The 72,089-nt window shown below is 35.5% G+C and overlaps 1 protein-coding gene across 1 annotated transcript; it reads right to left on the bottom strand.

Annotated features, from left to right (window-relative positions):
* Positions 1 to 36,621: 36,621 nt before the first annotated feature.
* Positions 36,622 to 37,895, bottom strand: LOC124885796. Its single transcript, XM_047394042.1, has 4 exons — positions 37,387 to 37,895; positions 37,075 to 37,294; positions 36,889 to 36,969; positions 36,622 to 36,738 (listed from the first exon to the last, which is right to left on the bottom strand). Exons 1-4 carry the CDS (start codon positions 37,893 to 37,895, stop codon positions 36,622 to 36,624), a joined length of 927 nt encoding a protein of 308 aa, XP_047249998.1.
* Between the last annotated feature and the right edge of the window lie 34,194 nt (positions 37,896 to 72,089).

Consider the following 72,089-nt stretch of genomic DNA (forward strand, 5'->3'; position numbering starts at 1 on the left):
CAACTTCTTTAATTTCTCACGTGATCAGTAGCTTGAGTATATTAGAATTAGGCTTGCTCATTCGTTCCTGACTTTCAACAATCTTTGTTTGCATCTATCAGTAAAACCTGAAACCTGCCTTCCTATGCTTGGAACAGGTCAAGTAACATATTTCATTCATGTGTCAATCATCAAAAACTTCATTGATCTAAAAAAGAGTCCTTTAATTTATATGTTTCCTATCTTGCATTGACATCTTCAATCTACAGAATCTTTATCCTTCTACACATAGGACTCTTTCGGATATGCTCAAAAGTGAAATTCCTTCTTTACGTAGGACTCCTTTTTCAAATCAACTTGTTTTCCCTTATCATCAAGTGTTTGAATCAAATTCAAATTGTTCTATTCCCCATGTAATCAGTAAGTTGAAGTTTCCAGTTGTACTGAATTAACTCATATCAACTTGTTTCATTCATATTGTCATTCATCAAAACTTCAAGGTTCCAACAAGAATCCAACGAGTTAATAACTTAAATGGTCACTCTACTTATAATTTTTCTCTCAGAAAGTCACTCAACTTTATTTTTTACTTCAAAAGTCACCCAACTTAGGGTTCTTCTCTTAGAAAGTCATCCAACTTTGATTTTTACTTCAAAAGTCACTTAACTATTAGTAGTTTACTTACAAAGTCACTCAACCTATTTTATTAATTTTTTAAAATTAAAATTTGCTAACACGTAATTTTATTAAAAACCAAAATTCTAAAAGAAATAAAAAAAATCATTTGAATCATATTATTACATATTTTCATGTTTATTTTATATTTAACCCTATGAAATTAAAAAATATCCTTAAAAGTTTATATCAATTCACTTATAATATTAATATTAATTTTTAAGTTTATCAGAATCATATTCATTTAGATAATTGAATTTAATTAACTTTTAACGTGATACTTATTTACAGAATTAATTTTTCGATCATAATGCAACTTTTTGTATTACCACTTGTATAATATACATATGTATCAAATAAATACAGTGAATTCTATTCCTAATGAGTTGATAAAAAGGAACGGTATAAATATTAAACTGAAATAATATGATATAAAACATTAGCAAATGTTATTAAAAATTAGTAACATTATAACATATACACTGCAACGAGGTAAAATTAGCAGCAAAAATTGTACAATCAAATGATTGTAATTTTAGAATATCAATTGATGATCCGTATAGAGTAATCATTGGACAAGAAAATTGCGAAAAATAGTCGTAAAACTAAAATTCTAAGAAATCAAAAAGATATACATTTAGATCATTTAAATGAATTTTGGATATAAGCGGGTCATTAAATTGATTGTTTAAATGAAAATCATTTTTATTTCTTGAAAATATTATTTTACATATAAATTACACGTTTGCAAATTTTAATGAAAAAAAATCAATTAATAGGAGTGATTTTGTAAGTTAGACACTCATAGTTAAATGACTTTTGAAGTAAAAACTAAAGTTGAGTGACTTTATGAGGAAAAAACTCATAGTTGAGTGGCTTTTGGAGTAAAAATCAAAGTTGAGTGACTTTCTGTCTCTGAGAGAAAAATCATAAGTTGAGTGACCATTTGATTATTAACTTGAATCCAAGTCGGGATCCGCCTTGGTGATCGAGATGTAATATAGCTTTAGATAACATGCACGTTCATTGTCAATCCTCATAAAACCTTTCATTCCTTTAATCTTTCGTATGAAATTGACCTTTACAAGAAGATTTACTATCCTAACTTATCTCGTCTTGGAGTGAGCCCCATATTTTCCTTCTGTCTTATTGCCTTCAGAGCCTCTCCTATTGTTGCCCTTGGCTCCTCGCTCAGAAACTCCTTAGGAGTCGTTTGGTAATTATGGGATAAGACCAAAGCTAATACATGAATAACTTTGCTATTCATGTATTAATTGTATACGATGTTTGGTAAGGATGAAGGTTAAAAGTTATTCATATATTAATTTTATATACAATGTTTGGTTGGTAGATTCCAAATGTTGTATAAAAGTTATTCATGTATTTTAATCGTGTACGGTGTTTGGTTGTATTTTTGTAATCAATTACTACTTACATAACTTATGAGAGAATCTATTATAATTTTATGAGGGATAGAAGATGGTATAAGTTATGTGGGTATTAGTTGTACATATATTAAATTATAAAAATTATATATTTATCCCTATCAATTTACTTTTAAAATTTGTTTTAATTCTGTATGTTTGTTCAAAATCAATGGCTGTAGTTAATTTTTTTTTATTTTTTAATGTGGTAGTTGTTACTTGTTATTTCTCCAATGTGCAAACCAGTTTGCAATTTTATAATGTCTCGTTCTACTATTTTATTAGAGCATTTTAGTTGAATTAGCTAAAATGGTAAATCATCTTTTTCGCTATAGGACCCACTTTTATAATCTTTTTAAATTTAAATGGAAACAAACAGTACCCAATGCGAAAAAAAAAATTAAAATCTTTTTCGTCTTTTTTCCTGGTTATGGCCTCCTCATCGTCCTCGAGACTAATGGGTCCTTTTTGCCCTCTCAGCATGTTTACATTTGTTGTGATCATGACGTAGGCGAGTCTATGTCTTTGAGAGCCGTCCACCAAACTGAGCTCGTGGGATTCGTCAGTTGAGTCGTTGGCATCTCCTGTCTTAGCCTCTTAATATTACGTTTTATGTTTTAATAATAACAAACTAATGATTAAAAATTTGCTTGATATTCAAGGATCTCCATTGATAGACACAAGACAAGGAGATATGCTGAAAATTGAAAAGATCTTTGAGGAATCAATCAGAAGATCCGAAAAAGGAAGCAAGAAAAGAGAATCAATCAAACCACCAACTTTCCAAACTTATGGCACACAAATCAAAGGCAGAAAGAAAGAAAATCACACCAAGATGAAGTAGAATTCATCATGGACGATCGACTTCCCAGATTTATGGCAAATAAATCAATCAAGATTATTACAAAGGAAAGAATATCACACCCTCTACATGGACATATCTGATATGGAGATGTACTTTGAATGATGCACCATGTATGGACATACTCTATGGTGCAATCTCAAATCCTTGATTGAGAAGACATCTTTTGGGTTTCCTTATGAAGAGTACCAGCTGAAGCCTATAAAAGAAGAAGACTAAAGATAGACAAAGGTTATGCAACTTCAAGGAGAAACCTCAAAGTGTCTCACTCTTAGTGTCACAAAGCTTTGTAATCTGTAGCTTACAATTGCTATATAAAGAATAGGATCAAGTCAGCTTTGTAATACAAAATGAAGTTGTGTCACAAGATCTGAAGAACAAAATAAGGCTTTGAAACTTGTTTCTCATCATTGTACTCGAGCCATCAGTGAAAGATCTATGGAAATGTTGAAACCCAAGGGACTGCAAGTAGGCACCACATTGTTGTTTCGAACTAGGATAAATCTTCATGTTCTTTAATTTAAATTTAGTTATTTATTTACGTGTTTGTTTTAAGTCTAATCTATTTTGTGAAGTATACTGATCTGCAGGCAAGTCGACTGTGAAAAGTCAATAGTCGACTCATAAAGAATTTCAATTGGTATCAGAGAAGGTTTCACCAACAGTGTTGCTTAACTGCACGTGAGCAAAGATCAAATGGCAAACTATCAAATTCTCGGTGCTCTTCTTCAAGATGATCACTCTTCCATAAGACCACCATACTTTAATGAGCATCACTACTCTTACTGGAAGAACAGATTCAAAATCTTTATCCAATCAAATGACTTTCAAGCTTGGGTTGTTATTAAGAAGGGACCAAATCAGATCCCAGGACTCAAAGACAAGCAAAAGGACAAAGACAAAGAATCAAGCAGTACTGATGTAGAAGACCTTGAAATCTTTGAGGTCACCAAAGAACAAAAAGAGATAATTCAAACTAATGCACGAGCTATAAGTTTACTTCTTTGTGCAGTTAGTGGAGAAGAATACGACAAGATATCAGCCTGTGAAACTGCAAAAGAGATGTGGGACAAATTAGAGGTGACATATGAAGGAATCACAAAGGTTAAAATATCAAAGAATACTGCCCTGATCAATAAATACGAGTTGTTAAAAATGGAAGAGAATGAGAACATTGAAACAATATTTACCAGATTCAGCAAGATCGTATGTGAACTGAAATCACTGGAGATGATCTATCCACACAACCTGCAAGTCCAAAAGTTGGTCCGAAGTCGCCCAAAATTTGGGAAACCAAGGCTGGCATTCCAGAAGACATAGATCTTCACAACATGACATATGGCAAACTACGAGGTAACCTCATTGCATATGAATGAAATTATATCAACAAGTATCACAAAGAGGAAAAAAAAAGAAATCAGTAGTCTTCAATGCCACACCAACTGAAGAATAGGACATTATAGAAGATGTCAATAGCATGGAGTAAGGCAGATCATGAAACTAAGACAACAAAGATCCCAAGGAGTCAAGAATAATGACTCCACTAGAAATGATGATCGTTGTTATCATTGTGAAAGGGCTGGCCACTTCAAACAAAACTGTCCAGAATTAAGAAGAAGATAGTCTAGAAAAAATAAAAATTCTGGAGCCTGGAGTAATGAAGATGAAACTGAAGAAGAAATAGAAAAAAACCAATGCGTGCTTCATGACAACAGGTGAATCTAGTGAGGTAAGACAATACGATTGTCATAATTATAATATTCTTGAATCTAATTAGATATGATAACTGATGAGCTTCAAAAAATTATAGATAAATATAACAAACTTGACTAAGAGAAGGAAAGTTGCGAAGATCGATTTAAACAAAACTCAAAGAGGAATAAAGAAACTATCAAATAGAAATCGAAGCGTGTCAAATTGAAATTGACTTACGTAATGAAGAGCTTGATGATGTAAAAAAATAATTAAATAGCATTAAGAAATCACCAAGCTACAATTTCGTGAGATCGAACTATATTAAAAACAATTCAAGTTCCTTGTCATATTCATTTAAATCAGCCAAAACCTATTTCTCCTCTCGAGGACCAGGACCTGTCTATTTTATCTGTGGACAGAGAGGGCACAAATTCTACAGCTGCAGGCATAAGCCTAAAAGTGTGTGGGTTTGGAAGTCCAAAGGAAGCACATCTAACCCGTAAGGACCAAAGACCACTTGGGTACCTAAACAAAATTAATTTTCTTGTTTTGCAGGGACATGTACGCAAAAGCAATAAGAAGGGAATGTGGGTCATTATAGCAGATGTTTCAGACACATAACTGAAAAGAAAGGAAATTTTTCTTCTTTAAAGAATATGGATGGGGGATCAATCAGATTCGGTGACAATACTAGAGGCAACATCATCGGAGTCGGCTCATTAAAGCTTAGCTCCTTATGTGCATTTATTGAAGTGTATTTGGTAGACGGCCTCAAGCATAACTTGCTCAGCATCAGTCAGTTGTGTTACGTTGGATTTGGAGTCTCTTTTAAAACTGAAAGTTGCTCCATCAAACATAAGAAAAGAGACATCTCTCTCATCGGTGAACGTGTTGATAATATTTATGTCTTAAATAGTCCTGACTTTACTATCTTAACCTGCCTCATTGTGCAATCCAATGATATCTGGTTGTGGCACAGAAAATTTGGGTGTGCTAGTATGCATATCGTTGAGAAGTTGTCCAGACTGGAATTGGTGAAAGGTCTGCCAAAACTCAAATTTGAAAAGGATCACATCTCTGATGCTTGCCAATTGGGTAAATAAACCCAGACATCATTCAAAGTCAAGGACATTGTCTCTACTACCAAACCTTTTAAAATAATCCACATGGATCTGTTTGGCCCTACCAAGACCGCAAGTATTAGTGGAAAGAGATATGTTTTTGCTATAGTTGATGAATACTTACGATTTACTTGGGTAATTTTTCTTGCTCATAAATATGAGGCTTTCACAAACTTTGAGATATTTTGTAAAAGGTACAAAGAGAAGCTGGACACCTTATCACTTATGTTTACAACAATCACGGAGGAGAATCTGAAAATAAGACATTTGAAGAGTACTGTACTCAGAATAGGTACTCTCAAAATTTCTCATCACCTCAGTCTTCTAAGCAAAATGGTGTAGTGGAGCAAAAGAATCGGTCTCTTGAGGAAACTGCCTGGACCATATTGATAGAATATAATCTTCCAGATCACTTTTGGGCGAAAGCAGTAAGCATAACATGTCATGTCATCAATAGATGCCTGATCAGACCTATTCTAAAAAAGACATCATATAAACTCTGGAGAGGAAATAACACGACCCAAACAAGGGCCTTGTCGTAATGGGCATCCCAAGTCCAACTAGAACAGGAGACCACCCTGTTAGCCAACCCAACCAACCCGCATACCCTAAGTTGGATGAATTTCGAACATATAACAAGATAGCTTTAATGCATAATCCAAGACTCTGGGATAGGTCTATATTTGTGACTACCCAAACGAGTCCAACCGTTCGATACCTAACCGATAACTAATACCAACCAAATCATAATCCAAACCATAACCATATGAGTTTCATAATAATTATATAATCCCAAAATAAAAGAGGATGGAATATTGAGAAATTTAGTCCTATGGTAATAGCCCCAATATTGCCAATACCAAGGCTGTCACCAATACCGATTCCACCCATACCAACCCATAGTAGTTCCACAAAAGCCTCTAACCAAAAGTATACCAAAATTCGATTTGGACATGCCCCCAACCATAGACAAAACCAATATCCATAAATAAACCAAAGTATGAAATAACATCTATGAAATGGAGCTTTCCAAAAAGATAGAGGCTCACCACTTCAATCCAATAGTTGATCCGAAAGTATGATCGCTAATCAACAGAAATAGAACAAATGGTTCCTACATCATATGGGGATACAACCGCTCGAAGATGGGTTAACTGATGAACGTAAGCATGAACATAGGATAAGGATAAAATAATGCCATTTAACTAAACTAAGTAAAGAATCTATATGTATGTAAACCATACATATATATATATAATTGTGCCAAAAAAGGAAATCGGGTTTAGCATGCATTTAAAATCATTAACCTGGGTATGTATAGCTTAACGTCCTTAACAACCCACAGGCTATATAGGTCCAGTGTAACCCCCTGAACGGACCCCAATACATGTAGCCGCATGAACCAGAGATACCATAAGAGTAAGGGATTCTCAAGTACGCTTCACCCTCCATGATACATATATACAATGTACTTAGAGGATTCTCGTATACCTCGTAGTATTATATAAGGTCATCATGACCAACCCCTCATGTTGGCAAACATGAGTTTCCAGTGTTAACCCCTTGGACTCCTACCTTTATGGTTAGCTATCACACCCCGCCTTTATTTCCCAATTAAAACTATTTCCAACCAATCAAACCATTGTTATTAACCGAGGCTATACATAGTGATATCGTCATACCGACTATAACTTGCAAGTATTGTCCCTAGCCAAACCTTTTTGAGATCAAGGGATTCCTATGTAACCATTTAATTAACTTGGGGGAGTCCTATGTACCCCATAAGTGTTCCATTAGTATGATTACTTAGGGGATTCCATTGTACCCCATAAGAATGATTGTTAAACCCAAAACTATATTGACCATTCCAAACCATTTAGCCACTTAGGGTTCTATTACCAAGTTTAAACCATGTATAAGTTACATTAAAAATCCAACAATGTAGTGAAAATATTCTCATAGGCATTTTATCAAACACATTGGGGACATAGTATTTCCAAAACCAAAGCCAATTACCAAATACCCATTTCCATGCAACCAATTATCCAAAACCACCATTAAAGCATATAAAAGCATAATTAAAACATAGAAAAACCATAACCAAGCATTTATAACCAAAACCCCCAAATTACTTTTGAAAACCCAAAACCATACAATAATCAAACCATGAAAATATTGTATAAAACCATGCCTTTAGTCGGAACTAACAATGAGGGAAGAGAACATGCCTTAAACCAAGAAGATAATGAGAGAAATCACCAACACAAGCCCCAAATTAATCCTTAAGATGAAACCCTCGCTTCATTTGCCCAAGAAAATTAGAGATGATTAGAGAGTGTTTTTCTAAGTGTTAAATAATATAATAATAGGGCAAGTAACCTCCCAAGTGAGTTAAAAGTCGTGGGGTATTATTAGGTTACGTGGGGAAATATCCAGATTGCCCTCACTTAAACTGCACCAAAATCCTGTTAGAGGGATACGACTATCCATACCAGTCGTAACCTCCAATGTGAGTTGTACCCACCCCTTGTACCTAAGGCCATCTCCCTTGGACCCAACACTGTCCAAGGTAAGACTCACCCTAAACCATGTCGTATCTATGCATACGACTGGTACCCATGATCCGTACGCCTAGAAGAATAGAATCTAAAGAGGATTGAACACTGCCCACGATACGAGTCCATGGTACGACTCATACCCTGGCTTACGGCTCATGGTGAGCCACTCGTACTTAGATCCAACTTAGCCTACCAAGTCTAAGATTAAGTGAAGTAAAGACCCAAACCAAATGACCCGTGCCCACCAATACCACTCGTACCACCCAAGTTATATCTATTCCAGAAACAAAATCCAACCCACCAACTAACACTGGTCAGCATACGACTTACCCCTACAACTCGTATCCCAGTGTACGAGTTATTTCCCTAGTCGTATATTGTCTAGAGACCAGAAATCCAGGAAGTCTCCTCCACTAGGAACATTCATCCCTAAATGACGGATAAGGTAGGGTAACTACAAACACAGCTCATTTGCATTATCAAATATCAATCCAACCTTTAATCGAGTTAGAAAAAACAAATGCAAAGATATTAATCTTTCCTTTAACAAAGTTTGAAACCAAAAGTATGCTGAAGAACGCATACCTTCTGCACGAATCCCAAGAGCAAAAAATAGATGCGTATACTTGAACTTTATGTCCTCCTCTGCTTCCCATGTAGCCTCTTCCACCTTGTGGTTCCACCCTAAAACCTTAACCAAGGCTATATCCTTGGTCCGTAATCAACGAACATGCCGATCCAAGATCTTGACCAGGACCTCTTCATAAGATAGAGAATCCGAGATACCCAATCCCTCAAAAGTAATAACAAACGAAGAATCACCTAGGATCTTTCTCAACATAGATACATGAAATACAGGATGAATGAAGCTAAAACCAAAAGACATCTCCAATTTATAAGCCACATTACCAACCCTTCGCAAAACCACATAAGGACTAATAAACTCGAGAGTGAGCTTCTTTTTTTTACCAAACTACATTACCCCCTTCATAGGAGATACCTTTAGGAACACCTTATCCCCAACCTCAAAATCCAAGTCTTTATGTCTTACATCCTCATAGAACTTTTGGCAATTTTGGGCATCCTTAAGCCTATCTCGAATCACCTTCACTTTTCCATAGCCTGACAAATCAAATTTAGACCGAACATATCCACCTTACCAATCTTGAACTAACCAATAGGAGATCTACACCTCTTACCATACAATGCCTCAAAACAGGCCATCCCAATACTAGAATGATAGCTATTATTTTACGCAATCTCTATAAAAGGTAGATGCTCAACCCAACTGCCACCATAGTTAATCACACATACCCAAAGCATTTCCTCCAATATCTGAATAATTCTTTCTACTTGCCTATCCATCTGAGGATGAAAAGCAATACTCAGACTCACCTTAGTACCCAATCCCTTCAGAAAAGAATGCCAGAAATGATATGAAAATTACATACCACCATCATAGATCATCAAAAAAGGTACCCCATGCAGCTTTACTATCTCATGAAGATACAACTTTGCATAGTCCTCTACCGAAAAGATAGTCCTCAATGGCAAGAAGTGAGTAGACTTTCTCAACCTATCTATGATAACCTAAATCGAATCAAATTAGTTTCGAGATTGAGAAAGACTGGTGACAAAATCCATATTGATCACCTTTCATTTTTATTCGGGAAAATAAATTTCTTGATACAACCCACCAAGCCTCATGTCCTCAACTTTGAATTGTAAGCACAACCTGTACTTGGCTACAAAATCAGCCACATCCTTCTTCATACCATTCCAATAATATATCTCCTTGAAACCATGATATATTTTTGTTGAATCGGGATGAACAACGTAGCGCGATTGATGCGTCTCAGCCAAAACCCTTTGTCGCAAACCGTCGACATGGGTAACACACAACCTCCTTTGGTACCATAAAGTACCATTGTCACTGATATCAAAGACCATAACCTTTTGCCCACCAACATCACTCTTGATTTTTATCAAGATAGGATCTAGCACTTGCTTCTCCTTGATCTTTACACCAAGAGACTATCTAACTATTTCCTGAACCATTACCCCACCATCATTGGAGTCCAAGAGATGAACTCCAAGATTGGCCAAGCAATGAATATCCTTCAATAATTCTCATTTTCCTTTCACCATATGATACAAACTTCCTATGGAAAACGTGCTAAGAGCATTAATTACCATATTAGCTTTACTTGGATGGTAGTAAAGACTCATATCATAGTCTTTGAGAAGCTCCAACCATTTCCTTTGCCTGAGATTTAGCTCCTTCTAAGTGAATACATATTGTAAACTCTTATGATCAGAAAAGATGTCTACGTGCACTCCATAAAAATAATGTCACCAGATTTTTAAAGAAAAAGCCACAGCCAACAGTTCCAAATCATGAGTAGGATAATTCCTCTCATACACCTTTAACTGCCTAGAGACATAGGCAATCACCTTCTCATGCTGCATCAAAACACAGCCAAGTCCCACCCGGGATGCATCACAATCAACCACAAACCCCTTCATACCTTCTGCAAGGTCAAAATAAGAGCCGAAGTCAACTTATCCTTAAGCTTCTCAAAAATCCCTTCACCCACTTCTAAATGAGAAAACTTTACCTTGTTCTGAGTTAAACTTAGTCAAAGAAACAACTGTCGTTGAAAAGCTTTCCACAAACCGCCTATAATACCCGGCCAAACCCAAGAGGCTCTGAATATCGATTGAAGTCGTGGTTCAAGGCCACTTTTTAACCAAAACCACCTTTTACTGATCCCCCATAATCCCCACACTAGAAATAATATGACCAAGAAAAGTTAAAACGTTCAAACCAAAGCTTACACTTGGAGAATTTTCAATACAACTGCTACTCTTCAAGGTCTGTAATACCATACGGAGGTGATTGGCATGATTCACATCACTTTTAGTATACACCATGATGTCATCAATAAACACAATGACAAAAAGATCCAAGAACTGCCTAAATACTCTATTAATCAAATTCATAAATGTCACTGGGGCATTAGTTAAACCAAATGACATCACCAAGAACTCAAAGTTCCTATACCGAGTATGAAAAACCATCTTAGGGATATCCTCCCCCCTAATCTTAGGCTCATGATACCCAGGCCAAAGATTTATCTTAGAAAAGAACTTGGACCCTTACAACTGATCAAATAAGTCATCTATTCTTGAAAGAGGATACTTTTTCTTAACCATTACCTTATTCAACTGCCGATAGTTAATGTGTATATGAAGGGAACCATACTTCTTGCTCACGAACAACACTGGTTCACCCTATGGGGATACACTAGGATGAATAAACCTCTTATCCAAAAGGTCCTTAAGTTGCTCCTTAAGTTTTGTCAACTCAACTAGAGCCATTCTATAAGGAGGAATAGATATTGGACGAGTGTCCGGAACCAAATCAATACCAAACTCAATCTCCCTATCCAGAGAAACACTAGGAAGATCATCTAAAAAGACCTCAGGAAACTCACTTACCACCAAAACCAAGTAAAAAGAAAGACCCTCCGAGTTAGAATCTTTAACTCGGAACTAAGTGATAAAGACACTTTTTACCGAGCTCTAAGATAAGGAAAAAATCTTCCCATACGAACTAGGGAACCACCCTCCCACTCTATAACCGGTTCACCATGGAACCTAAAGCTAACCTTACGAGTCCAACAATCTAAGGATGTGTAACAATAATGTAACCAATCCATCCCCAGAATAACATTAAAATCCACCATATCCATCTCAACAGATCTACCAAGGTCTATTTGCTACCAACAAATACCCCACAGACCCTATAGACTATATTAGAAATAATTGAGTCACCTACCGGGGTAGAAATCAAAAATAGATACGAACGAACCTCAGGATCAAAACCAAAATATACAACCATATATGGGGTCACATAGGAAAGAATGAACCCCGGATCAAGAAGACAATACACGTCACGAGAAAATATTTGTAACGTAACAGTAACGACATTCGGCGATGCCTCAGATTCCTGTCGAGATGAAAGAGCATACAACCTATTTTGGCCAGTGTTGGTACCAGAAGCAGGGGCAGATATCGAAGTAGCACCACTAGGTGCAGAAGTAGAAAATGAAGCAACTGAAGCTTTGACTGCTTCTGAAACACCCTTACCAACTGGAGAGTTTCTAGGAATATTGTTTGGCTGACCACACTTAAAATACCTATCCCTTTCTTTATCATAAGAGCCTCGATTAAGACAACCATAAAATTGCCAAGGAGGTCATGAAGAAGACGACTGATCCCTAATCACCTGAGATTAGACATCCTATGCCTAAAAATTATAACCACTTTGCATACACCTGTCACTCGACTATATCAGGAAGGAGCGCTAGCAGTACAGAAGGAACTAGAACTTCCTCACTTCTTCTTCGGCCATTTGCCACCATCCCAACCACCCTGCTCAGAGAACCTACTCTTCTTACCCTGTCTTTTCCCAAACTCTGCATGTTTTCTCTTTTCATTCTCCACCTACTGTATGTTGAAAACCAATCTCAAAATATCTATATCCTTAATCAGCAAAGCAGTCTTTCTTTCAAGGATCAAATACTGAGATGGCCTAGAAGTGAAATTTATCTTCCTCGCTCTCATATCAGACACTAAGTCTGAAGCATACCTTGACAACTGAGGAAACTTTAAGGTTGATTCCTTGACAGACATTCTTCCCTTCTTAAGATTCACAATTCCTCCATCTTCGCTTACCTCATCTTCTGAGGAAAGATGCAATCCAAAAAAGTATTAGAAAAGGCCTACCATAAGGACAACTCCTCAACATCACCTTTATCTCTATCCCATTCCTCATACCATTGGTACACAACAACCTTAAGCTAATAAGCTATGAAGTTTATTCCTTCACATTTATGGTTGGTATCACCCTGAGGATTTTCTCCATTTCATCCAAAAAAGCCTGAGGATCCTCCTCCACCTTTACTCCTATAAAAGTAGAAGGATTTATCTTCATAAACTGGCTAACCCTTGTGGCCTCAGCAAATAAAATAGTAGATGCATCCCGCTCATCCTGCGCAATAACTAACTTAGCAATAATATGAATTGATTGGCGAAATTCTGCATTAGTCACCTCACCTTGAGGAGGACTAGAAGCAACCAGGGGAATTCTAGAAAAATTAGGGATATGACCCTTAGATTGAGTGCGAACTCTAGGTGTAGGGCGTACCCCATCAACATCGTCCATAGATGGGACAAAAAAATTTCCTTGCATTCAAGATAGCCAAGGCATGATCTGAAAAATGAACAAATAAGGATTAGAGGAAATTCCAGGAATCAGACTTCAAGCGTGAAAATAAAATACCAAAAAAGTAAAACATTTCAAAATATCATGTAGCCTCTCTCTTATGAGTGTGGCGAGCTACACACCCCTAAACGAGACTCTACTAGACACGACTTTGTGGACTCTCAATTGACTATGAACCTAAATCTCTAATACCAACTTGACATGACTCGAACCATGGACTTGTCATAATGGGCATCCTAAGTCCAACAGGGACTGGAGACCACCACCGTTACCCAACCTAACCGACCTACGTATACCCTAAGTTGGATGAATTCTGAACATATAACAAGATAGTGTTATTGCATAATCCAAGACTCTGGGATAGGTCTATATCTATGACTACCCAAATGAGTCCAACCGTCTGATACCTAACCTATAACCAATACCAACCAACCATGATCCAAACCATAATCATATAAGTTCCATAATAATTATATAATCCTAAAATGAAAGAGGATATAACAGTGAGAAATTTGGTCCTACAGTATCAATCCCAATACCGATGCCAATACCAAGGCTGACACCAACACCGATCCCGCCTATACCAACCTATAGTAATTCTAAAAAAGCCTTTAACTAAAAAAATACCAAAATTCGGTTGGGACATTCCCTCAACCATAGCTAAAACCAATATCCATAAATAAATCAAAGTATGAAATAACATCCATTAAATGGAGCCTTTTAGAAAGATGGAAGCTCACCATTTTAATCCAATAGTTGATCCCAAAGTATGATCGCTAAGTAGGAGAAGTAGAACAGCCGATTCTTGCATCGCGTGGGGATACAGCCACCTGAAGATGGGTTAGTGAGTGAACACTACCATGAACTTAGGATAAGGATAAAATAATGTCATTTAACAAAACCAAGTAAACCATCCATATGCATACAAACCATACATATGTATATATAATCGTGCCAGAAAAAGAAATCGGGTTTAGCATGTATTTAAAACCATTAACCTGGGTATGTGTAGCTTAACCGTCCTTAACCACCCACGAGCTATATGGGTCCAGTGACCCCCTAAACGGGCCCTGATACGTGTAGCTACACGAACTAAAGATACCATAAGAGTAAAGAATTCTTAACTACCCTTCACCCACTATGATACATATGTACAGTGTACTTAGAGGATTTCCATGTACCTCATAGTATAATATAAGGTCACTATGACCTACCCCTTATGTCACAAACATGAGTTTCAAGTGTTCATCCGTCGGACTTCCACCTTCACGATTAGCTATCATACCCCACCTTTATTGCCCAATTAAAACCATTTCCAACCAACCAAACTATTGTTATTAACCAAGGATTATACATAGTGGTATCGTTATACCGACTATAACTTGCAAGTATTGTCCCTAGCCAAATCATTTTGAGATCAAGGGATTCCCATGTACTATAGATCACATTATCCAATTAACTTGGGAGAGTCCCATGTACCCCACTAGTGTTCAATTATTATGATTACTTAGGGGATTCCATTGTACCCCACAAGAATGATTTTTAAACCCAAAACCATTCCATTTTGACCATTCCACTCTATTTAGCCATTTAGGGTTCATTACCAAGTTAAAAATATGCATAAGTTCTATTAAAAATCCAACAATATAGTGAAAACATTCTCATATGCATTTTATCAACCATATTGAGGGCATAGTATTTCCAAAACCAAGTCAATTACCAAATACCCATTCCCATACAACCAATTATCCAAAAACACCATTAAAGCATATAAAAGCATAATTAAAATACGGAAAAACCATAACCAAGCATTTATAACCAAAACTCCTCAAATTATATTTGAAAACCCAAAACCATACAATAATCAAATAATGAAAATATTGTATAAAACCATTCCTTTAGTCAAAACTAACAATGAGAGAAGAGAACATGCCTTAAACCAAGAAGATATTAGAGAGAAATCACCAACATAAGCCCCAAATTAATCCTTAAGATGAAACCCTAGCTTTCTTTGCCCAAGAACTTTAGAGAGGATTAGAGAGTGTTTTTCTAAGTGTTAAAGAATGGAATAATAGGACAAATAACCTTCCAAATAAGTTAAAAGTCGTGGGGCTTTATTAGGTTAAGTGAGAAAATATCTAGATTGCCCTCACTTAAATTGCACCAAAATCCTGTTTGAGGGATATGACTATCCACACCAATTGTACCCTCCAATATGTATGGCACCCACCACTCATACCCAACGCTATATCCCTTAGACCCAATACTGTCCAAGGTAAGACTCACACTAAACCATGTTGTATCTATGCATACGACTGGTACCCATGATCCGTACCCCTAGCAAAATAGAATCTAAAGAGGATTGAACACTTCCCACTATACGAGTCTATGGTACGACTCTTACCTTAGCTTACGGCTTATGGTGAGCCACTCATACTTAGATCCAACTTAGTCTACCAAGTCTAAGAATAAGTGAAGGAAATACCCAAACCAAATGACCCATGTCCACTGATACGACTCATACCACCCAAGTTATTTCCATTCTAAAAACCAAATCCAACCCACCAACCAACACTGGTTAGCATGCGACTAACTCATACCACTCATATCCCAGTGTATGAGTCATTTCCCCTAGTCGTATCCTATTTAGAGACCAGAAATCTAGTAAGTTTTTCTAAGGGCCAGAAACCCAAGGTGTTTTAGGAAAGAAGCCAAACATTAACTACTCCTATCCTTTTGGATGCAAATGCTTTATCCTCAATAATGGTAAGAATAACTTAGGAAAATTCAATCCATGATATGATGAAGGTATTTTTCTTGGGTATTACCTACTAGTCGTTCTTACAAAACTTATAATAAATAAACTTTATGTGTTGAAAAATCTATGCATATTGCATTTGATTAATGTACTCACCCCCTATGAGTTTATGTAATGATGAAGAATAGGTGACTAATCTACAATCCAAAAAAAATACTAGCACAACTTCTGAGCCACCATAAGATAAGTCGACTATACCCCCTTCGAAGTCGACTTCCATAGTAGAAATAGTGAAACTGAGTATTTTAAGAGAATGGAAATATGATGCTAGCTATCCAAATGAATTCATCATCAGAAATCCAGATGATAGGGTGCAAACAAAAGCATCATTGAGAAAATAAGTGTTTATTGTCCTTGTATCTCAAATTGAACCAAAGAAGACTGATGAGGCCCTCAAACATGAATCATGGGTCAAAGCTATGCAGGAAGAATTGGATGAATTTGAAAGAAACCAAGTTTGGACTTTGGTTGAAAGACACAAGAACTGCTCAGTAATTGAAACTAGATGGGTCTACAAAACCAAATTCAATGAAGAAGGTAAGGTTATCAGAAATAAAGCCAAACTTGTAGCTTAAGTCTATTCCCAACAAAAAGGTATTGATTATAATAAAACCTTTGCTCCCGTCGCAAGACTATAATTAATTCAAATTTTATTAGCATTTGCTTCTTTCATATATTTTAATCTATATCAAATGGACATCAAAAGTGCCTTCTTAAATGGTTTTATTTATGAGGAAGTTTTTGTAAAACAACCCCCAGGGTTTGAAAATTCGTCGAATCCAAACCATGTTTTCAAATTGTCAAAAGCACTCTACTATCTCAAACAAGATCCAAAGGCTTGGTATGAGAGATTGAGCACTTTATTATAATACTTTCTTACTAAATAAAAATTTTCAAAGAGGTAAAATTGATACAACTATATTCATACGGAAGCTTGATTCAAATCTTCTTATTATGTAAATTTATGTTGATGATATTATTTTTGGTAGTTCTAACATCTCTCCATGTTAGAATTTTTCTAATTTGATGAAAGGAGAATTGAAATGAGTCTTATGGGTGAGCTCACATTCTTTTTGGGATTATAAATTAAGCAAACTCCTAAAAGTACTTTCATCAGTCAGGCTAAGTACATGAAGGAACTTATCAAAAATTCGATATGGAAAAATAAAAGGCCTATGGAACTTCATTGAGTCCATTCACAAGCCTTGATTTGGACTCATCTGGAAAGAATATTGATAAGAAAATGTGCATGCGAATGATAGGATCATTACTCTATTTGATCACCAGTCGACCAGACATCATGTTCAACATATGTAAGTGTGTAAGGTTCCATTCAACTCCCAAAGAGTCTCATCTGACTGTTGTCAAAAGGATCTTCGATACCTCATAGAAACTCAAGATATTGGACTATGGTACCCCTGTTCTTCCCATTTTGATTTGATTAGATATTCCTACACTGACTTTACAAGTGATAAAAATGATAGAAAAAGCACTAGTGAAACATGTCAAAATCTTAGTGATGCCCTAATTTCATGGCACAACAAGAAGCAAACCTTAGTTTCCCTATAAAAAACTAAAGCTGAATACATAGCCGTTGGAAGTTGCGGTACTCAAATCTTATGGATTATGCATCAACTACTTGATTTAAATTTGTTTTTTAAATCTATTCCCATAATGTGTGATAACACCAACGCTATTAGTTTATATAAATATACGGTGCATCATTCTAGGGCCAAATATATTGATATTAAGCATTATTTTATTCGGGATCATGTAGAAAATGGCAATTTTTCATTAACCTTTGTTGACTCCGAAAATCAACTAGCAGATATTTTTACAAAATCCTTATTGGAAGATAGATTTTGTTACATTAGAAAGAGACTTGGTATTCTCAGTATTAATGAATTATGAGTTTTATTTTTTGACAAAATATTTCTTTTATTTGTTCAAAATTTTCTCATCAGATTTTTTACCAAGAAAATGGTTTTCCAAAGGAAGTCATCATTACTCTTGCCGATTTTCATGCCATCTCTGCATTCTCTTGGCTTCCTAACACCCCCCTATGCCACCCTTTCATTTTCATCAGTCACCTTTTTCCCTTACGTCTCTTCATCTTCCCCTCTTTTATTTTTTCAAATAGTCGCCTTCATTTCCTTTTTTCTCCTCAATCCTATTCACCATTCTTTCCTCTCCATCTCTACCCCTTTAAAATTCATCCTCTATCTCCTTCCATGACTAAAACTCATTCAATGACAAATATGTCCAAATCTCTTCCCAAAGACCTCTTCGATAGTCCTGTTCTATTCTCTGAGTCCTCCGATGAGTCCTCGATGGACTCTCAATCAAATCTTATCAAAATACATCGTCCTACCTTCAGCCCATCCTCCTCTGCTAAGAAACCTCTTTCTAACTCTCTCCCTCCCGATGACATGCATAAATTTTGGACATATTCTCACAAAGACAAATTCTCTACCTTTAAAAGTCGCTCTATTGTACCAAGATGTATTATTAATCTCCGATAGTTGAAAGTTTTCTTCTATAATGTCAGTCATTTTTTTAAGTTTTAATATTTATCCCCAGTTTTTCATCTCTATGGACTTCTGGATTACGAGGATCTTGTCTACATATTTTATGCAAATCTCTGACTCTGCCTGATAGTGGTGAACTCGAGACTCTTGTTATTGGTATAAGAACCGTTTTGAATGATTTTTGTTCAAAAATGTCTTTGATACAAAGTTCTCTGGTAAAGTTGGCTTTATGAATAGTAATTAGCCCCGATGGTTTTAAGGTGGCTTTGAAGAAGCCAAAAGAATCTTGTCTGACCCTGACTCTATTTAGACCAATTTTGGTCCCCTTTCCTATGAGTCAGGTTTCGCATCATGGCTCACATAATTGCTACTATATTGATCCCCCAGAAAGGATCCCTCAATAATATTACTAGTCATGATGTTTTTGTGTTGTATTGTCTGGTTAAGAAGATCAAAATCAATTGGGAAACCTAGATCTGTGAGTACATACTCGAGAGTACGGCGAACGTTCATACCTCAGACGGTTTGTCGTATGGTCTGCTTATTACTTGGATCCTTCTATACTACTCAATTGATCTCCCTGCTTACTCTCTAGTGGAAGTTGTTGCTATATATGATACAAAACCTTTGCAAGTATGGGTTATGTATTGGTTAAAGATGAATGGTGCAAGAAGGAGTCTACTCGGGCAAAGTCCGAACTCCCCAAGGTAAGCAAAATTATTTCTAACCCCATGACTACTATCTTGAAGGACTAGAGAAAATTAAGGATCACTTCAAAGTTATCGAGGAGAATGGTATGCTATTGCAGGAGTAAACTTCCAAACTTCTAGACTTGGGAAAAAGCATAACACAAACATAGAATGGTCTGGTTGGCTCTGGACGGGTTCAAAAAGGAGGGTATCAAGTTGTTTACTCGAGTATTCACCCATATAGATTCCCTCAAGACCCAATTCCACTTCTCCAATGATGATCTAGCCATTTTAGTTCAGAATTCCAACTACTCCTTAAAAAATGTTGAAAAATCGTACGACACTTTCTGCCATAATATGCACAACACTCTGACCTACTTCCTAAAGAAGCAGTGAATGATGATTTTTTCAATTCAAAATGGGGCCCTGTCCCTTGTATTGTTGGGTTGTATGATGATATTTTTTTCACTATCTATTACATTTCTTGTTTTTGCATAGAACTTGTTAGTTAATAGTTCCTCTCTGCTATTTGTCTACTGTCTTTCTTTTGTTGCACTGTATTTTATTTTACTATGCCAAAAGTGGGAGAAAGACAGAAACATCAGATATGCCTACAAGTCGGGCGAGCAAGTCGATCATCAATAAGAATGATTCGACTGATGCTCACAAAGTTTGAAATAGCAGAAATATTTACAAGTCAAGGAAAGCACGCCGACTATTGCGATAGGAAAGTCAACTGATGTTTATACGTATTTGTCATTATCAAAAAGGGAGAGATTCTTAGCCTCCTAATATTATGTTTTATGTTTTAATAATGACAAACTAATGATTGGAAATCTGCAAGCTATTCAAGGATCTCTACTGATGGACACAAGGCAAGGAGATATGTGAAGATTGAAAAGATCTTTGAGGAATCAATCAGAAGGTTAAAAAAAGGAAGCAAGGAAATAGAATCAATCAAATCACCAACTTTCCAAACTTATGGCAAACAGATCAAAGGAAGAAGGAAAGAACATCATACCAAGATTGAAGTAGAATTCATCACAGACCATCGACTTCCCAGATTTATGGTAAATAAATCAATTAAGATTATTACAAAGGAAGAAGATCACACCCTCTACATGGACATATCTGATATGGACATGAATGACTTTGAAGGATGCACTGGACATGTCTGTATAAACATACTCTACGGTGCAATCCTTTAATCAAGGAATCATCCCCAAATCCTTGATTGAGAAGAAATCTTTTGGGTTTCCTTATAAAGAGTAGTAGCTAAAGCCTATAAAAGAAGAAGACTAAAGATAGACAAAGATTACACAACTTCAAGGAGAAACGTCAAAGTGTCTCAATCTTAGTCTCATAAAGCTTTATAATCTGTAGCTTACAATTGTTATATAATAAATAGGATCGAGTCAACTTTGTAATACAAACTAAATCTATGTCACAAGATCTGAAGAGAAAAATAAGTCTCCAAAACTTGTTTCTCATCATTGTACTCAAGCCATCACTGAAAGATCTAAGAAAATGTTAAAACCTAAGGGGAATGGAAGTAGGCACCACATTGGTGTTTCGAACCAGGATAAATCTTCATGTTCTTTACTTTAAATTTAGTTATTTATTTATGTGTTTGTTTTAAGTCTAATTTGTTTTGTGAAGTATATTGATTTGCAGGCAAGTCGACTGTGAGGAGTCAATAATCGGCTCATTGAAATTTTTAATTCACCCTCATCCTTGAATTTCATCCTGAAGTATGGGATCCTCTACATGGTCACCATCGTTAGTTATGACATGTTATTCTCCAAAGAAAAAACTCAAAAAATCATTAGAAAAAAAAAACTAAACGCATATAGTTACTCTGGTCCTACGGTGGCACCAAATAGTTTATCATTGATTTGGGACATATAAATTCATAGGTGGGTCAAGAGCATTCGTTATGGCTTAGCTTCGAGTAAGTAAGGAATGTTTGCAAAATAATAAGTAGAGATTGAAAATAACATAAATAGTGAATGAGCTAAAGTTAGAGAGCAAATCTGAGTCATAATGCATATTGTACAATTTAGATTAGTTAATTACGAACCATCCTCGACTGGTTGATGAATATAAAGTTAAGCTAAATAAAAAAGCTAAAACATAGAAAACTTAGAGATAAAGCTAAAGGATTTTATTACTTAGAAGTAAAGAGATGAAATCATAAATCTTTACAATAAAGGGGGAGCACCTATTTATAGGGCACAAGCAGGGATGGAGCCAGATTTCCATGAATGGGGTTAAAAATTTGAAGAAAAAGTATATATATAATTTCAGTAATGTATAAATAGTATAGTTTTCTGTCGAAGGGGGCTTCGTCCTTGGGGACAAGGTTGGTGTAAGGTCAGTAAGAGAGTGACATATTAACCTCATAATACTGTGACTAATTACCGAGCACCATCTGTTGATCAGGACGTCAGCCTACTGTTCTATACCCAATTCAGGTTTGTTGTCAAATGTCCGCATACCTGAACATCCTGACACATTGGGTCCCTCTTATCCTTTAGCGTAGAGTGGTTAAGGTTGGTGGCTTCTTCGAGCTCTCGGCAGGTGCCATAATGATGGAAAGTTCCTCCTGCCAAATTCTTGAAGGGTGACACAGTGATGTTACCCTTCTCTATTAGGTTTTTCTCTATACAGAGATAGTGTGACAATTATGTTTTTCATAAATCCTTTTGGATAACTAATTTTTTTTCAAATCAAAAGTCATTCAAACATCTTAGAAAATAAATACAATAAAGGAAACCAAATCTTGATTTTCTCTTAAGTTTCCAAACATAATCCATATATCTATCCATCATATATCTAAGTACATTTTAAACCACGAGGATCCTTGATGAAATATTTCTCCTTTTTTATCCATTTAAAGTAAATTTTACACTGGATAAAATTATTTATAATTATTTTCCTAATTTTTAAAATTTTGAAATCAACAAAAATTGATTGCTAAATTTTCCTTATTTAAACTGCATAAAACTAATTAAGAATATTATTTATCGCTTCTATTCAGATTAGATTTTACTATTTAAAATAATGCATATGTCCTAATAAAATTTGAAATAAAAACCAAGACACGACAAGTTGAAAAGTTATTATATTGGTACATTTTTCTATTCTTTCTTAGGTCTCTCTCAATTTATTTCCACAACCAGGGTGTACCATTAGTAGGGGGTGCGCGAATTTAATGGGTTAAATAGATTTAATAGGTTTCTAGTGAATCTATTTTTATTTGTGCGTGGGTATTTTGTTTCAATATCTTTTAATAATTTACTTTCTTCGTAAGATATATTCATTAATTATTTTATCCTGTTGTAATTGCAGAGTTACAAATTCTTGTATAATAATTTATCCTATCTGTGCTATAATGTATATCTAATTCTAGATTTTCAATGTTATTTATTATCTTGTGTTGTTCTTCTCGTAGTGAGTTTTTTAAATTATATAAACTATCACATGTACTTTTATCTAAATTTTCTAAGGTTTTTTCTATCCATATTAATTTTTCTTTTAGGTCTTCCATTATTTTCTTAATTCGATTTCTATAATTAATTTCATTATTTAGATTTTCTTGATTTTCTCTAGTTTGTCTAATATATTCTAACATTTTTTAATCTGAATAATATCCTTCTGGGTAAATTTCTTCGTATAACTGTTCTAGACAATTTATAGTTTCAATTTCATAGTTTATTACTTCTTCTAATATTATTTTCTTAATATCTATAATTTCTATGTTTTTAAGTATATATAATATTAAAACTTTAAGATAATCTAAATGATCTATTTTTTAAAATTGGTTTTATTATAATATTCTGTAGTTGTTTGTTTTAGCCTTAGTAGTTTTTGCATATTTTTATTAAGAAATCTTTTGTCTTTATTTTTCATGTATTTATCTATATTTATTTTTATCTGTTTTTCTAGTAACTGCATATTTTTTATATCTTTTTCTAAAAATTTTATGTAACTTGTCATCGTAAATATTTGTAAGAGTAGTTAGGTAGATATGGTATCATTTTTTTAAGCACCAAATTAAGTCATTTGTGTAAGATTTTTAAAATTTATATACTAGACTTTTATCCTGAGGTATTTATTTTTTTTGAGTTTTTTCGGTTTTTTTCGGGTAAAGTCATCGTATAAACATATAATTAACTTGTATTTTAATTTTTTTTATTCCTAACACAATATATGAAATGAGTGATGACAGTAAAATATTCGACAAAATATATAAATAATGAAATTGCACAAAGTATATATAGCATATTAATAAGTCATAGTAAAAAATAATCACAATTTAAAAGTATTAAGTCATGCTAAAATAAGTCTAATATATTGATTACATGCTAAATATTAAACAAAAAACAAAATTAGGTTATATATTTATGCAAAACTAAAGAATAGATATTCAACATTATTGTCATTTCAAGTGTCGAATTAAATATTTTTTGTTAGGATTTATACTAATTTGGGCTTTATTTGAGCTACTAACTGCTAATATTTATGGCTATAAAATTTATTAAACAATTCAACATTTACAAAGTATTTATAATGTAACACCCCACATTTTACATGTACTAGTAATGTTCACATAAAATGACATACGACTTGATTTAATTACTACCAAAATTTTTCAAGTGTTCAAGTGTTAGATTGGGGCACTATATGGAAGTCTATTTAGAGACTGTGGCCTTAAACGGAGAAAATCATTGACATGCTTATGGAACTTAGGAAGCTAGCAGGTGAGTCACCTGTGTGCTTAGCTTAAAAATTATATATACATGAGGGAGAAGAATTCATTCATAAGTGAACTCACTTGAAGTCTAGACGTTAGTAAAAAGAAAGGGGAACGAAGACAAGGCTTAACGCCGAAACTTTCCAAGTCTTGTGACAAACGAAGCCCAAGTTAGGGAGGCTATTAAAGACAATGGTTTAACATTATATTGGGCCAAGATGTTCAGCCCAAGATTTTTATATAATAGGCCCAACTACATTCATTCACTACTAACAAAATTGAGCCCAAACAAAGTGCAAGAAAGAGTAAGGAAATGGGCCACTAAAGCCCATTGATTTAGAGATCCAAAAGGCCCAAGTGAAAGGGGAAAATTAGTCATTGACCAACTTGAGTTAATCAGCTACAAATATTAGGAGAAAGTCGGTCTAAAGTCTCCTTAAAAAGGGACCAAAACCGAGCTCTAGGTTAACCAAAGAAAAGACCAAAAAATTTCAGAATTTCTCTCTAAGTTTCTCTTGGTATTTCTTCATCTTGGAAGGCAACCAAAGGCTACTTTTTGAGTTCTTGAATTAGACCTACACCTTGGGAGTTAAGGTATGTAAAAATAACCATATACTTGATATGAATTTTCCATGGAAAACAAGATAAGTTGGCTGGTTCACTGTGCAGGAATTTCTGGACAGCTTGTGTCCTGAAAGTTGTTGTTTGGTTTTCTTGGCTTTGGAACGATTCTTACCCTGATTTTTGACTTTAATATGATATAAAGTTGAGGTTATTAACATGTTATAGTGTGTATATGGTTGCCAAGGTTGCTGGACTGTTTTGCTAGTTCTTTGGAAACAAGTATCCTTATATGATCTTATATGCTTCCAAAATGGTATTGGACTGTTTTGTTGAGGGGGCTGTTGTTTCACGTTTCCCCTACGTTTTGAGCTATTTTGTGACTATGTTAAGGTTTATTTGATGTATATATATGTTGGGAGCATCTGGTTCAAAGTTGGGACAAGTATGAATTGTTAACGACGAAATGTAGGGAGACGACGAGATGTTGTGCTTCTTAGTTGAGCGTTTAGTAAAATGGTTATGTGTTGTAGTTATGGACTGTTGCCAGCATGTTATAGAACTAATATAGGCTGTATACATCATGTATATGATAATGTATGCTGGTTGAATACAGTTAGAATTGAGAAAGTCGGAATAACACCATTGAGTTGATGGTTATACGTTTGTTGCCAAAGTGTTGTGTCTTGTGAGATTGGGCTGTCCAGATGCATTGATTAGCTGATAATACTAGCTTTAAAACATGATATTGTAGATAAATAGTTGGAAGAAAAGAAGTCATTTCGACGTAAAAACAAGTTGATATGTCGAGGTATGTAAGGCTATTCGATCTCTTATTATTTGGCATGGAATCCAAAGTCTTCATTGGCACATAGAGATCTTTACAAACTTTGACATAACCACTCCACTCTTTAACATGTACTTATGTGTCCAGATTCGAGCATTGTCACTGCTGCATACATACATTGGGTACCGTGACATATGAGTCTTCTTTTTAGCTAAATAAAGTTCATACGTTGTTTATATCCTACATGTTTCACTAATTGTACAACCCACTCTTTTCATTATGATATGATGTTACATGGACACATACTTGTCATTTGTCATGCTTATAGTCTTATAGCTCAAATGTTACGACCACCAAAGATTCATCTCAAAAGTAATAAGAAGATATATGTATACAGTTGCTTCTGTTGGGTGGTATCCCAGGGGTGAAAGAATCACCTAGCATGGGTCAATCCCAGTATTACAGGGGGTATCCCAGGGGTGAAAGGAAAGCCTAGCATGGGTCGATCCTGATATAGATTTACCACTGATCAGCTGGTCATCTGTATTACATGCTGTGCACAGATTATACAAGTAATAAGAGTAAAGTAACATAATTGTTATAAGATACATGACTCCACAATATTCATAAAGGTGGTCTTTTACCCTACAGCAGTACATGGTTTCATTTGAGTTTTTATCTCATATATAGTACATGTTGCCTTACATATTCAGTACATTATTTCGTACTGAAGTCCCTCTTGGGGGACCTGCATTCCATGCTGCAGGTACAGAAGCTAATACACCTCCCTAGTAAGAGTACAGGATATCAACCGCAGTCACTGAGCTCCAGGTTGCTTCGGGGCTTTGAGTCCTATCATATCTTTTTGCATTGTATAGTATCTTATCATGAGGCGGGTCCTGTCCCGACCCTTATAAGATAACGTTTCTTGTCTAGAGGCTTTGTAGACTACGTAAAGTATAGTATGGTCATGTATCGTACCGTAGACATTGTGGCTCCAACGGCCTAGTCATATAATATCTTTTGGCTTGCTAGTCCTATTTATCTTTTGAGGGCATGTTTAGTATGAAAGTAACTTATAATGTTCATAGGTAATGTATCGCTACAGGTTGGTTCTCCCAAGCCTTACCGGCAACGGGTGCCAGTCCGCCTTAATAGGAATTGGGGCGTGACATATAAATTACATCACAATAAATATTTTTATGCATAAAATATTTTTTAAAAAAATTATATACATGTAATATCAGATTGATTTGGTTCAGTTCGATATTTTTTTTAGTTAAAACTATATCAAATTAATCATATCAAACTTTTTTTAATACCAAATCAAACCATTAATGAAGTTTCGATTTGACTCTTTTCTTAATTGAAAGCGGGCTTAAATCCCGTTCATAAAAGATGAATGGATCAAATGACTTTTCTTTTGATTTGACTCATATATCAATTTAGTGTAATTTACAGTTTGATTTTGTTCACCTCTATCCATAGCTACGTGCATAATGGTCCTCCTTGAACTTTGTCCTTATGTAGCAAAAAATATGAACAAAGACGACAAATATTTATTGGAAAAAAGTGGGGATTGGCCTTGTTGAAAATGATTTAGTGTGAAAATTATGTTTTTCAAAATAAATCATTTTCGATAACTAACTCTTTTCAAACTAAAAGTAATTGTGGTTATTCTAGAAATCAAACCTCATAAAAGATAAACTTTTAAAAAACAACTAAATAACATATCCTTGGTAATCTGTTAGGTAGTCTAAAGCGGGTAAAGTGTACACAAATGCTTATCCCTACCTCATGGAGACAGAGAGCTTGTCCCTAAGAATCCTCAACTCAAGTACTGTAAATCAAAACAATTATGAAAAAATAAGAGAAACTCAAGTACTGTAAATCAAAACAATTATGAAAATATACGACAATAATGAAAATATGCCAAATAATAAGGAAAACATTATAGAGCATTCAGAAAAGAAACAACAACATCGAAGTAGTGCAATAGTCAAAATAAAATAAACAAAGGATGGTAATATATATCAAAAGTCAATAACAATGATAGGCAATAACTACATAAATAGGGTTAATACTACCATATAAATGGTGCTCCAAATTACCACCACACATATTTCGCCGAAAAGTAAGACAATAATGTAATGACCCTCGTGATGATTTTAGAAATTTCTCTGTTTTGACCATTTTGCTCTTCTACATAGTTGTTATCTCATTAATGAGTTGTAAAAATGGCTGGCATATTTTTTGATGTGCTCGAAAGTGTTTTATATAAATCTATGATTTTGAAAAACCTTAAAGGGGTAGTTTGACTTTGGTTAATATTTTGTGGTTCGAGCCTTGGATGATGATTCTAACTGTTTTATTAGATTTGAAAGATTGATTTTGGGTTAGTACCATTATTAGTTCGAGTCACTTGCCTCTATTTTGCATTTTCACCCTATAATTAAAAACCAGTTAAAATAGCCTAAAAGGGATTCTGGGAGTTAATTAGTTGAAAATGATCTTTTTTTAAAAATCGGACGTCGTCATTGAGTCTAGAATATCGAAATTATACTAGTAGCATTATTTATTTATTTATTTATTTATTTATCTGAGGTTCCAAACGAATTTTGAGAGTTCATTTTAAGAGTTTTGACTTGGCTTTGCTGGTTTCAACTGTTGTTGGTGCATGAACCTTCGACCTTCGCGTTCACGACCTACTTTGTCACGTTCGTGAAGTAATGATTTTTCTTCCTTCGCATTCACGAAGAGCAAGTTCCCCCTTTATCATGATTGCGATAATGGGTATCGCGATCACAATGAGTAACTCGTGGGTTGGGTCCATTTCTTCAATGTATTCATGATGTTTTATCCGTGATCGTGGGGTTTGGTTCAGGTTAACCTTCATTTTCACGACTGAGGGATCTGTGTTCGCGAAGGCCATTATGTACCTTGACAAATTTAAGTCCCCTTCTTGACAAAAAACTTTATTTTTACCATATTTCACCTTTGAGAGCTCGATTATGGATGATTTCAAAGGCGTTTTCACAATTTCTTTCATGAGTAAGTATCTAAAGCTTTATTCTATTACTTTACATTAATTTCATCTTCGAAACAACATCAACACCTAGATTTTAAATGTGATTTTGAGGGATTTTACCAAAATAACTTCAAAAATCCCTTTATTCGTTCAAAAAGTTTTGACTTGGCTTTGAGGTTTTCAACTGTTATCGGTGCATAACTCTTCCTCCATAGCATTTGCGACCTCTTCTGTTGTGTTTGCAAAGTAATGATTGTTCTTCATTCTCTTTCAATATAACCACATCACATTTGCAAAGAGCAAGTTTCCCCTTCATCAGGATCACGACAGTGGGTACAGTGATCGTGATGAGTAACTTGTGGGTCGGGTCTGTTTCTTCCTTATGTTTGTGATGTTTTGTCCGTGATCATGGGATTTGGGTCAGGTTGACTTTCGTGTTCGTGGCTAAGGGGTTCGTGTTCGCGAAGGTCATTACTTACCTAGACAAATTTAAATCCACTTCTTGACAAAAACCCCTATTTTTACCATATTTCACCTTTAAAAGTTTAGTTTAGGACAATTTCAAAGGGGTTTTCATAGTTTCTTTCATGGGTAAGTTTTTAAGCATTTATTCTATCACTTTCCATTAATTTCATCCTCAAAACAACTTCAAAACCTATATTTTAAATGTGATTTTGGGGTTTTTTACCCAATAAAGTGTAAATTAGTTTTTCTTCGATTTAAGGTCCAATTTCTACTTAATTTTGCATGGGTTTTCACTACAAACACCTCTTAATGCGAGAAACATTATTCTTAAATAAAATTTCAATTTTACCCTTGTATTTTTTAAAATAATTTTCAAAGCAGATTTTGGATCCGAAATAAATATAGTCGATATAGATATCGATGGACTCCTTTTGACTTGTATATATCATATTTGATTAGATCAAATTATTTGGTGTTGATTCAAGGGAGTTGAGCTTTTCACTGAAGCTTTTGGACTATGCTTGGGCTTGTAGATCTTCTTTTAAGGCAAGTTGAAATGTACCTTGTGTCGTGCCCTATTCCGAACCGGTCGAAACAACACACAACATATGGTAGAGTTTATGACTCTTGGGTTTTGAAAATTATTTTTTAGTTTTAGAGTCGCTACCTAACTTTTTAGGAAAATTAGTAAAAGACCATTTTTTATGTGACTCTGTTTTGGTCTTTCAAAAATCTTTTGAGATTTTGAGTAAGGGTTTTGGTTACTCGAGGGGAAGGTGTTAGGCACCCCTCAAAGCCTATCCAAGGATAGTCCTTACACTTAGCATAGAAAAACAATTGAAAAAATAATGTTTATTGGGTTCGTTGAAGCCCAAAACTCCTAATACTTGACTCTGACTGTGTGCGGTCCTCCTATAGCTGCTGACCCAAAACCATTTTAGGTCACGAATGAGTTTCAAAATGAGAACTCCAGCTCTCTGATTGTTTTATGAAATAAAACAAAGGAGGAAAGAATTAGAAATCAATTCATCAATTACGAAGAACACAGTAGAGGAAAAAATAACATGGGCATATCAACCGAACCATACTTTGAATAATCAAAATTAGGAGTTTAAACATTCATTAGCAAAAGAACGTCACGACAACTGTCTATCTACTGGTTTAAAGAGGTCGTACAACACCACATTTAAATCTTTAACAAATTAAGAGCGAACAGCGAACCATAATTGAAAACTCACGAATACACAAGTTATAAATATTTTCTCATAATTGGTCAAACGTGGATAATACAGTGAACCTTCTTTGATTTATGATCTCTCCAAAATTATTATTATAATCTTGAGTCAATTGAGACAAATTTAGGCAATTTAAAAGAGATACATAAAACAAAATCAGATTTGAAACAGAAAAAGAAATGACAATAAATCTTATCTCTAATCTTTTCTTTAGCTCCCTAGAACCTTATATGGTTTTAAACTAAGTTTGGTTCAAATAAAAGGTGGAGAAATAGCCAGACGTGGTCATTTTAGGCATTAAAAATAGTTACAGTCAACCACGATTAAAAATTAGACTTAATCAATTTCTTTATCTCATTCAAATGATGACGTTAAACAGTACAAATCTGCATTTTTTGGGTTAGCCTTTTACATTCTATATTATTTTGACAATTATTTGAAGGCATAACCACCGACATCCATATTTCCGACAAACCAACTATATATAAGAGAAGGGGAAGTTTTGATTTTATAAGACTAATTCGAGCCATGAACAACTAATTATTTGCTAGCTCAAATCATACGAAGAAACATGAATAAATCCCGAATCAAAACTGTGAGCCAAAGGAAACTTGAACTTTTAAGATTTCTTTATTTTGGTGTTTTGACTCATATTGATAATTTTTCATTCATTAATCTGTTAAGAAACAATATATTTTTGCCAACACAAGACAACCACACTCCTAAAAAACAAGATAATGGGAAAATAAAAGTAGCAAGAATGACAAATTTTCAGCTCTAATGTTGATTCTTCATATCCAATAGTATCTTGCATTAACATACGTATGTTACAAAAAACTATCCTGTAAAATAATACACCCAAAAGAGAGAAATCCGCTCATATTTCTCTTGGTTAGACAAACGATAAGAGACATTTGACTCATACTGTGAGTAGTAACTTAATTAACAAATCTAACTCATACACCTGAATATCTTGAGCGAAAGAAAGTAAACATGATAAAAAATAAGATAAGTTTTATACATTCACATATTTGGTACTAAACTAGTCCATACGTTTAAATAGGTAAAATATAAGACAGAAACTATATGCTTGGATTCAATTTACACGAATGAGCAGTAATCCCTACCAAAAAAAGTGACGAACACATCCAATACTCACAGTCAATATTGAACCCCAAGAAGTGACATCTATAATGAGAAAAAAAATTTACCTTGTAAGGGGCAGCAAATCGGGCTCGACGTCAAGTATTTTTCGGTGATCGAACTCAACTTCGAGACTCAAAAATTGGACCAAAAATTAGAAAGAGACTATCGATTTTGAGATCCCTTGCCTATTTTATGGGTTTTCCTCACTTTCTCACAATTTTTTTTCTTCTTTTTCGAAATCTTTGCCTTTTACTTGGATTTTCCCCCTTTCTCACAGATTTTTCTCTTATCATAAATTTTTGCTTTCTCTCTGATTAAAAAAATTTGTGTTTTGAACCTCTCTCTGCTCGTTTTCCCCTTCTTCAACCTTTATCCCGACTTATTCTCGAGGTGATAGAAGAACCCATATTTATAGGTGAATTCAGACTTGAAAGTTCTAATTCGAAACTCAAATATGAGAAAATTGATTTGAAATTTGACAAGAACTCTGAAATGATTCTTGATTTTCTAGGCCATTGATTGCGGATTTGAAAATTTTTTTCCATTGTTATACGAATTAGAGACTATCTTCCCTGTCCTTTTCGGTTTCACGGGTTAGGGAGACAAAGAAACAGGGATTCTTATGCATCCTAATGACAGACTGATGGTCAACAGCGATAGGCTAGGGTGAGGGTTAGGGTTCTTAGTTTGGTGATAATGAAGAAGAGGGAGAAGGGGAAGGAGAAAGGAGCCTCTGATTTTTGTGTATTTTGGGTAAGAGAAAAGATGTAACAAGGTTTTTTTTGGAAGAAAGCTTCATGCGTGCTTTGGGAGGTGTGAAGTTGTGCCTTGGTTTCTGCGTTATTGACCATAATTTGATCCGTCCGATCATTGATCGAACGGTTCAGGTTTAATATAAAATAAATAAAAAATTAATATTATATATATACATTTATATATAATTAAAAAAAATATTTGGGACCCTTGTATTAGGATAAGAATTAGCTAGCTAGATTAATTTGTGCTAATCGGGTGATTTTGGACTGGTTTTGATCTGTCCGATCTTTTGATCGGACGATCTAAAAAGATTACCTTTAAAATAATGACAGCTAAGAATAAAAAAAAAGGAAAATGTACGTATATACGGATAAATATATGAAAAGTCAATTTTAAGACGATTGTTTTATGATCCATTCGATATTTGATTGGACATTCTAATTTAATTTAAAGAGAATAGAAGAGATAAAATAAATATATAGATAATATATAATTAAATAAATAAAAATAAATTATATACCTACATATATAAAATAATTCAAAATTTCGAGATTCTTGGAATCAGTGGATTGGATTAACTCATGGATAAATTTTATTTTTCGCTGATAAAGCAGTGTGACCGATGATTATTGTGTGGGTATCGGTGAAATGGACATGGATATTGGACTGAGTTTCGGGCTCTTGGCTAAAATTTATAGATAAAGTCGGGTTCGCCTAAAGAAAATAGAAATAAAATTCAATTTTTGTTAACCCGAATACTCTTTTTCTACTGAAATTAATTTTTATCAATGTTTCCTACTATCCTAAAATTATTTTTAGTTTAACGTATATAAATTACAGACATAATTTGCATAAGCGTTTAATTTAATATCTTTTTTTGGTTTATTATTAACAAAATATATGTGTATATATATATATATATATATATATATATATATATATATGTAAAAATAAGAATATAATAAAATATAATATATATATATATATATATATATATATATTATATAACAAAAATATATATATATGGTCACAGTATCATCTAAAAAAGATAAAAATTGGAAGAAATGCGAATGCGATTACCAAATGCTATTTTTTGTGATTTTGTCGTTAAAATATTTAATTATATTTAATTAAAATATTTTATAATATGATAGAAAAATAAATTTCCTTTTTATTATTATTTATATAATCCTTTTTCAAAATTCAAAGAAATAAACAAAAAAAATTATTTTGAAAGATTATTTAGGGTCGAGGAGCATCAAAAAATAATTAAAGAAAACGAGCGAGCCAAAATTAGGTGCCAAAGGTTGCCCCTGATTAACCAAAGATTAATGTGAAAATCTTTGGGGAATCACGTTGACTTAACTAATTTTGTCTTGGGCGAAATAAAATATTTGAAAGATTATGGCCAGGCTCCAATTTCTGAGCTACCTAAATATCTCGGGTTTCATGAGAAATCAGGTCATTTGTAGTTTGAATTGTAGCAAATTTTGATAGATATCAAAATTTGACCTAGTGTAGAATTATGGTGACACAGGATTTCTTCGAGGATGATAAAGATTTCAGCATGAATGGAATGGATATAGATGCATGTCCCAGAATTGGTTGTTTGGTATAACTAGAATAAGGAGACATTGAATGTCAATATCTGCTGAGGATTCTGAGGAAAAAAGAGATTGTGGATTTTTAAAAATTGCCCTAGTGTTAATTGAGTCGATGCTGGGCGATGACACCAAAAATTATGAAAATGAAAACTGGATCGAGTTGAGTTGAGTTTCTTCACCGAAATCCTTGATGTAGCTAGGGATGCTTGACATTTTGCTAGTTTGTCCTAGTTAGATGCTAAGAGAGTAGTTCCATGTTGTACTGCATGTTCCTGTAAAACAAGTAAAAGAAGTGAAAAGTACCTATTGTTCAAAAATTGTAAATTGAAATTGTAATGTAAAGAGTAGAGTTAGATATTCAAACTAGTATTGTGATCTCCATTTCTGGAGGACTTCGGCTGGCGGGGAAATAACTGAAATGTAAATAGTCTCCGTCGGCTGAGCAGTTGCTTGAAAGTTGAGGCCTCCGACTGGCGAATAGTTGAGCCATCCGACTGGCGAACAATTAAAGAATAAGCCATCTTACTAGCGTGTAGTTGTTAAAAAATAAATGTCATCTGACTGGCGAGCAATTAGAGAATAATCCATCCGATTGGTGTGTAGCTATTGAAAAGTAGATGCCATCTGACTGGCGAGCAGCTGAAGAATAAGTCATCCGATTGGCGTGTAGTTGTTGAAAAATAAATGCCATTCGACTGGCAAGCAATTAGAGAATAAGCCATCTGACTGGCGTGTAGTTGTTGAAAAGTAGATGTTATTCGATTGGCAGGTAGTTATTGAGGATTAAACGCCATCCGACTGGCGAGCAATTATTAAGAATTAAATGTCATCCGATTGGCGAGCAGTGTTGAAATGTAAGACCTTCGATGGCGGGATATTTTCCCAAAAATAACTGCCTTGTCCTGACAAGGCGACCTTTGATCTGAACTAGATGATGGTATTGTTGTTGGGATTTGATGTTATTGCCATGGTGGCTTTCTTGCTGCTTACTATGGTGCAGGTTTCTAATTGGCAGACTGTGCTCTGTTTGCTGAAATGTGATTCTTCGATATGGCGAAGCATTGCTTTGTTCATCTTTCAATTTGCGGTGGGGTGTTCCCCTTGTTGGTACATGCCTATGATATGATAGAGAGTCGTGTCACTCATCTGCATCCTTCGATATGGCAGAGGGTCTCTTTGCTCGCTTATGTGCAGTCTTCAAAATGTGGAACTCAATTTTGTTTGCTTATGTATAGTCCTCAAAATGCGAAAGCTTGACTTTATTTGCTTATGTACAGTCCTTGGAAAGTGGAAGCTCGACTTTGTTTGCTTATATATAGTCCTCAAAATGCAGAAGCTTAACTTTGTTGAAGTCAGACGACATTCTCTAATTGGTGGAGTTATTTGACGTAGTCAGGTTGTCGGCATTGATCGGTAGAGCTTATTGAAAGAAACAAAATAGCCTAATTTCCCTACGAGGATCCTCTTTTCGTCGTCTCTGACCCGGCTCATCAAAATGTACCTTCGAAAGAATTCAAATAAAACTCTTAAAGCTGGTGAGGATTGTATGAATGTATGTAAAGAGAATAAGGTAAGGGAAGAATATTTGGCTCATGTCATGGTGATAAACCGCATGATGTCCCTGATCCTGTTCCAAAGCCTGACTTGATATCGTCTTCCAATTCTTGTTTTTCTGTGCTCAGAGAAAAATTCTTAGTTGGGAGGGGGTTTTGATTTGTGTCGACTTGTGGATACTGGCTTTGTTTATGGAATTCTTCAACACTCCCTTGATTGCTCGATCATTCCCCAAATCTGGAGTCTTAGTAGGTGGGAAAGTAGGAAATATTTTTTAAAAAAAGTTATACATGTTTTCGCAAATATATTACGTATATGTTAAGTATTTTTAGATTATGACACGTTTGGAAATCTGTTAAGCCTTCATTTATCAATTATGATCCACGTAGCTTTATCCCTCGGGTAGATCTGCTCTGACTTTCATCGATGCTACGACGATTCTGGTGACGAGATAACTTATATTCTAGGGCTATATTATGAACAAAAAGGGATTTTCCTATAGGTAAGACCGAACCCTTCAGGTTGCCTACGTACCCTTGAAAAGGGATCAAGTCTGTACGTAGTTCGAGGGTAGAGAAAAAACTATAAAATGCAATGACTGGGTCTAATTCAAAATGCCTATGTATCCAAGTGGAATCAGGTCATGACGTAGTTCAAATACAATGGAAGAAATAAAAATATGGAATGCAATGACCGAGCCTGACTTAGGCTGCCTACGTATCTTTAAAATAGGAATCAGGTCATGATATAGTTCAATACAAAATATAAAGTAAGATAATGCAATGACCGGGCCTGACTCAGGCTTCCTACGATGGAATCAAGTCAGGCCATAGTTCAGTACAATAAAAGGGTAAAATATAAAAGGACCGAATCCGATGAGGATTTCCTACGTATCCCACCATGGGAAGTCAGGTCGAGTGTAGTTTTGAATACATGAAAAGATGATGTTTTTGGGTTTTTCTAAGAGAAACCGGACCCTATGTGGGCTACCTACGTATCCCATCGTGGGAATTCATGCTAATACGCAGTTATGTTACATTAAAGAAAAATGTAAAAGGTACAAACAAACAAACAGCTAGTCCTAATGTCTTCAAATGTAGTACTTCTTGCTGTCGTCTGAATTGATTGGCTTCGTGCTTACTCTACCATCCATCTCTGCAAGTATCACTACTCCTCCTAAGAGTACTTGGTGAACTATATAAGGACCCTGTTAATTTGGTGCAAATTTCCCTTTGGCTTTATCTTGTTAAGGGAATGTCTTCTTTAATATTAATTGTCTTAGTGTGAATCGACGAGGCTTGACTTTCTTTGTGAATGCTTTGATCATTCTATTTTGATAGAGTTGACCATGACAGACTGTTTCCAATCTCTTCTCATCAATAAGCATCAATTGTTTGATCCTGCTACGAATCCATTCAGCGTCATCTAAACCAACCTCCTGGATGATTCTCAATGAAGTTATCTCAACTTCTACAGATATTACTGCTTTTGAATCGTAAAACCAATATATAGGGATTTTCCCCAGTAGAAGTTCTGATTATACTGTGATATCCAAGTAAAGCATATGGTAGCTTCTCATGACATTCCTATTACCGTCCACTATCTTCCTCAAGATTTGCTTGATGTTCTTGTTTGCAGCTTCAATTGCTCCGTTCATCTGTGGTCGATATGCCAAGGAATTTCGATGAGCGGTCTTAAACCTTTCACAAATATCTCTCATCAAGTCACTATTAAGATTGGCTCCATTTTTATTACGATTGACTCTGGAATTCCAAATCGATAGATCAAGTAATTGCGAATGAAATCTTTTACCACCTTCTTGGTTACGGCATTATGTGTTGAGGCCTCAGCCTACTTTGTGAAATAATCGATAGCTACCAAAATAAAATGATGTCCATTTGACGCAGGAGTCTCTATGGGCCCAATAACATCCATTACCCAAGAAACAAATGGATAAGGGGAACCCATCACATTGAGCTCATATGGCGGAACCCATATAAAATCCTTATGGACTTGACATTGGTGACATTTTTGCATGTAACGGATGCTATCCCTTTCCATGGCCATCCAAAAGTATCTATCGCTCAAAATCTTCTTTGCAAGCATAAAACCATTTATGTAAGGTCCATAAGTTCCTGTGTGTATCTTTTTCAACAATCTTGTGGCTTCCGAGGCATCGACGCATTGCAAAAATCCCAAGTTTGGAGTCCTCCTATACAGGATTTCCTTGTTGAGAAAGAAGTGATTATCCATCCTTCTTAAAGTCCTCTTCTGCTTTCCTGTAGCACTTTCTAGATATTCTCCTACTTGGAGTATCCTCTTGATGTCGTAGTAGCACGACCTTCCATCTGGTTTTTCATCCATATGGAAACAATATGCTTATTGATTGTGTATCTCTACCTTAAAGGGATCGGTGTAATTCTTATTTGGATGATGAATCATTAAACATAGTGTCGCCAAGGCATCGGCATACCTATTTTGAATTTGAGGGACATGTTTGAATTCAATCTTCATAAACCTTTTACTCAGCTCCTTAACACATTGCACATAAGGAAAGATTTTGACAATTTTGCTGGTCCATTCTCCTTGCACCTGATGGATCAAAAAATCTGAATCTCTTATCACCAAAAGCTCTTTGATGTCTATGTCTACTGCCATCCTAAGCCCGAGAATGCAAGCCTCATATTCTTCCATATTATTCATGCAAGGAAACCTAATCTTTGCTAAGATTGGGTAATGCTGACCTATTTCTAAAACTAAAACTGCTCCAATTTTGACTCCTTTAAAGTTTTCTTCACCGTCAAAGAACATTCTCCATCCATCATACATCTCTAAGATGTCTTCTCCTGTGAACAATACCTCTTCATCAAGAAAGTAGGTATTGAGCGACATGTAATCTTGATCCACTGGATTTTCTATGAGGTGATCAGCCAAAGCTTGTCCTTTGATGACCTTTTGTGTCACGTACACGATATCAAACTCGCTCAACAAAATCTGCCATTTTTTTAATTTCCCAGTAGGCATTGGTTTTTGAAAGATGTACTTGAGTGGATTCATTCTCGAAATCAAGTACGTGGTATATGCGGACAAGTGGTGCCTTAATTTTTACGCAACCCAAGTCAATGTGCAACAGGTCTGCTCCAACAATATATACCTTATTTCATACAGTGTGAACTTCTTACTCAGGTAGTAAATGGCTTGTCTTTCCTCCTTGTATCATCATGTTTCACTAACAATAACATTTCAAATGCACTATCCATAACAGATAAATAGAACAACAATGGCTTCCCCGGCTCTAGAGGAGCTAATACCGGTGAGTTGGACAAGTACTCCTTGATTTTTTCAAAAGCCTTCTGGCACTCTTCAGTCCATCAAGTGGTGGCATCCTTCTGCAATAACTTGTATATTGGTTAACAAATTATCATGGACTAGGATATAAATCGACTGATGTAATTGAGTCTTCCTAAAAAACTCATTACGTCCTTTTTGGTCTTAGGAGGTGGTAAGTCTTGGATTGCCTTTATCTTGGATGGATCCAACTCTATACCTCTCCTACTAACAATGAATCCCAATAACTTTCCTATAGGGACTCCGAACTCCTCTTATATTTGATGATGACATCATCCACATATACCTCGATCTCTTTGTGAATCATAACATGGAAAAGGGTAGACATGGTCATCATGTAAGTTGCACTGGCATTCTTAAGTCCAAATGGCATTACCCTATAGCAGTATACTCCCCATGCAGTGATAAAGGCTATCTTCTCTGCATCATTCTCGTCCATTAAGATTTGATGATATCCTATAAAATAATCAAAAAATAACTGCCACTCATATTTTTTACAATTATCAATGAGAATGTGAATGTTTGGGAGAGTAAAATTATCTTTTGGACTAGCCTATTTGAGATCTCGATAATCCACACATATTTTTATCTTTCCATCCTTCTTTTGTACTGGCACAATATTGGCGAACCAGGTGGGATAAGTTGTGACCCTCACGATGTTAGCTTCTATTTACTTGGTCACCTCTTCCTTGATTCTTAAACTTAACTTTTTTTTAATTTCCTCATCTTCTGCTTCACAGGCAGACATGCGGGGTTAGTCAGCAATCTATGCAAGACGATATTGGTGCTCAAACCAGGCATGTCATCATACGACTAAGCAAATACATCGATGTTTTATTTTAGCAGACTTATCAATTCTTGCTTCCTTTCAACCTCCAAGTGCATACTGACTTGTGATTCCTTTACCATTTCTTTATCACCCAAATTGACTACTTCAGTTTTCATCCATATTAGGCTTCTTTTGACACTCAAATTGCTCGATCTCTTGTGGTAGATTTTCAGCCATCATGATTTTATCGTACTCCTCATAATCTTGATCATCATTTATATTTTGCCCAATGAATTTGTTACATGTCATAATCGTGGAACGAGGATTTTTATTAATATTTGTGCTAAAAAGTATAAAAAGTGAGTAAAGTAAATAGATATTGAAAATAGGAAAATAAGTTTTGAAAATAAGGACTTTTATCAATAAAAGTACTGGGCTTTGGCAAGAGGCGAGTATCAAAAAGAGCTTCAGCATAATTCAAGCCTCAATTGATCATGCAAACAAAATAATTTTAGAAGCAACTACAATCCAGCACTACCAAGACTCCTGTCGAAATAGGGATGGGATAATGGTCCAATTCTATAAGACTTATCTAGGTTCAACATCACGGATAGTAAGCTTCTTGAAATCTATCTCCGATTCTCCTTCGATCACGGCCACAAATAGATTTCCTATTCCTTCTATGATGTTTTCATCAACTGTTTGCTCTGAGACTGGTACTTGGGTTGACATGAATACCGTCACTCTAAATCCTTCACTACAGGCTCCTCCAGAAATGGGCTCATATCTAAAACCTGTAGTACCTCTCTAATGCTTCAGCCAGATTGGCTTAACTATACCATCAGCTCTTGGTCCTAACTCTGTCTTAGGCTAATACCCATATTTCAACATCTCTGATGCAACCAATTTTTCATTACTCGACATTTTTACTTTAGTTGGTTTTATCTTCTCATCGATCCTTGCAGCTTGCATGATCTCGAGAGTATAGAAAGTGACTCCATCTAACTCCTCGGTGAATGGAACTGAATTGATAGAATAGATGGGATAACTAAGTTTCCCATGGATAGTAACTTGTGTGCAACCCCACTCAAACTTCACACACTGATGGAGAGAGTGGAAGGAATAACTCTTTCCATGTGGACCCATGGACTTCCTAGAATAGGTTGTAACTGGATGACACATCCATTACTTGAAACAAGATGGGAAATTCAGTTGGTCTTATTTGCAATGTCAGGTAAATTTCTTCGATGATGCTCCTTTGCAATCCATCAAAGGTTGTGACCTTCACTCGACTCTCCCTTATATCTTCTATGCTCACACCCAAATTCCTTAGAGTGGAGAATAGACAAATGTTACAACTTGAACCATCATCGATCAGGACCCTATTCATGATCTTTTCATGATATTTGACTGTGATATAAAGTGCTTTTTTATGTGTAGCCCCTTCTAATGGTAGCCCATCATCATCGAAAGAGACCTTATTTGCCTCTACCGCTCGACCGATTGTTGTAGCCAAAGTTTCACTTGTCCTTTTTTTTGGTATGCTAACCCCACATAATACTTCCATCAAAGCATTCCTATGGGCTTTAGAACTCATAATCAAGGACATAACGGATATGCGGGCAGGTGTCTTCTTGAGCTTCTCTTCAACCGAATAGTCCTTGGGTTGCATCTTCTTCCAAAATTCTGCGGCTTCAGCATCAGTAACATTCCTCTTTGGGTTATGCAATTTCTTGAGAATTCCTTGATTCAGATCTTCTGGAGTGTAACACCTTCATGACCTAGTCATTGTCTGATCCGTGCCAACATCTACCATCTTGCCTTTTGCCGCAACTCGATAATTCCATGGGACTTCTTTAGTGTCATAATTGGGCCTCCCAGTGGCTATAGTGGTCACTATGACTCTTGGCAGGTAAGTCTGAATAGTTATAGGCTCCCTTAACTGTACCATGATAAAAGGTTGTAATGGGGATATAGGGGCGACTTCTTCTACATTCCATGTGGGCACAATAGCTTCTTCCAAGTCAAATTCTTCTTCCAGAGTAATCATGTTGACTTCTTAATTTCCATGATTCATCAAAGGGTTATTATTCACATTCGAAGCTGTGATAGTGCATTTGATTACTCCCTTCCTTATTATAGACTCGATCTGATTCTTCAAACTATAGCACTCTTCCATGTCATGCCCCTGGACTCCTAAGTAATAGGCGCACCGCTTGTTGCCATCAAAGTTTTGAGAGGTTGGGTCAAGGGATTTTACTTTGATTGGATACAACAATCCTGTTGCCCTCAATCTTTCAAATAACTGGGCCAAAGTTTTAGCAATTGGTGTGTATGTGCGAGTATGGCTTCAAAATTGGGCATGGTCTTGGTGCATAAGCTAGTCTTTTTGGTGAACTGGAGTTTGGACAGGGGTATATGGTCTTTGTGGATTTTGGTATGATGGAGCTCGGGGTGGATTGTAATGTGGTTGTGTATTGTACATCGACACATGTGTAACCATCTGGTGGTTGTTAAGGTAACGGTAGGAAGAGTTTCCCAGTTGATAGTACGATGTGGCAGCTGAGACATCTTCCCTTTTTTTCTTACTACCACTGATGGAACCAGACTGTATGGACTTGCTTGCAGCTTGAAATGCAACCATAGACTAGATCTTTCCTGACTTGATGCCTTCCTCTATGAAATCTCTCATCTTGACCAATTCTACAAACTTTTGTCCCATCATTGACATCATTTTGTCAAAATAAACACTCTTCTATGCTCGGATGAAATACTTAGTGAGTTTACTTTCGTCTAATGGAGGTTGGATCCTAGCAACTTCAGTTCTCTAACCCCATGCACTCTTGAAATGATTCTGATGTCTTCTTCTCTATGTTGGCCAATGAGAACCTGTCTGGTGCTATCTCGGTGTTAAACCTGAAACTAGGGGTGTTTATGGGTTGATTTGGATCGGTTATTGGTCAAAACCATAACCAAACCAACTTAATTGGTTTTAAAATTTCTAAAACAATACCAAACCAAGCAAGAAAATAACCATCGGTTTGGTTCTTATCGGTTTAGTTTGGTTTAGTTTGTTTTTTTTGGTTTATAAATTTAACTAATGATAAAAGTTGAATATTTAAAAAAAAATCCAATTTAACATATGAGATGTCAACTGAGTGTTATACTTTGGCAATGCCATGAACAACACCATATGAATGCTTCTAAGAAAATATTTAAAAACTAAATTTAACAGAATGATATGATAAACCCCACAAAAGGTGAACACATAAACTTCTTGCTCGATAAGGTTCAAAAAGAAAGTTAAAATTAGTGATTGTCTATATTCTAATGAATCTTAGCTGTAAATTTCAATATACAACAAGATATTATTTTCAAAATTAGTATCACTTGTCATTCAAAGTGCAAAATTCATTTAGAATTTCATAAGGTACTGTCAACTAGATGAAGACATATGACTGAATATGTTACGACTAAAGTTAAATCATGATTAAAATATACAATGCAACAAATATTTATATTGTATTTATGAATAATAGATAAATAATTATAATATATATATATCAGTTGGGTTTGTTTATTGTTTTGGTTATTTTAAAGTAAAACCAAACCAAACCAAATTAGTATCGGTTTTCTAAAATTCAAAACCAAACCAAACCAAACCCAACCAGATATCGGTTTGGTTTGGATCGAGGTTTGGTTTGGTTAAAAAGCAAACCTCGAATATCCCTACCTGAAATGGCTTATGAAGTCTTCATCCATTTCCCGCCAGTTACGCTACTTATGAAGGTCTTGTCGGGTGTACCAAGTCAAATCCTCTCCTAACAAACTTTGAATGAACAACTTTGTTCTCAACTTTTCATTTCTTCCTATGCTAACCAACTTGTCACAATAGGCCCTCAGATGTGCATTCGGGTCACCCTTTCCATCAATCACATTGAACTTTGGAGGTTTTTACTCGACTGGCATATTAATGTCCATATGAATGCACAAGTCGTCATAGTCTAAGCTTTCGGTTCCTGTAGTACTTGCATGTTTCTAAATGCCCCTTTTAGGCTTTCGAGATAAGCTGCTATAGACCCTTCTTCATTTGATTTGATATCCTTTCCCAATATTACATACCACTCAACCTCCTATGAAATCTTAACAGCTACGGATGTTGCGAAAGTAGAAGCTTCGGTAGCATATACCGGTTGCACCGGTATCTCACAAGTGACATGTGCCTTGGGTATGTGCTGCATTTTTGGATGGACTGGAACAGTAAAGTTCTGAGTAGGAAATGAATAACTAGGTGTCATCCCGACAGTGAGTTGAAGAGCAGGCGAGGCTTAAGCATGTGGTATATTCATTGGGTTAATGGGGGCGATCGAGGGTAATCCAATATCTGGACCATGGAATTGAGTGGGAAATCTAGCCACAGTCTACTTGGTTAGGTCCCTCATTTGATGTGGATCTTTCTTCAAGACTTTAATTCTTACACCATACTGGTCATTTGCACGTCGTTCTGGGTGTCTGACAACCTTTGAGAACTTTCGACGTCATTCACTGGAATCATCGCAGCTTTGTTCGATTGGTCCTTATTATTCATTTTATCTTTATACCAAAGGTTATATTGGGATTTTGTCTGTTTGCCATTCGACAAAAATCAACTTTCTTTTTGGGGGATTTAATAAACAAAAAAGAATGAAAAAAAGGGAAACCATGTTAGTTTGGGAGATAATAAAAGTGTAAGAAGTAAGTAACACACATATACACTAAGTTAGCGACATCCGAAACTCATCCTAATATAGAGCCTCGTTTTGCCAGAGGTGGGCCTATGATGCAAGTATGATTAATTGAACCAAAGTTTAAATCATTTTTAATATTCAGGATGAAGGTGCTTTGATTAATATTAGGGTGGAAGTGTGAATCCCCGAGTTAAAAAAAGGGAAAAATCCTTAAAATAAAGATTACATATGGTTGACATATTGTTTTAGAAATATCAGCAGAGGTCATGCAAGACCTTTTAGGGAAAACAAAAGACAAAAGTATAAAATATAAAAGTGGGGCACGCAAGACCCTTTAAGAATCAAAGATAACAAATGGATCCTAAGGCTAGGTGGAAGGATCATTATCATCATCGTCCAAGTCATAATAGGGCCCCGGGTGGTACTCTGGGGACACATCCAACTGCTTCCCCTGGTGATCTTCATCTTCTTTGCCACCAAACCCTATTGTTCCATATTCTTATTCTTTGGGGTCCTCCTCTATCTCCTCTGTTAGCTCCCCTTCTTGTTCCTCCATCGGTTCCTCTTCCAAATTTTTCTTTGGGTCCTCTTCGGGGTCTTCTTCTATTTTCTTCTTGTATACGTCGTCTACTGCATGGATTAGATGATCCACTGATCCTGGGATCACCTATTTGTACATGGAAGTGGTCACGGGCCTAAGGTGTAGCAGCTGGTCTCAGATCTGATCTACTCTATAAGTGTCTGTAAGCCTTTGAAGTAACTCATAGCTCAGTCGGGCAAAAATTCCTCCCAACATGAACCATGTGTAGTACTTAGGGGTGCAGTATGGATTGTTGCTCATGCCCAAACTGAGGATTTACCCCCATCCATTGATCAAATTGTCGAACCTCTCAATGGGAATTCTTCCCTCATAGTCTCCTTCTGCTACCGCCATGTTCGACCACGGAGGCACATTCTAAATCATGTCGAGCTATCATAGAACTCTCAAAGGCACATATGGCTAGATCCCCTCCAACCTAATTAACTAAAGAAAGTAAGAGTAATGCCTCCTCAACATCACTCGACCGTTAATCTATTGTAGCCTCCATTGGATAAGGTTGCCGGTAAGGTGGGTTAAGAAGGCACACCACTGCTCCTCATTATTTGGCATGTCCCATATAGCCACCTTGAGTGCATAGCTGCGAATCTGGTTGAACCTCGTATCCTAGCGCCATCTCTATGATAAAGTGTTCTAATGGCCATACTTAGAGCATTATATGTAACCCCTACAAAAATTGTCTCCCCTGGAGAATGCAGATAGGGACCGAAAGACTTCTGCTAAAATCAACGGTACGATTATGACTCAGACTGATCCCTTTCACATGAATATGACTATAGAAAGTAAGTGAATGCTGATTCAGTTCCCTCTTATTGGAAACACCATAATACCGATGAATACCACTTTGAAAACAATGGCTCTGTGTCTCTCCCAGTCGATCCTGGAAAAGAGGAATTCCCTCTGAAACCTTTCATAACTTTCCCTTCGGCGGAACCTCTCAAAAAATAACTCAGGAGTACCCAGCCTGCCTCAACCATCCTCAAGCCTGTGCCCACTTTCAATCCTATTTTGTTAAGAAAAGCACTCCCTAACGTAGTGCGTGAGGCTAAAGGTACCCGTCCCATCAATGAAAAGTTATCCATCTGACTAATCTCCTCCAAGGTAGGTGTAATCTTGAAATCTCTAAACCTAAAAGTGACTGTATTCGGGTCCCAGAATTTTACCAGCAATCGGATAAGCAGCTTATTCATCCTTAGCTCCATTAGACCAGTCAAGGACCCTAAATGTGCCAATAATTTCTCCCTATAAGCTACTCAGATATTCCCCCACTAGTGTCTAAGGACTCATGGAATATCGGTCAGTATGGGAATGTTAGCTAGGTTTTGGTTAATCTCCATCTGTGCAAAGAAAAGGCAAGGTAAGTTTAATATCCTGAATTTATCATGGTCTTAACATTTGGATCAATTAGTCATTTCTATATAGAGAGAGAGTTGTTGGGTTTATGAAGAACCCATTGACATGAAGGGTGGTTCCCTAGTTGTGAAAATGATACCTTGAACTGTTCCGCCTAAGGTGTATGCAATATGACCTATTACTAGAGTAGAATTTTTTTCTAAATGTTTAAGAGTGGGAATGAATAATTGTGAAATAGTACACTAACCTAATTGCACCATCTCTGAAACAAAGGAATCCAAAGAAAGTTTGGAAGAGTGCAGTACACTCCTTGCGTGTTCAATGTGTGAATTATGTACGACCAAGACTCGATAGGAAAAGTGCAAGTGATAAAGCAGTAAAAAATAGTGTTGTCCAAATAAGTAAGGAACGCAAGTTTGGATTTGGCTTGCATCCTTTCAAAGAAAGCATGATATAAAGACACGTAAATCAAATAACATGATAAAAGCATGAAAAATCCTAAACTAAGCATGTTAAGGTTAAAACCTAATTTCATTAAGTCCCCAGAAAAGTCGCCATTCTGTCGTGCCCTATTTCTAACCGATCGAAACAACACACAACATTTGGTGGCATTTATGACTCGTGGGTTTTGAAAATTATTTTCTAGTTTAAGAGTCACCATCTAATTTTTTAGAAAAATTAGGAAAAAACCATTTCTTATGTGAAAACTCTATTTTGGTCTTTCAAAAACCTTTTGAGATTCTGAGTAAGGGTTTTGGTTACTCGAGGAGAAGGTGTTAGGCACCCCTCAGAGCCTATCCGAAGATAGTCCTAACACTTAGCGTAAGAAGACGTTTGAAAAAATAATTTTTACTTCAGCCTACAAAGGAAAATGTTCAAGATATGGTTTTAAATAAAATAAAAATAAAAATAATATAAAACTATGCACTAAAGACTATATGACGTATAGAGTAATCATATAAAATACGTACGTATATTTGGGTGTAGTATAAGAGGCAAATGTGAAGAGAAAATAGATGTAATGTGTAGAAAGCAATATACACATGTAAAATATATTTTTATAGTACATGAGAACCTGTAGGTATTGTATGTGTAACGATGACAAAAGAACGCATATAATGCATAAAAGAAAATAAACAAATATGTGTGATGTATATTGTACCTAAGATAATTTATGAGTGTATGCACACGTATAAATAGTAATATTATAGATATATGTGTATTAAGAAGTGGCGTGTAAAATGTGTACAGTATGTACATATATGCAAAATAAGTACATATAAAAGTTAATCTATGCACATAATAGATGGTGATATGTTTGCAAAATAATATATATGTCATACTTAAATCTTTGTAAAAGAATATTTCAAATGAGGTTAAACTTCTATAAAGAAATTAATTTAAAATGAAAATGCATCAATTTTAGCAATGCTTGTCAGTTTACTTATTATTTAAGCCGGATGTTTAAACCACCATTTCTTTGTGCATAGGATAAGCAATTACCTTTCCATCATTTTACTCTTAAAATTTTACAATATAGGAGAAGTCAATAGCAAAATGTGATGTTTATACAAGCATGCACTACTTCCATGCTCTACAAATAACGAAAAAGAACGTTACTCACTTTTGTTTTTAGAAAATCTGAGATAACAAACAATGGTATACGTTAACGACGGATTCAAGATTCTTTTAACAAAGTTGCTTAGTCTATGCCAAATCACGCAAATCACGTTAGCAAGTAACAATGTCAATAATAATAACGGAATGTAAAGGACAATGAAAATTAAAGCATTGGGTCCTTTAAAGCCCAAAACTCCTAATACTTGACTCTGACTGCGCGGTCCTCCTATATTAGCTGACCCAAAACTATTTTGGGTCACGAATGAGTTTCAAAATGAGAACTCCGGCTCTCCAATTTTTCATGAAATAAAAGAAAACATAAAAGGATTTGAAATCAATTCATCAATTACGAAGAATACAATAGAGGAAAAAATAACATGGGAATATCAACAGAACCATACTATGAATAATCAAAATTAGGGGTTTAAACATTCATTAGCAAAACAAAGTCATGACAACTGTCTATCTAGTGATTTAAAGAGATCTTACAACACAAAATTCAAATCTTTAATGAATTAAGAGTGAATAACGAACCATAATTGAAAACTCACAAATACACAAGTTATAAATATTTTCTCAAAATCGGTCAAACTTGGATAATACAGTGAATCCCCTTTTGATTTATGATCTCTCCAAAATTATGATTACAAACTTTAGTCAATTGAGACAAATTTACGCAATTTAAAAGAGATATATAAAATAAAATCAGATTTGAAACAAAAAAAGAACTGACAATAAATCTTATCTCTAATCTTTTCTTAACTCTCTAGAACCTTATATGGTTTTAAACTAAGTTTGATTCAAATAAAAGGTTGAGAAATAGCCATACGTGGTCATTTTAGGCATTTAAATAGCTACAGTCAATCACAGTTAAAAATTAAACTTAATCAATTTCTTTATCTCATTCAAATGATGACGCGAAACAACACTAATCTGCATTTTTTGGGTTAGCCTTTTATATTCTGTAATATTTTGACAATTATTTGAAGGCATAACCACCGACATCCATATTTCCAACGAACCAACTATATATAAGAGAAAGGGAAGTTTTGATTTCATAAGACTAATTCGGGCCATGAACAACTAACTATTTGCTAGCTCGAAACATATAAAGAAACATGAATAAATCCTAAATCAAAACTGTGATCCAAAGAAAACTTTAACTTTTAAGATTTCCTTATTTTGGTGTTTTGACTCATATCAACAACTTTTCATTCATGAATCTGTTACAACCACACTCCTAACAAATAAGATAACGGGAAAATAAAAGTACCAAGAATGGCAAATTTTCACCTCTAATATTGATTCTTCATATCCAACAGTATCTTGCATTCTCATACGTATGTTACAAAAAACTATCGTGTAAAATAATGCACTCAAAAGAGAGAAATCTGCTCATATTTCTCTTAGTTAGACAAACGACAAGAGACATTTGACTCATACTATGCGTAGTAACTTAATCAACAAACCTAACTCATACACCTGGATATCTTAAGCGAAAGAAAGCAAACATGATAAAAAAATAAAATAAGTTTTATACATTCATATATTTGGTGTTAAATTAGTCTATACGTTTAAATAAGTAAAATATAAGACAGAAACTATATTCTTGAATTCAATTTACACGAATGAGCAACAATCCCCAACAAAAAAGTAACATTCACATCTAATACTCACAATCAATATTGAACCCCAAGAAGTGACATCTATAGTGAGAAAGAAATTTTTTCTTATAGGGGGGCAGCAAACAGGGCTCGACGTCAAGTATTTTTTGGTGATCGGATTCAACTTCGGGGCTCAAAAATTGGACCAAAAATTTGAAAGAAACTACTAATTTTGAGATCCCTTTCCTATTTTGTGGATTTTCCTTACTTTCTAAATACCTTTTTCTCTTTTTTCCAACTATTTGCCTTTTACTTGGATTTCCCTCATCCTCACGAATTTTTCTCTTATCATGAATTTTTGTTTTCTCACTGATCTTAAAAAAAATTAATTTTTGAACCTCTTTCTGCTCGTCTTCTCCTTCTTCAACTTTTATCTCAAATTTCTTCTTGTTATCAAGGTGATGGAAGAGCCCATATTTATAGGTGAATTCGGACTTGAAGGTCTAAATTTGAAACTCAAATATGAGAAAATTGATTTAAAATTTGATAAGAACTCAGAAATGAATCTTGCTTTTCCAAGCCATTGTTGGCGGAAAAAAATTTTCATTGTTATATGAATTAGTGACTATCTTCCTTTTCCTTTTTGATTTGAGGAGTTGGGGTGACAAAGAAAAGGGGATTCTCACACATCCTAGTGACAGGCTGATGGTTAGTGGCGGCAGGCTAGGGTGAGGGTTAGGGTTCTTTGTTTGGTGATAATGAAGGAGAGCGAGAAGGGGAATGAGAAAGGAGCCTCTGATCTATGTGTATTTTGGTTAGTGAGAAAAGATGTAACAATGGGTTTATTTGAAGAAAGCTTCACGCGTGCTTTAGGAGGTGTGAAACCGTGTCTTGGTATCTATTTTATTGACCATAATTTGGTCCGTCCGATCATTGGTCGGACGGTTCAGGTTTAATATAAGAATAAAAAAAATATTATATAGATATATATACACATTTATATATAATTAAAAAAATATTTGGGACCCCTGGATTAGGAGAAAAATTAGTTGACTAGATTAATTTATGCTAGTCAGGTGATTTTGGACTGGTTTTGATCCATCCGATCTTTTGATCGGACGAACCTAAAAAGATTGCCCTTACAATAATGACAGCAAAAAATAGAAAAAAGAAAAATGTACATATATATGGATAAATATATGAAAAGTTGATTTTAAGACGATTATTTTTTGATTCGTTTGATCATCAGACGGTTCGAATTTAATTTAAAGAGAAGTGGAAAGGAGAAAATAAATAAATAAATAAATAAATAAATAAATAGATAAATAGATAATTAAATAAATAAAAATAAATTATATACCTACATATATAAAATAACTAAAAATTTTGGGATCCTTGGAATCAGCGGATTAAATTAACTCGTGGATGAATTTTGTTTTTTCGCTGATGAAGCAGCGTGTGATCGATGAATATTTTATATAACAAAAATATACATATATATGGTCATAGTATCATCTAAAAAAATTCAAAGAGATGTGAATGCGATTACCAAATGATATTTTTTTTGTGATTTAGGCGTTAAAATATTTAATTAAAATATTTTAAATATGATAGAAAAAATAAATTCCCTTTTTATTATTATTTTATATTATCCTTTTCAAAATTCAAAGAAATAAATTTAAAAAAAATATTTTGAAAGATTATTTAGGGTTGAGGATCACCGAAAAATAATTAAAGAAAACAGAGCGAGCCAAAATTGGGTGTCAACACCTAGATTTTTTCTAAGGTGTTTATGTGTTGTATGCTTGTTTGATTGTTTAACACCCGATATTTTTGGGCTAGAATTCAAACCGTTGTTCCTATGTATACAGACTTGAACCCAATTATTCTATGTATATATATGTGTGTGATTATCAAATATATGGTGTGGAGATATCTTTGTATATTGATCGAGGTAATAATACCCTTTTAACTCAAAGACGAGTTGAGGAATTTTCTATTGATAAAGTTTTGACGAATGCTCCAGCTAGGGTCCACTTTAGATGAGTGTATAGCCTAGAATATATTAATTCAGGTATCCTACTATATATCAAATAAAAGGTCTTCGATTTTTCTTTCTAATGCATCTAGTTTCACCGTAATTCGATATCTGAGTGGGAAGTCAAGCCCATTTTACCTCATCATATCCAACGGTCATCCAGGTGACGACTAGGATGATAGGATATCAAGCAGTTGACAAGCCATTAGCCAAAGTCGTCAACCTTAGACAGTAACTCTGAAAGAGTTGAAGACTAGGCTGATAGGCTATCAACCGGTTGATAAGCCATCAAGCAAGTCGTCACCCATAACCCGAACATAAAATGGAGTTGATGACTAGGCTGATAGGCTATCAACAAGTTGACAAGCCATCAACCAAGTCATCAACTAAAGAAATTCCAGCAATTTTGATTTAGTTTTGTACGGGTATTTTGGTCCTTTTCTCACCTCAAACCCTACCCCTCCCACGAATTAAAGCATCATTAGGCATTATTAGCCATTAATTATTAATTTTAGATGCCATTAATCCTCTCCATTCTCAAGAATAATAAGATTAGGTTTTTTTTCCAAGAACAAGAAATTTAAGTTTTTTTTCAAGAATTCAAGCTTACAAGTTCAAAAAAATCTTTAAGAAATATCAAGAATAGGGTTTCCTTCACAATTTTATCATTCAAGTCCCAAGATTCAGACTTTCTTCACAAGTTAAGAAAAATTAAGGTATATGGAGTTATGAACAAGGGTACCCTTCCACCCTTGTGCCCAAATTACGTGATTTTTAAGATTCAATTTACTTGTTTTGAATTAGGGTTCATAACCAAGTTTTAATATTCTTGAAGCATATGGTTATCATGAGATATAAAGCTTTAAGTATATCAAGAATTGCTTATATTTTTGTTTTAACTTATAAGATTTATTTTATGAATGAGATTGCAATGTCTTGACTGATATTGTTGAAGTATTTCAAGATTTATATGGAGCATGAAGTTTTGTTATTAATTACCATGAATTTAAAACATGAATTTTTAAGCCCTAAGTTAAGTGTTGAGATTTTAAGAAGATCATGCTCTTAAGTATTCTTTGACAAGCCTATTCCAAGATTTAAAGCAAGAATTGATGCTTTGATCCTAAGCTAAGATATGAAATCCATATTTGTTCATTTTGATTATAATTTAAAGCAAAGATAAGCATAACTGATTTTCATTATAAACCCTTGTGCAATTTTAAGGTAGATTTCCTAAAGTATGAGCATATAAGTAATATGAGAGTAGTATTTAGCATTAAGTTGGGTATGAGTCCAAGGTCATGTTCCCCAGAACTACGTGCCACCATAGGCTTAAGTCCCATCGTGGGTTAAGTATAATAATTACTTAAGTTAAGGTTCTATTCTGTTGGCAAGGGTAGAACAGCTCTCCCCAACGTAGGTAAGACATTGGACTCCATGATAGCTCACATGGTTTATGTCGGTTAGAAGAACCTTCCAAAAGGTAGAATAAAAAGTAAGGTTAGAAACTAAGTATTATGGCTCACAAAGTTTATCCTTATGCTTCATTACTCATGTTTATGCTTTTGCAGTCATTGTTTTATTCAAACCCAAGGTGAGTCATCTATACTTAGTATGCATTGATTTGAAAGTATATTTGTATATTGAGTTATTGTTTTACTTATGCATCCACCCCCATATACTCAGTACTTTCCAAAAGTACTAACCCACGTATATGTCTATGTGCTACATTATCTCATAATATAGGTACCATTTATAGCCCACATAACATAATCAGACAGTGTGCAGCTTCCAGTCAACAGGTGAAGATTCTTTTTTATTTGGGGGCTTGAGTCAATCATAGTTTGAGTAGCATTTTGTTTCCTTTATTCAGTCGTATTGAATAGGGATAGTTGGGGTCATGTCCCAGCTACCTATAGTCAATATTAATATAGGCTTCATAGATAGTCAGTAGAGTTGATGTATTTGATTTTAGTTTTATTTTGTATAACCAGAGTTGTAATCATTTTAAATAGTTTTGTTTTGAATATGTTCAACTAAATATAGCTCTTCCACAAATTACTCCCAGTTTTATGTAATAAAATCAGTAGCTCAAAAAATATGCCAGTACAAGGGTTAGCTTGCCATCACATATGGTCTTAAGCACCATGTGAAGTCCAGGGGGTAGTCTCAGGGCGTTACAAATTGTATGTTGTAATTCATTTAAGACAGAGGGTCCTGCTAAGATAAAATGGCAAGCATATCCACGAGTACCAAAGTCTTTGATGGATTGTAGTTAGATTATTGTCTTGAGTAGTTAGTATTACTACTTGTAAATATTCTTGGAGTAGAGTGTAGATAGATAACCTAGTGATCTCGAATAATTAATATTGGATAATTATGTTAGCGTCATTGTTAATGGAATGATTGAGGTTATAGAGGATACTCAAAGTATGAATAGACTTGTAATAGTTAATAAGACTTAATGAATAGAATAAACTAGGTTTGGGTTTCATGATTAATTATTCATGGATTATGATTCATTTTGTATTGCTTGTGTGGGCTTATTTGAGAATTATTATGGACTTGAGTAATTATTTTTTATCATGTGCCCTATTGGGGTTCTATATTCGTATTGCATTTGAATTGAGAGGATATATTATTGTGATGCTCGAGTGGGTGCTTGACTTGATGTTATTGGTCATATTTTGTAGATTACATGTCTTATTTATTATTGTGTCGCTCGAGTGAGGTCTTGACTTAACATTGTAAGACTTATCTGAGCATTTAGTTGCATATTATTATAGTGATCTTGAGTGAGGGATTGAAAATAATAATATTGTTGACTACATGACTATTTATTCTAGTGGGCCAAGTGAAAACTGATATCTTGAATTATTGATACATTGAGTTGACTATGAGCTCACTTATACATGTATTGAATGGATTTTAACTTTCATATTGATTGGTTATGAGCAGTACATCCTCATATCACACATACATATTTACAAAATGTTGGTACCACTAAGACATTTCGATTTTGTAAGAAAATAAGACACTTTATAAAACCCCTATATCGAAGGATGTGCCGGTAATATTAATTTGAGACATGAGATTGAGATTATCTGATTATATGGGTTACGAAACACATATGGGTCCTATTTTGGGAGTTCTAAGGCTAGGTAGGTGTATAAAAAAGGTCATGTGATGGCTTTCGATCATACATTATCATTATCACATTACATTGCATCACTTAGTTGCCTGAAATTTTCTTTGTATGTTTGATATTATCGTTGAGTGATTACTTTTATAGTTAATTATTGTGATTAAAACCTTACTTTTGATACTGTGTATTGAACATTTATTGCACATCATTGTATCATACTATTCTACTTATTAGTTTCTTTGGGAGTTGAGGTATATACATGAGACGTAGGGTATGGCTAGGACTTGATTAGTGAGATATATAGCATGGCACCTAATGGTAGTATGACATACACATACTTTTACACTATCACTACTTTGTCACGGATTATTGATTCACCTTGGTAATTGAGCCTGATTTATTATGTTAGTAAGTCTTCCTTATAAATCTCTTTCTATTTTTATTAGTCATAAAATGGATAGTGTCAACTCACCTAGATTTATGTGCTTACCTGATTTATGGATAATGTTATGATTGTTGTGTTGGATTATCCTATTAGGATAAAGTGTACAATTTAAGGGTTATATATCTATTTGGGGAAATCTTGGGTAGATGGGATAGGGGTTCTCGCCATCGCTTTGGATTAGAGTTGCTTATTGATGATACTTGTTGAGTACACGTGGTTTCGTACTCACCATTTCTTTTCTTTATTTTATTATTTTTATACACCCCGTGCAAGTATTGGTTTGATTGGTAGATGGTAGATGAAATTATTTGGAGTTGACATTGTGGAGATAAAGGTAGTGGTTGACACTTCACAAAGCTTACCCGAATCTCTCTATATTTATATTTTACTTTATTCTCATTAAGATACCTTATATTACTACTTTCATTTTGTATTAGAGGTTTGTACTAGTGACAACAAGACCTAGGATGTATCTTGATCTTTATGTCTATATACATGATTTGGGTTTATTCTCTCTTCTTTCGCTTTTATGTTACGATAATTATGAATTCAGATTGGATAGGCTTAGCTATACTAGAGGGTGTAAAAAGTGTCATCACGTGCCTATTTTGAATCGTGACAAACACTAAACAACATACTAACCTTCTACTCTAATCTATAATCTCCATACCTTTTTATCTAATGTCATGTTCTCAATGAGTTAAAGATACGTCCTACCCTGTCTAAAAAATTATCGGGATGATAAATTAAGGGTGATAGAAATGTTTTAAAATTAAGTGCAGGTGACTCAAGTCTTAATTATTGAGTAGGAATGACAATTTTTAGATTAAGGATTAAGGGGATGAACTTCACATCCCCAAGATTTTTCTTTTGCACTTTGGCTCATCTATATAAAACTCTAAACTAAAAAAGAAGGGAGAAAAAGCAGTTGTTCTTGGCTATTTTTTCTCTCTTTTCTTTTGTTCATTATTGTTGTTTGTTTTTGTTGCTTCTTAATCTTCTTTTCATCATTTTTTCTTCGTGTTCATTATGGTCTTCTTTTTTTTTTACTGTTTGTCATCTGTTATTGTTGTTGTTGCTACTACTGCTGCAACTAGACCAATTTTTTTGACCAAATTTTATTTGTGTATCATTAGTAATTACTTCATAGGTGATTTTGATAAGTGAAATAATTATGTTTAGTTCAATTTTTCAGAAGGATATATCGGGTGTTTTTTCAACAATGTACAATTGTGTTATCTAACAACTGTTGCGTAGTTTTCACTACTATTAAAGTGGTTCTAATAGGTAAGTCATCTCTTACAATAGATAAAAAATTTGTTGCAACATATGTCTTACATGAATCCAACAATTAGTAACCTGTTGCAATAGATCACATAGCTATTGGATAGTTTCTATCAAATTTGGATCAGAACAAAGGATGAATTCAATAGGTAATAATTTGTTTCTACAGATAATTTATTTGTTGCAATAGATGACGTACCTGTTGGATACAAATTCAGAAATAGAAGCTTAATCCAACAAATAATTTATCTGCTGCAATAGATGGGTCATTTGTTGCAACAGATGACTTATCTGTTGCAACAATGACTTACCTGTTGGATGCATGTTATAGTAGTTGGCTAAGCTGGGATAGAAGTAGGAGCTTTATCCAATAAAAAAGTCATATGTTGCAATAGATGACTCATCTATTGCAACATATGACTTACCTATTGGATTCATCTTCAATTTTGAACATATATTCAATGAGTAATCCATCTGCTATAACAAATGACCTACCCATTCTAACAGATGACTAATGTTGGGTGTATTTATGCATTCTAGCGTTACTATTTTTGCCTTTTTAGCCTTGTTTTAAGGATAATTCATGTGTTTCACGTGTGGATAGTGATATAAATGTGCATCTAAGTGTCCAAGTATATGATTACAATATTCAAAGTGTTTTCCAAACAAATTTATACTTAATTGAGTCATTTAGAGTTTAATCAAGAAAACTAGTGTTACTAGCGTGAGCTAGGTATCGTTCTAGTTGGTCTCGGTGGATTCTAGTGTGTTAAAGGAGTTTCGTATGGTTTAAATGTGTAATTATATGTGGAACAACTTGTTAACGTGTGCAACGTTCGATTAAAATGAGCCAAGGGTCAACAATAAGTTTATGCGTACTTAAGTTTCTAACGTGTTATTTTTGACTTATTGTTATGTTGAACTATAATACATGGTGTTTGATGTTGTAGGATGCTTTTTGAGTTAATTATAGTGAAAATGGATATTAAAGGGAAAACAACACCAAAGGATTGGATAGAAGAAACGATGTTAAAACACTTAACTAAATATTTGGATGCAATTTCCAGTGGCTGCCCACGATTACCATATGACGCAGGCTCCATAGCATACTGCCTTGACTTAGAAAATATTTGGAGATGCAATTAAGTGGAGGCATGTGATATGCCCACGATGCAGGCTTTATTTTGGTGCAGCCATGCGTGCGTCACGCCTTTCATTCCACCTCTCCAATTATTGACAAATCCTACTTATACACGGATAAGGGATTAGCATACTAGAATATAATATATTTCCCACATTTTTAGGCAACTTAGGAATATGGGAATCTTGACATCTCTTAATCACATAAGGATTAGGATTAAACTATTATTTATACACACTTTGCACACGTTGTTGTCATTCTCGGACACGTTAGTTACATCATGGATTATTTTTGTGGAGGCAGCCGCTAATTTTTTAGGTTTTAATCTTTTCTTTAATTAGTTTTTGATTATATCATAACATGTATTCAATTATTTGGATCATAATTATGAATATTATTGGCTAAACACCCTCTTTCTAGGGTTAAAGCCAAGAAAACGAGTACTACTATTTTGGATTAATTTTGTTGGATTTGTTTATCATATTTGGTTGTTTGTTTATTCTTGTTTTAATTATTTAGGGATTTATCACCTTAAAATACATATATAGTCGACCTTTTTATCTTGGGAGAGGGAATAGGGAGATAGAATATAGGGATAAATAAAGTAGAGTTTGTATTCTTTTATAAAATAAAAAATAAATTAGCGTCTAGGAAAGGGATGTACTTAGCTGCCTTACTTGATTCAAACATAGAATGATAGCTTTAAACACTTAATTTGATTATTGCATCTTAGTTCAATGATGTAATTGTAATATCCAAATTAGATAAACGGCTAGAGGTTGGGAGACCATGATTATGCAATTAACCCTACGAATCAGTAGCCAAGATAAGCAAGTTAACGAATAAAATTCAATAACATAGTATGATTATTTAAAGTACTTTAAGCCTGGGCTTTACTCCTTTGATTGAATCAAGTACTTTATTTTACGCATTTTTACTTTATTTATAATTTACAATGGTTAAAACTTTATTTTGGTTACTCTTGCATCAATTGAATCTAAATTGTGAACTAGAATCGAATAGTTGTTAGATCAAGCCCCTGTGGGATCGATACTTGGCTTCTTGAAGGCAACTTTACTACTTGGTAGACCACGTACACTTGTGTGTGTGCTAGGGTGCTGTCAAGTTTTTGGCGCCATTGTTGGGGACTTGTAATTTGGCAATTGTTTATTTTAATTTTACTTTTAAATGTCTTTGGTGTTTTTACTCTTGGTCTTAGTTGTGTTTTTGCAAGAAACAGGTCTACAAAAGCTGACAAGGGATCAGGACTAGGTTGAACCAAGTGCCGAACCTGAGCAACTTTTTCACAACAAAGGAGAAAAACAAACCTTCTCCCCCAAATTCTGTAAATCTAAGAAGACTGAGAGAATCCTGCCTTCATGCCTGATGAATAAGCAGCCCGCTGGACAATCAAAGAAATGGCAATCCTACTTCCAACCAACTTGACCTCCCCATTTCAGAAGCCGACAGCTAGAGGAAATTTTGAGCTTAAATAGAATATGGTACAACTTCTGATTAGCAATAGACAGTTCACAGGGCTTTCACATGAAGATCCACAAGTCCAGTTGCAAAAGTTTCTGAAAATCAGTGACACATTCATTCCCACAAGGGTGAATGCAGACTATGTGAGGATGACTTTGTTCCCCTTTTCACTGATTGGGGAAACAAAAAAGTGGTTGAATACGGAATCGAAAAATTCAATCACATCTTGGGATGACATGGCCAGAAAATTCCTTATCCAATTTTTCTCGTTTGGTAAGACTGTAAGACTTTGCAATGAGATAGTGTGCTTCAAACAGAAGCCAGACGAGAATCTTTATCATGCTTGAGAAAGTTTCAAGGCTCTTCTTAAGGACTGTCCACACCATCAACAGTCCAACGAGGTAATTGATCATACTTTTGTAGAGGTTCTTGACCACAAAAAGAAAAATTTGTTAGATTCAGCTACAGGTGGTCAAGCTCTTGAGATGACTTATGATGAGCTACACACTCTATTAAACCGCATAGCGCAAGGAAACCTAGAATGGCATTCAGACTCGAGGAGTGCCATAAAAAGAATTACAGGTGTATTAGAGGTAGACCAATTCACAGTGTTATCAGCTCAGGTTTCTGCATTACAAAATTTGATAAGCACTCAGTTTAGCAGTATGAAATTGGGAGCAGCACAACCTACGGCCACAATCAATCCAATCCAATAAGCTGCAGGTTGGTGTGAAGTTTGCGGTAATAGCGGCCATGCAGCTGCTATGTGTGCTTCAAATTTGGAATTGGAAATATATGTGACCAATGCTCAAAGTCCAAATTATGGTAATACCTACAACATGAAGTAGAAGACTCAGCCACCAAATCATCCATGGGCTGCCCAACCACAACGATTTCAGCAACAACAAGCTCAACAAAATCAATCAAATAGCAAATTAGAAGAGATAATAAAGTAGGTTCTAGCTAATCAAACACAGCTGGCTGAAGATGTTAAAAATTAGCAAGTAGCCACAAGAAGGTTAGAGGTGCTGTTGGGGAAAATACAACAATCACTGAATACCAGGCCTCAAGGTGGTTTGCTAAGTGACACTATTAAAACCAAAAAAAGTCATGAAAATCACTTTGAGAAGTGGTAAAGAGCTGAATGAAGAACCTCCAAAGGCAACTAAGGAGGTAAATGTTGAGTTGATTCCCCCACAGGTATCCGAAAAAGTTGCTAAGAATTCAAGGAAATCTAAGTACTCAAAAACTAAAGTTGTTGCTAATTCAGAAATGAAGCAGATGCCGCCACTTCCTTTTCCTCAGAGGCAACAAAAAGTAAAAGAGGATACAATGTTCAATACATTTTTTGACACGTTCAGAGAGTTTCATATTAACTTAGCTTTTTTTGATATTTTGCTGGGTATGATCAAATACGCTAAGTACTTAAGGGGTGTGGTTTCTAATAAGGTAAAATTGTAGGATGTGGAGGAAATAACACTCAGTAAAGAATGTAGTGCAGTAATGACATGGAAAATACCCATGAAGCTTAGGGACCTAAGGAAGTTCACTTCCCTATTCAAATTGGTAGTAGTAAGGTGGTCCACTCACTGAGTGACTTAGGGGTAAGCATAAATATGATGCCCCTATCTTTGTTCAACACATTGGGCTTGGGAGAGCCTAAACCGACCACCTTGCTTCTTCAACTGGCAGACAGGTCCATTGTTTATCCTGAAGGAATTATAGAGGATTTCCTCATAGAGGTTGGTGAATTCATTATTCCTGTTGACTTTATTGTTCTTGATTTTAGGGCAGACGAACAGGTACCAATCATTTTGGGGCATTTATTTTTATCAACGGGAGGGGCACTGATCGATGTAAGAGAGGGAACACTGACTATGAGGTTAGAGGATAAAGAGGCAGTTATTAAGGTATACAAACCACTCACCACACTATCCCAATATATAGACTTATGCATGATTATTGTTATTAAAAAGGATAAGTGTGGGGTGGTCATTCTATAAAAGACCTCTTTTAACACCCTCATTGAGTTGCCTAAACTAGCACCACCACGACCTGATTTGATGCTAATTGATAAGCCTGAAAAGGATAAAGTTAAAAATCCTGCTATCCTTAAGATTTCACACCCAAGAGGTGTGAAAAGAATAAGAAGATGGAGACCAAGTGTAAAAAAGAGAAGAAAAGAACACGGCTAAGCCGTAGTTTGGTCATGCCGCGACACTAAATTAGGCGTTGCTTGCGAGGCAACCCAAGTTAAGTAGGTATGTTTTAATTTTAGTTTTTAATTTTTACTTCAAGTAGTTTTTGTTTTTGTTGAGTCATAGGTTGCTAGGAATTCTGGGTACCAAAAAACCTGAGCTAAGGAGCATGACGAAGACTAAGTGTGGGTTACCCCCGACCCCTTTGATGTAAAAGAATGCTACTAGCTAGGCCTAGAAGCCTCAGGGAGAATTTCTATCTCTTACTTTTAAGTTCACTTTGGGAACAAATTAGATTTTTAAGTGTAGGGTGGGCAAATTCCCAATTTTTGGGTTCAACTTAAAAAAGAATTCGTGTAAGATACTCTTGTTGGTGCTATTTTTTATTGAATATGTAAGACCCCGCAAAATCCTAAGCTTAACTCAGTCTTTTAAGCTTGCTAAGGGGTCTCAGACTTAGAAAATTCTAGCTAAGTATTCAGACTTAGTATTATTTTGGCCTTCGCAAGTTGGAAACTCTATTTCACTACTTTTATGACCTTAAAGTTTCAATATTTAGGTTAAATCATGATCAAGAATGTTAGTAGGTGTTCCCAGATGAGTTTTAGATATTTTGGACCTCATTTAACACATGTCTGGGAACCCAAAATAGTGTATCAATGCGATCTCGACGCGGTGCGGCATCCATCACATCGATTATTTATTGGCTCCCTAGGGCAAATTCTAGTGAACCGATGCGGCGCGTTGGCCATCGCGTCGATGCCAACGACGCTGCGTGTCGGCCTGCGCATCGACAGTTTGATTTTCAGTCATTAAAAAGCCACGTCCATAGGGGTATTTGGGTCTTTTGTCCCTACCCCTATTCAGCCCTAAAATACGAGATTCAACCCTCTTTAAGGAACATACACTCACTTTCTCTCAAATTTCTTAAGAACAAGAACCCTAGGTGATTTAATTTCAAAGCCAAGGCTCAAGATTTCTCCATTGTTCTTCAAGGATTAAAAAGCTAAGGTATGTGATTCATCTAAGGGTTCCTTCCACCCTTGGAGTCCAATAAACTCTTTTAAACCTCAAGTAGCTTGATTTCATGCCTTCTATGATTTGAAATCAAAGTATATTCATGATTACTACTATAATTGGGTTTCTATTTCATGATTTATTACAAGATTGATGTAGAATTAATTGACATGATGAATGGCTCATGTGAATGTAATGATAAGATTATATCATGCTAGTATGTTTATTGTTTCATGTCATGCAAGTGTTTGGAAAAAACCTCTATAGATGCATTATGAACAAGTGTGCATTTTTATGCTATGCTATGCAAGATCATGTGAAGCTTTACTTTTCATGCTATCGAGTCCTGGCGGTATTTATACCCGGTAATTTAGCTGTTTACGCAGAGCCAGTGTCAGTTACAGAATAATCTCAGTCATGTCATGATCAGTAGTACTCTCAGTCAGTTACAGGACTTAGGAAAATTCAGTAGATTCAGTATTAGTCCCGTCTAGTTCAATATCCAGTTAAGACCTCAGTAAACTCAGTCAGCTAATAGAATTTAGTAGTATTTTATCATTTAACGGAACTCAGTAAAATCAGTAACAGTTCATTCAAGCCTAGTAGGAACTAGGAAATTATTTCAGTGTCTATTCAATTAGGAGTAGGATTCAACATCGAGTAACCCAGGGATGGGTGTATTTCTGCTAGTAGAGGGTTTGACCCTTAGTAGAAATCCCTACATTACAGAACTACGTAGCCAGTGTAGGTTGAGGTATCTTCCTACCAGACTAGGGTTGATATATCTCATACGAGTTTTTCTGCCAGCAAGGGTTGACAAAAGAGCTTCCTGTCAGAGAAGGTTAACTCACAGTTGTCTTTACCGGTGCCATGATGCTGCCACCCTTCCAACTGGGGTTACAGGTTGGACTCTAATCTATTTTGAAAAGGGTATGTCGATTAGATGATTACCTCCCACAGTCTCAGTTTCAGTTTTAGTCTCAGAATAGAACTCAGTTAAGTTCTACAGATTTAGGACTGTCAGATACAGTCACTTAGCTCAATACAGAACTCAGTATAGTTCCACAGGATCAAGACGGTCAGATACAGTCACTCAGTTATCAACTACACAATATCATAAACTCAGATATCAGTATATCAGTAATTCAGAACTCAGTATCCAGTATTATCAGGATCTCAGTTATAGTATATGTATTCATACATGTACTCTCATTCTATTATATTCAAGTCATATAGTCAGTATTGTTCATGTATATAAACCCGTATATTTCAGCCTACCTCAGTTAGCATACCAGTATATTCAAAGTACTGATGCATACTTTTCATTTATGTTATGATATTTTTATCATAGGTTCAGATACACGGGCTCCCGAACACCCTTAGCAGTTTAGATCGTCAACAGTCAGAGTTAGTGGTAAGTAATCATAGTTCGAGGACATGATTATTTTCTTTAGTATTTCAATTTATCAGTATAGTTTTTAGTAGTTGGAGTTAGTTGGGGGCTTGTCCCATCAACTCTATAATTCAGACAGTAGAGGCTTTAGATAAGAGTATTTTCAGACAGATATTTCAGTTTTGGTATTGTTATATCGTATTCAGTTTTATTTTATTATTGAACCTTATGGCAAGTTTTTGCCTAATTTTTGCATATTTGCAGTATTACTATTCAGCTATTGCAGCAGGTACCAGTTATGGGTTAGCTTGTGGTCCTTTGGGATTATGAACACCATGTAGCGTTTGGGGTATAGACTTGGAACATTACAAACTTGGTATCAGAGCCTAAGGTTCAACAGAGTCCTAGGAAGTTTGAAAGCCACATCTAGTAGAGTCTTGTGCATGTGTGTATAGCGCGCCACACTTATGGACAGGAGGCTACGAGATGTTTTAGGAAAAGTTTCCCTTCTTTCAGTATTTATATCGTGCGAGTGGGCATGAGCTTCAGTTAAACTCTCTGTCTAATCAAAGTTTCTCTTCTATTTACAGAATATGCCTCTAAAGAGGACTAAGGGAAGAGGAATGGAAGACCAGCCAAAACCCCAGCCCACCCAGCCAGATCCTCTGGACAAACATGTTTTCCACGCTAAGTTCAGACCAGCTTTCACCACCCTAGCTCATTCTATGGTAGCCCAGAATAAATGTCCAGCTGCTATTCTGGCCAACCCTATAACCGATACTACTATTGCGAAGATTCAGGATTTTCACCCGAATGAACCCTCCATCTTTTACTGGGTCTAAATTAGATGAGGACCCTCAGGAATTTCTTGATCAGGTGAAGAAAGTTATAAATATTATGGGAGTGACATTTGTTGAGAGCACTGAGTTGTCCGCATATCAGTTACAGGATGTGGCAAACTCATGGTTTAAATAGTTGAAAGCAAAAGGGCCGCAGATGCAGGGCCCATAGAATGAGAGGAGTTTGTTGTTGCTTTTCTGGATAGGTTCTTCCCGCTAGAGTTGAGGGAAGCAAAGGTTTTGGAATTTATAATTCTAAAGCAGGGCAACATGATGGTATAAGAGTATTCTCTTAAGTTTACTTAATTAGCTAGATACGTTCCTCATGTAGTAGCAAATAGCAGATCTAAGATGAGTAAATTTGTGTCTAGCGTGTCTAATAGTGTGGTCAAGAAGTGTAGGACCGTAATTTGATTAAGGAGATGGAATATCTAGGCTCATGGTCCATGCTCAACAGATAGAGGAGGCTAAGAATAAAGAGAAAAAGAGGGAGAATGAGAGAGCGAGAATAAGTAGTTTCAATATCGCTCAGCCTAAGTCAGAGGGTGGGAATCATTCTCAGTTCCACCTGAAATCCTTAGTTCTATCTCTGTCCTCAACCAGTGATCCTGTGCTGAAATATAAAAAGGGCAACAGAGATAGGGCATCAGGCCTTAAACCCCAGGGTAGTGTTAGTAGTGCCCGAACCAATCCCCTTTGTCTAAAGTATGGCAGAAACAACCAGGGTATCTACAAAGTTGGCAGTGATGTGTATTTTGGATGTGGCAAACTAGGCTATAGGGTCAGACAGTGTCCTCAGGTGGGTTCTCAGATTCAGCATAACCGTCCTCCAGCTCAGTCTAGTCACCCAAATCAGTAGGGTGCCACATCTAGTGCCACCAGTGGGCAGCGCCCAAACAGACTCTATGCACTTCAGTCCTGACAGGATTAGGAGAGTTCTCCTAATGTGGTCACTGGTACATTATGAGTTTATCATTTGTATGTTTATGTTTTGCTAGACTCGGGGGCTTTTTTGTCTTTTATTACTCATTATATAGTTGTTGACTTTGAAGTCAGTCTCGAAATCCTAGCAGAGCCTTTCTCAGTCTCTACCCCAATGGGTAAATCTATCATAGCCTGGTGGGTATACAAGAGCTGTCTGGTTATGGTATCTCAAAAAGTCAGTTTAGCAGACTTAGTTGAATTAGAGATGACCGATTTTGATGTTATTCTCTGTATGGATTAGCTTTATTCCTGCTATGCCTCAGTCGACAGTAGAAATAGAATTTTCCATTTTCAATTTCTAAATAAACCCATACTTAAGTGGAGAGGTAGTACTTCAGCACTTAGGGGTCATCTTATTTCTTGCCTAAGGGCAAGAAAAATGATATCTAAGGGATATGTCTACCATCTCATTAGAGTCCAGGACTCTAGTTCAGAACCCCCTAATCTTGAATCAGTGTCATTAGTATATGAATTCACAGATATATTTCCTAAAGATCTCTCCAGAGTTCCTCCCGAAAGGGAAATTTAATTTGGAATAGACCTTCTTCCAGATACTCATCCCATATCTATCTCGCCATATAGAATGGAACTTGCAGAACTCAGAGAATTAAAAGAAAAGTTAAAGGATCTCCTAGATAAAAGATTCATCAGACCCAGTGTGTCCCCGTAGGGTGCCCCAATTTTATTCATGTGTAATAAAGACGGTTCTTTCAAAATGTGTATTGATTACCATTAGCTAAATAAAGTCATGGTCAAGAACAAGTATCCACTTCCTAGAATCGATGACTTATTTGACCAACTTCAGGGTGCCAGTTACTTTTCCCAGATAGATCTCAGATAGAGCTATCATCAACTCAGAGTCAGAGAATGTGATATCCCAAAAATAGCCTTCAAAACTCGGCATAGTCACTTTGAATTCTTAGGCATGTCCTTTGGTCTTACTAATTCCCCTGCAACCTTCATGAACTTGATAAACCGTGTGTTCAAGCAGTACTTGGATATGTTCATTATAGTCTTTATAGATGACATTCTTGTCTACTTCTGCAGTGAGCATGATCATGAAAACAATCTAAGAATAGTATTGCAGACTCTCAGAAACCATTAGTTATTCTCCAAATTCAGCAAGTGTGAATTTTGGCTAAGGCCAGTAGCCTTTCTGGGCCATTTCATTTCTGGTGATGGCATTTGAGTTGATCCCCAAATGACCGAAGCAGTGAGAAACTGTCCTAGACCCATCTCTCTATCAAATATTAGTAGTTTCTTAGGCTTGGATGACTATTACCAATGGTTTGTTAAGGGATTTTCATCTATTGCATCCCCTATGTCTAGATTGACTCAGAAAAAAGTCAAATTCCAGTGGTCAGATTCTTGTGAAAAGAGTTTTTAGGAGTTGAAGACTCAACTCACTATAGCTCTAGTTTTGACCCTACCAGATGGTTCAGATGGATTTATGGTATATTGTGATGCCTTCAGAGTTAGTTTGGAGTATGTTTTGAAGCAGAGAGGTAAAGTCATAGCCTATGCCTTTAGACAGCTTAAGCCCTATGAAAAAAACTATCCTACTCATGATCTTGAGTTAGCACCAGTAGTATTTGCCTTAAAGATTTGGATGCACTTTTTGTATGGGGTGCACGTTGATGTGTTCACTGACCATAAGAGCCCTACAGTATATGTTCTCTCAAAAAGATTTAAACCTTCGTCAGAGAAGGTGGTTGGAGTTATTGAAAGACAATGACATGAGCATCTTATATTATCTAGGTAAAGCTAATGTAGTGGCTAATTCTCTCAGTAGGATGTCTATGGGTAGTGTTGATCATGTGGAGGATGGTAAGAAGAAGTTAGTTCAAGAAGTTCATTAGCTTCCTCGACTAGGTGTTCGCTTTGTCGATTCAGTAGAAGGTAGTGTATGGGTGCAGAGTAGTTCAGAATCATCCCTGGTTTCTGAGGTAAAGAAAAAGCAGGACAGGGATCCCAGTCTAGTCAAGTTGAAGGAAGTAGTCAGAGATCAGAATGTAGAGGTTTTCTCCAAGGGGGAGATGGTGTTTTGCATTGTCAAGGTCGTCTATATGTGATAGGTGTAGATTACTTGAGATAGCGAGTTCTTGCAGAAGTGTATGGTGCGTGCTACTCTATTCATCCAGGGGGCACTAAGATGTATCGTGATTTATGGGAGATCTATTAGTGGAGTGGGATGAAGAGAGACATTGCAAAGTTTATGGCAGTGCTCAACATGTCAGTAGGTTAAGATCTAGCATCAGAATCTAAGTGGGTTTATGCAGGAGTTCAGTATTCCCACCTAGAAATAGGAAGAAGTGAACATGGACTGTATGATGAGTTGACCTCGTACTCATTGCCAGCATAATTCAATTTGGGTCATTGCAGACAGGATGACCAAATCAGCTCATTTCCTACCAGTCTATACCTCTTATTCAATTGAGGATTATGCCAAACTATATATTAGGGAGTTGGTTAGATTACACGGTATTCCGTTGTACATTATCTCATATAGAGGCACCTAGTTCACCTCTCATTTATGGAAGGCATTCAAAAAGGGTCTTAGTACCCGAGTTCACCTCAGTTCAGCCTTTCATCCTCAGACAGATGGTCAAGAAGAAAGGACCATTCAGACTTTAGAAGATATGTTGCGAGCGTGTGCGATAGACTTTAAAGGTAGTTGGGATGACCACTTACCTTTGATTGAATTTGCATATAACAACATCTATCATTCTAGCATTCAGATTGCTCCATTTGAAGCGCTTTATGAGAGGAGGTATAGATCTCCCATTGGTTGGTTTGAGGTGGGTGAGGCTATAGTGGTAGGGCCTGACTTTGTATTTGATACCTTAGAGAAAGTTTAGTTGATCAGGGAAAGGCTTAAGATAGCTCAGAACCAAAAGAAATCGTACACAGATGTACGCAGAAAGGATCTCGAGTTCGAGATTAGTGATTTTGGGTATTTAAAAATCTCTCCTATAAAAGGAGTGAAGAGGTTTGGTAAGATGGGGAAACTTATTCCCCGATATTTTGATCCTTACCAAATTCTCAACCATTTCAGAAAAGTAGCTTACGAGCTTGAGTTACCTTCAGACTTAGCTTCAGTGCATCCAGTGTTCCATGTCTCCATTCTTTAGAAATGCATAGGTGACCCAGCAGTCGTAGTCCCTATAGAGGGCATAGATATTCAGAATAGCCTCTCTTATGAAGAGACTCCCATCAAAATCCTTGATTATCAGATTCACCGACTGAGGAACAAAGAAGTCCCTCTAGTCAAAGTACTTTGGCGAAATCAGTCCGTGAAGGGAGCTACTTGGGAAGCAAAAGCAGTCATGCGGACCAAGTATCCTTATCTCTTCTCTGCAAGCTCAAACTCAACTCAAGGTAATAGTTTTCCTTTGAATTTACTCAACCTCATGTTAGGATATAGCTACCAACTTGGTATCAATTAATGTTTCATACTCAATCATGCATTCATGAATCATGTTCAGCTATGTACTCATGCATCAGATATGCATGTTCAGCATATCAATAGTTTCAGTCATGAAATCATGATACAGTTGTGCATATTCAGTGTATAAGTCAAGTCTATCAGTATTCTCAATTTAATCAGTCATATTTAAGGATGAATATCCCAAGGAAGAGATATTGTAAGACCCCACAAAATCCTAAGCTCAAATCAAACTTAGTATTATTTTCTCCTTAATAAGTTGAAAACTCCATTTCATGACTCTTATGACCTTAAAGTATCAATCTTTAGGTTGAATCATGATCAAGAATGTCAGTAGGTGTTCCCGGACGAGTTTTGGATTTTTTGGACCTTGTTTGACACATGTCTGGGAACCTAAAATAGTGTATCAACGCGATCTCGACACCACGCGTCATCCATCGCGTCGATTAATATTTTTTGTTGTCTCCCAGTGGCTAATACAAGAGAACCGATGTGGACTCGATGCGGTGCATTGTCCATCACATTGATGCCAATGACGCGATGCATCGATAGTTCAGTTTTCAGTCACTAAAAAGCTACATCCATAGGGGTATTTAGGTCTTTTTCCCCACCCCTATTCAGCCCTTAAACACGAGATTCAACCCTCATTAAGCAATATACGCTCACTTTCTCTCAAATTTCTCAAGAATAAGAACCCTATGTGATTTAATTTCAAAGCCAAGGCTCAAGATTTTACCATTGTTCTTCAAGGATTAAACAGCCAAGGTATGTAAAGTGTTCATCCAAGGGTTCCTTCCATCCTTGGAATCCAAGAATCTCTATTAAACCTCAAGTAGCTTTATTTCATGCTTTCCATGATTTGAAATCAAAGTGTATCCATGATTACTGTTATAATTGGGTTTCTATTTCATAATTTATTATAAGATTGATGTAGAATTAATTGACATGATGAATTGCTCATGTGAATGTAATGATACGATTATATCATGCTAGTATATATATTGTTTCATGCCATGCCAGTGTTTGATAAAATGCCTCTATAGATGCATTATGAACAAGTTTGCATTTTTATGCTATGCTATGCAAGATCATGTGAAGCTTTACTTTTCATGCTATCGAGTCCTGGGGGTATTTATACCCAACAATTTAGCTGTTTACCTAGATCCAATGTCAGTTACAGAATAATCTCAGTCACATCACGATTAGTAGTACTCTCAGTCAATTACAAGACTCAGGAAAACTTAGTAGATTTAGTATTAGTCCCATCTCGTTCAGTATCCAGTTCAGACCTTAGTAAACTCAGTCAGCTAATAGAATTTAGTAGTATTCCATCAGCCAGCGAAACTCAGTAAAATCAGTAATGATTCAGTCAAACCTAGTAGAAACTCAGAAATTAGTTCAGTGTTTATTCAGTTTGGAGTAGAATTCAGCACTGAGTTAACCCAGGGATGGGTGCATTCCTACCAGCAGAGGGTTTAACCCTTAGTAGAAATCCTTGCATTACATAACTATGTAGCCAGCGTAGCTTGATGTATCTTCCTGCCAGACAAGGGTTGATACATCTCATATGATTTTTTCTGTCAGCGAGGGTCGATGAAAAAGCTTCCTGTCAGAGAGCTTTAACTCACAGTTGTATTTACCCGTGGCACAGTACTGACACCCATCTATCTAGGGTTATAGGTTGGACCCCAATCTATTCAGACAGGGGTATGTTAGTTAGATAATTACTTTCAACAGTCTCAGTTTCAGTTCCAGTCTCAGAATAAAACTCAGTTTGGTTCTTCAAATTTAGGAATGTCAAATACATTTACTCAGTATAGTTCTACAAGATCAAGACTATCAGTACAATCACTCAATTATCAGCTACACAGCATCAGTAAACTTAGATATCAGTAAATTAGTAATTCAGAACTCAGTATCCAATATTTTCACGATCTCAGTTACAGTATATGTATTCTTGCATGTACTCTCATTCAGTTATATTCATGTTATTCAATCAGTATTGTTCATGCATACGAACCCATGCATTTCAGCCTACCTCACTTAGCATACTAGTACATTCAAAGTACTGACGCATACTTTTCTCTTGTACTATGATGTTTTATATCATAGGTTCAAATGTACAGGATGCAGAGCACCCTTAGTAGTTTAGATCCTCAACAGTGATAGTTAGTGGTGAGTCCTCATAGTTCAAGGACATGATTATTTTCTTCAGTATTTTAGTTTATCAGTACAGTTTTCACTAGTTGGATTTAGTTGGGGGCTTGTCTCATCAACTTTACGATTCAGACAGTAGAGGCTTTTCAGACTAGTGTATTTTCAGACAGATGTTTTAGTTTTGGTATTGTTATATCGTATTCAATTTTATTTCAGTATTAAACCTTATGGCAAGTTTTTGCCTAATTTCTGCATATTTGCAGTATTACTTTTCAGTTATTACAGCAGGTACTAGTCACGGGTTAGCTTATGGTCCTTCAGGATTATGAGCGTCGTGTAGCGTCCGGGGTACAGACTCGGGGCGCTACAGCATGATGCTAGTGTTTTAGTTTTATAAGCATGTTGACTATGTGAATTACTACTTCTGAGACTCTTAGGCTCATGTTTGTGACTCTTGTACGTGTGGCTTAAAATTTGAATTCATGATATTATTGGTTGAGAGTCTATGATGATCCTGTGTGATTCAAGCATATGTCATGTGCATGTGAGATTTTTGTATATTCCTTGTTGCATGTGATGTCTAGAACTTACCCGGTGTGTGTGTGCAAAGTGAAATAAAAAATGTGAGTTTAGGAAATAGTTTAAGCATTTCTTTGATAGCCTTATTTTATACCTCCTATTGACCTACCCTTTGTGCTTAATCTTAGTCAGCCCCATTGAGCCTTTAGCATTTTATTTGTTAGCCTCATATGTAGCCTAATCCCTTCTTTTATAGACTTTAATTTGATCCAAAAGCTCTTAAACGCTTTAAGGTAAAATTGAGTAAGTAAGGAGTTTGAGAAATAAGAGGAGAAAAATATGAAATTAATTCACCAAAGTCTAATTATTGGCGTGTGCAATTGCTGAGGTTGGGAGTACCAAAAATTGTTTGAAAAAGTTCAATACTTTAGTTTGGATATGTTATAATTAAC

Source organism: Capsicum annuum, chromosome 7, assembly GCF_002878395.1.
Source record: "Capsicum annuum cultivar UCD-10X-F1 chromosome 7, UCD10Xv1.1, whole genome shotgun sequence".
NCBI lineage: Eukaryota > Viridiplantae > Streptophyta > Magnoliopsida > Solanales > Solanaceae > Capsicum > Capsicum annuum.

Coding starts and splice junctions, on each gene's coding strand:
- LOC124885796 (XM_047394042.1), bottom strand. CDS start 37,895: ATGGATGAAAAACCAGATGGAAGGTCGTGCTACTACGACATCAAGAGG. Junction 36,970..37,074: donor TGCTTTACTTGGATATCACA/GTATAATCAGAA, acceptor AGAATCATCCAG/GAGGTTGGTTTAGATGACGC. Junction 36,739..36,888: donor ATGAGAAGAGATTGGAAACA/GTCTGTCATGGT, acceptor CCAAATTAACAG/GGTCCTTATATAGTTCACCA.